Source organism: Cupressus sempervirens, chromosome 11 (genome assembly GCF_028749045.1).
Source record: "Cupressus sempervirens isolate cs-2001-9-10 chromosome 11, ASM2874904v1, whole genome shotgun sequence".
In the NCBI taxonomy this organism is placed as follows: Eukaryota; Viridiplantae; Streptophyta; class Pinopsida; order Cupressales; family Cupressaceae; genus Cupressus; species Cupressus sempervirens.
The window spans coordinates 540,094,635-540,166,723 of NC_143128.1; the positions used below are offsets into that span (position 1 = coordinate 540,094,635).

Consider the following 72,089-nt stretch of genomic DNA (forward strand, 5'->3'; position numbering starts at 1 on the left):
AAGGCAAAAGATGCTACATTGTTTAAGAAGACTCCGATGAGAATGATGATGAAGAAGTCTATGTGGCCATGAAGGATCAACTAGATAGAGATGAAGATGGAGCAACAACATTGGTTACCTATGTGGACAAGAATGACAAGTGGATCGTAGATAGTGGATTCTCACATCATATGATAGGAGATAAAATTAAGTTCATTACCTTTACTCAATATGATGGAAATAGTGTTAGATTTGGTAATGATGCTCCATGTCAAATCAAAGGAAAAGGTTTCATTAAACTCACAGAGAAAATTTCATGTGATAATGCATACTATGTTGAAGGATTGAACTACAACTTGTTGAATGTATCATAGTTAGGCAATTTAGGTTGCAAAGTTGAATTTGGATAGAAAACTACCAAGATATGACACTGATGGAAATCTGATAGGAAAAGGTGAACAAACAAGGAGTAATCTGTTTTACCTAGATATGGAAGATGCAGCTTGTCTTGTTGTTAGACTTGATGATGTGTGGTTGTGGCATAAAAGATTGTGTCATTTTAATTTTAAAAATTTGATAAACATCAACAAAAAGAAGAAAGTCAGAGGGTTTCCAAATTGAAGAAACCTGAAAACACAATGTGCAAACATGTCAACTAGGGAAGATGACTAAGTCTAGTTTCAAAATTAAAATGTACACTTCCAGAGAAGTACTAGAGCTAGTCCATACAAACTTATGTGGTCCAATAGAAGTGCAAAGCTACCTAGGAGACAGATACATAATTCTATTTGTAAATGACTATTCAAGGATGATGACTGCTATGTTTTTAAAGAAAAAATCTAATGCATTCCAAACGTTTAAGTGGTATTTGGCCAAAGTTGAGAAGGAAACAAGAAAGAATCTGAAATGCTTAAGGTCAGACAGAGGAGGTGAGTTTACATCAAAAGAGTTTGAGATATTCTGCAATGACAAAGGCATCAAAAGACAAACATCAACACCAAGGATTCCACCATAGAATGGTATTGTTGAAAGAAAGAATAGATCAATGATTGACTCTACTAGAACCTTGATGATGGAGAAAAATGTAGCTCTAAAGTACTAGAGAGAAGCTGTAACTACTATTGTTTACACTTTGAATAGAGTCCAAGTCAAGAAAGGTACAAATGCAACACCTTTTGAATTTTGGTATGGTCACTCACCTAATGTAAAACATTTCAAAGTCTTTGGTTGTAAATGCTATATTCTTAAAGATACTAGAAATGGAAAGTTTGATGCCAAGAGTGATGAAGGCATATTCCTTGGATACTCCACTATAAGTAAGGCATATAAGTGTTTAAACACTAGCACTAACAAGATTGTGGAGAGTGCAAATGTAATTTTTGATGAGTATGAAAAAGTTCAAGTTGATGAGTCCAAGCAATTAGAGGATTATAGATCTTTTGTATACTTCTATGAAAGAATGACTATTGAAGACAATGCTACAAATCAAGTTGGGAATAAGCAACAAATTTCAATATCAGTCGAGTCACAGTCAATGAATGTCAAACTACATTCAAAAGCCAAGCTATAGAATATAGAAAATGCACATTCTGACTCTGAAATTAGTATACATGAGAGAAATGATGAAGTACCAAATACAAAATATCAAAATAACTCTAAAACTGAAGGATCAAACATGGAAAGAAGGATAGAACCAAGGTTAGCCAAGTATGTGAGAAGACATCACCCTAAAAATTAAATCATTGGTGACAAGGATGCTAGACTAATGACATGGAATAGGCCCAGGAATGAATCATGTCTATTGAGCAAGGTTGAACCCAAAATAGTGAAGGATGCACTACAAGATGATGATTGGTATAAAGCTATGGAAGAGGAGATAGATCATATTGAGAAGAACAAAACATGGACCCTAGTTCCTAGACCAGCTAATAAAAATGTAATTAGTACAAAATGGGTGTTTAGAAACAAACTTGATGAGAATGGTGAGATAACAAGGAACAAAGCCAAATTATTGTGCAAAGGATATGCACAAGGAGAAGGATTGGATTATGGGGAAACATTTGCCCTTGTTGCAAGAATCGAAGGAATAAGAACACTGCTTGCATATGCTACTTACAAAGGTTTCACAGTCTACCAAATGGATGTGAAGTCTTCTTTTCTAAATGGTATACTAGAAGAGGAAGTCTACATAGAAAAACCTAAGGGATTTTTCAATGACAAGAACAAGGATATGGTTTGCGAACTATACAAGGCACTTTATGGATTGAAGCAAGCACCTAGAGCATGGTATGAGAGACTGCACATATATCTTGTGAAGATAGGATTTGAGAGAACATATGACAAAAGAAACTTGTATATCAAAGCTAAAAAAGGTAAAGATATTTTGATATCAGAAATCTTTGTTGATGATATAATATTTGGAGGAAAAGATGTTCTATGCAAAGAGTTTTTTGATCAAATGAAACATGAATTGGAGATGTCAATGTTTGGAGAAATAAAATTCTTTGTTGGATTGCAAGTACATCAATTGAAGAATGGCATATTTGTGACCCAATCCAAATACATCAAGGAGATACTCAAGACATTTGGATTAGAAGATTCAAAACCAGTTAGCACACCAATAACAACAGGACATAAACTATCCAAGAATGATGAGTTTGTTGAAGTAAACCAAACATTGTATAGATCAATGATTCGAAAGTTGCAATATGTTGTACATAGTAGACCAAACATTGAATTAGCTGTTGGTATAGTGGCAAGATTTTTTGAAAATCTAAGAGAAAATCATTTAATGGTAGTGAAGAGAATACTGAGGTATCTAAAAGGAACTGATGACTTTGGTCTATACTACAAGAGGAGTAAAAAGTTTGAATTGAGAGCCTACATTGATGCAGATTGGGGAGGTAATATTGATGATAGAAAAAGAACCAGTGGAGGAGCACTTTTCTTGGGAAAAAGATTGATTACATGGACCAACAAAAATAAAAGAATTGTAGCTACTATAAATTGCACCAATATTGTATGGATCAAACATTCGTTGCAAGGTATGAAGGAAGAAGTAAGTGAGCTTGTGATACTTTATTGTGATAATACAAGTGCTATCAACATATTAAAGAACCTTGTAATGCATGCTAAGACCAAGCATATTGCAATCAAGTATCACTATGTAAGAGAATTGGTGGAAGATAAGCAAGGATGGAATATGTCAACTCAAAGAAACAGATCACTAACATTTTCACAAAAGCACTACCTAAAGATGCTTTTGAGTATCTTAGAGGTAAGTTAGGGGTGATACCCATAGCCAAGGCTACTTAAGAACAAGAAAAGATTTCCCTGCATCAAATGAGTTGATTATTGAAGAAATTACATATTAATGCAGAGGATATTTACTTTAGGATTCATGTCTAAAGTAATCAAAGTGTAGAAGTTCAAAATCAGTCACAAGAAAGGTGACAAAGGGAGAAATTGAATGAACCTAAAAATGCTACACTTACATGATAAGATGTTAATATATCTTTGGCATTGTTGTCAAAGAGGGAGAAGTAGTGAGAAATTGATCAACAACATGGGATCAAAAATATGAGGAAGAAATGTCAAGAAAATGTAAAATCTGACCAAATGAAGATAGAGGGACAAGTAGACTGAAATAATCAAAAATTGATAGGATAAGATGAAGAAGTTGATCAAAACAATAGAGGATGAGCAATATAGAGGGAGAAACAAAGAACAAGGATACATCAGCTAAGAGGGAGAAGTAGTAATGAAGTAATCAAGATAGTAGGGGGAGATGTGAAAACTGAAGGTAATACAATTACTTTTTGGCATTTGACTTACTGTTCTAACCTAGTTAGCTTGTGGTTGAATAGTGTAGTCTAATGGTTGATCAGTTTGGTTTGCCATCAATGCCAAAGAGGAGATTGTTGTAAATCTGATTAAAAAGCTCATTGTTGGAGATCAAAGAGGGAGATTTTTGTTAATAGAATGTTTTCAATCATTGTTTTGTCATTGATGTCAAACCTACTACTTGTAGGAATGAAATGTTCTTATACGATCCAAGTACTATCACTTAGTTGATTGATGAAGAGGATTTGATCAACAAGATGTAACAAGAACACCTAAGGGAAAGGTTGAATTATGATGTTGAAATAAATGCAAGGATCAGTTAAGACAATGGTTAAATGATGTATTGATAACATATTCAAACATATAGAGGTTGGTCACACTTAGAAACATTGGAGGAATAAGTAGTAACAAGGTTGACTGCAAAGCTTAAACTAAGTTCATCAATGGGTACTGAGCAAGCTAGTTTAAGCCAAGAAAATTCTTAGTTGGAGCCGAGTAATAAGAAATTCTAGTGTATGCCGAGTGATCTTCAGGTGTCGAGTAATGTTCAAGTGTCGAGCATCAAAAAATCTTAAGTTGGTGCCAAGTAATCTTTAGCTGTCGAGTAAACTTTAGGTGCCAAGCATTAGGAAAAACATAGTTGATGCCGAGCAACACAATATGTGCCGAGCACTAGTATTTAAATAGTGTCGAGCTGCTGCATTATTTTAAATGACAAAGATTCACCAAATCTGAATTGACAAAGTGGTTACCTTGAAGTTTGTGAACTAGTTGGAGGATAAGGATGATGAGTTGGTGGCACAAAATTCTATGTAAACTATTTTTGGGAAAATTCAAAAGGATTATTCAAGAAGTTTCTAGAGGAAACAAAATATCCTACCTAATCTATACAAATTGAAATAAAAGAATGGAAGAATCAAGCAGGAAAAGGAACTCCAAGATTTCTATTTAAGGATTCACAGACCAAGAAGCAAATGTTGATGTTTCTAAAGAGCCAAAATTGTGAAGTGATTAGAAGGGTGTCAAGAAGAAGGCATCTAGGAGAAGGAAGCGCAAAGAGGCTCTGCTTCTACAAGTGGTCAAGAAGAGATGATTGTACTGGTACATTGAGCATGGAGACTTAAGGAGACTAAGCTTGAAAGGAGGGCAAGCTGTCAGAGTTGCAGAGATTGAAAGCCACGCAATGAGAAGAGCTTAGAAGTGATTAGAGATCTACAAGTTAAGTTGTATGATGTAATCAGCTCAAAATCCCTAATTGTTACTCTCTAGCAATTGTATCAATTAGGATAGAAGGAAAATCCTATGGACTTAGGTTGGCCTAATAGCCATTTGTAAATACTTTAATAGGGTAGCATTCCAAGTGAATGTTCTAAAGTCCTCTATCTAGGCCCACTTCTAATAGGGTGGTTAAATCCTCTAACAAGGTCACATTTAATAGTGTGTTGTAGCCTTTAACAGGGTAGGCCTTTCATAGGGCATCACTTCAGAAGAGTAAGAATTGAGTAGCATGTTACTGGTGGTTTTCCCAAATTGGGTTTCCACATAAATCACTATGTTATGTGTTGATCTTTTATATGTTATGCTTGCATGTTAATTTATAGTAACTTGTTGATTAGAAAAGTTAATGCTTGAATTAATGAATGGTTGAATGGGCTCACTACACTTAGTGAAAAAGGTTGAATTAGGATATTTGGACCTTGAATAACTAATTCACCCCCCCCCCCCCCCCCTCTCAGTTATTCTAAAGCATTTCTAACAATTCTAAGTACCTTTCTTACAACTATTTTCTCTTCAATGTCTCCTCCAGATGCTTTGATTGTACTTACACTTGCTTTGATTCTTTCCACATATTTGGCAATGTTCTCATCTTCTCTCATTATCATCTAATCAAAATGAACTCTAAGACTTTCGGCCTTAGCTCTTCTTAGATTGTCATCTCCTCCATATATATCTTTCAGTTTGATCTTCATCTCATAAGTTGTCTTTCAATCTTTGACTTCATCAAATTCAACATAACTAAGAGCAAATGCAATATCAATTATCATGATCTTATGATTCTTCTTTTCAGCAATATCTTCAATAGATAATGATCTATTGAGAGTCTTGTATTCAGTATCAAGATACTTGCATCCTAAGTCACTGATGGTAGCCAAGTGTAACCTCATAAATCCTTCCCATGCTACAAAATTGTCTTTGTTTAGCTTGGGGATTTCTCTTTTGTAAGACATCTTGATTTTTAATTTGGTCTTTGAAACCTTCTCAGCAAGCACCAAAAGCTCTAATACCAATTGTTAGAAATATAAGAGGAGTAACTAAGAGGGGAGGGGGGAATTAGTTACTACTAAAATAAATCCCTAATCCCTTAGATGTCAATACAAAATGCAAACTGAAAATTGAATATTGCTAAAGTTCGATAAACACATACAAAATCTTGTAACTTGGTAAATGCTTGGCATATAGACTTTAGATGTTATCTATGATTACCAATACTTTAACTTAGTTGCAAACACATAAAAGGAAATATCTTGAACACATTTGACACCAAGATTTAATGTGGAAACCCAATTTGGGAAAAACCACCAATTGCAACTACTTACTATTTTCACTCTTCTAAAGTGAGCCTTGTTGGGAGCCAACTGTTAAAGGTTACAAAACACACTATTAGGTGTGACCCTATTAAAGGATTTAATCGCCTTGTTAGGAGTGGCCTTGTTAGATGTCTTTAGACAATTCAATAGAACTAAAAACTTGTTAGAGGATTTGCAAATAGTTGTTAAGCCAACTCTATTAAGTGATTTAGATTACTGCTACAATAGTTAGAGAGTAACAATGAGATGACCTGATTTGAATGCAATTAAATTTTTGATTATAGATCTCTATTCTAGCTTGTACTTGATCCTTCTTGATCGATTATAGCTTTTCTACTTCACAAGGATATTCTGCTTATCCTTCAAATTTTCTTCCTCTTCTCATCATTAGATCTTCAATAGCATCTTCATGCTTATATTCACTTTGCTACTTTGAAATCAAAAACTTGAACTTATCCTTATATCTTCCACTTTGTCAAGTAAGCTCAAATACAACTTAGAATAATTAATATTCATCACCTCAGTCGGCTAGAATCAATAGATAAATCAATTAAGCTTAATATGCCAAAATAATAAAATCTTTCATTAGCCAACCTAGCTCGGTAGAAACTAACTTAGAAATGATTTCCTTTGTTAACCAATAGAAGCTTGGTTAAAACTACAAACTTCACAAAAATTCTTTGGCAGTGAGCTCAATTAACATAGGTTCCATCCAACTTTCCTTCATTAACTGAATGAGCTCTGTTAATACTCATTTTCTACATACTTTCCTTTGACACTCGAGTGAACTTGATAGACACTGCCTTCTAAACTATGCAATCACAAAAATGCTCAATAGACACACAAACTATCTTCACTACCCAAGTGACCTCGTCATATACTGAATGATAATGATAGGACATTTGTGTAACATCAAAGACAACACACAATTAATCAATTGTATCCAAAAAATAAATATTTACTTATTTAATTATCACTTCTCTACTAAGCATGCCAAAATGTATATGTCAAAATGTAAAGTTATTCTAAATCTTCAATAGCCCAACCACAACTCTAAGATTTGTAATCAACTTAACAATAGTGCATACAAAAAAATACATGATATATCACATACACATGATAAACTTGACTTCATTATTCTCTAATCCTTCAAGATCTTAGCACCATTATTAGTATTGCTTCTCTGATTATACACTAGCACAATATGACATGAATGAATGTAATGGAGTTAGTTGATGATGCAAGTATGATGGAAATATAGGTAGATGCTAATTTGGCTCTAAGAAAATTTAAACATAGTAGATGTAGGCTTATGTTGTAGATGTCCAAATGAAGGGAATAAGTCCATTTTATAGTTCAACCTCCAAAAGAATCAAGAGTCTAGATTAAAAGATAAAAGACTACGATAAGAAGGTGCATGGGAAATGATAAGATTACAAGGTTAAAGTGAATGAAGAGATGTGATTAATAGTTGCAATTGATTTTGGTAACACATCTTTAAGTTCAATAAACTTGGTCATGTGGGAAAAGGAGAAAAGGTGAATGAAGAGACATTCTCAACAATTGTTACATGCTTACTAACTTAGATTTTCCACATGAAAAAATTCAAGGGTTAGGGTAAGAAGGAAGATGATAATGAATTAATGTAATGAAAATAAATGATGTACTTAATTATAGGTAAATATAATTAAAAATTAATTTAAAAAAGAATGGCCCAATAAATAAAGTAATGAAATTCAGATAAATTCTATGTGATTAGTATGGGAAGAGACTAAGAAATAAAAACATATAATCTATTTAATTAATAGAGGAAAAATGGTAAAATTAAATAAAAAATTATTTATTTGATTGAAGACATTTTATGTCTCTATAGGGGAAGATACCCAATAATGGCTATAGCTAAATTCACACGCTCAATTGGGGAACCAAACAATGTTGAAATATCCTAAATTTTTTAGTTGTTCTCATATGCAACTTAACTTCTAAAACTAAGGTTTCAGCTTCTCACTAATAACAATGCACTCTACAAGTGATGTTATGTATGAAAAGGTCAAAAAGTTGTCCAAAAATAGTGTTTACCAATACTTGACCCCCGTTGCACCAATAATTAATTATTTAATTCCCCATTGTGGTCTATAAAATGTATAGTACTGTTCACAAATCTCCAATAGTGGCTCACAAATATCTATTAGTGGTTCATAAATCATCAGTATTGGTGTATGAATGAGCCAATCTTTGCTAAAAAAGACAAAAAATAACCAACTATTGGTATATAAATGATCTACTACTAGTATATTCAATGATTAAAATTGAGTAAACCATTATTGGACCCTAATTCACTATTAGGTATCATCCCATATGTATTTTTATTATTTATTTAATTAACATAGAGCTATGAAAAGGTTATTCAAATCTTCTTCTTTTTTGTGATCCCATTTACTTTTCCACTCCTTATAGTCTTTATTTAGAGTGTATCTTTCTTTGCAATTATATTTTTAGATAGTGTTTAACTAGTATTTGATCATATTCTCTTAATGTATGAGGATTTATCTTCCTTAAGGTTGTTGGTTCTTCATAGCTACATGTTTCCTTTTAGGGCTCAATAATAATTTCACAAACTCTATTTTTCCTACCTCACCACCCTTAAGTTTCATTGTATGGTTTCAATTTTTTAATTCCTAAAATCTTAAGTTCTAATTTTATTCTTTTATTTGAAAGTGACCTATATGCCATTATCTTTTCATCTCTTATATGCTTATTTATTTATTTATGTCATAAGCTACTTGAGATCATAATATTTCCTTGAGAATAATGTCTTTTCTTAATCCTTATATGGCTACTTCATCAAATACAATAAAAACTATAATTCTCATGATTGAAAGACTTTTGATAAAGTTAATCAAGATAATTATATTCACCATTTCATAAAGATAAACAAGATATCCCTCTTATCAATTAGGTACTTGATGTAGTAAAAAATACTTAATTCTTTTAAAATTTGGCTATGCTTCTATATTATAATTTAGTGAATATCCTTTATAGTACATATAATTTATATGACATTTGACTCTTGATTATGTTAGTCTCGATCACAAGTTAGTATATTTGGCAAGGGGGGTGTGAATTGGTATACGTAGTAAGTTTAAACTTTTTATTTTAAGTCATACTTAACACTTGCCACTAAGTTAGTGAGGACTACAACTCAACCACTGAAGGTCAAGAAAAAGCATTCTCATGAAAGTAGAAACCCATAACACAAAATTTATGTTATGGAAATCTAGCTAGGGTAAAAACCACAGTATGTGAGTCGATCCTCACAAATTTGCACTCTTTTGAAGTACACCAGGTCAAGAGATTTTCCCCATTAAAAGATTACAATGAAAATGTAAGGTGTCATCCTATTAATGGATTTGAGAGAGACCTATCAAGATATTTCCCTATTAAGAACAACCTAATTGAAGAACTTTAGAACACAAGTTAATGTTTCACCCTATTAAAGGATTTATACAAAGAACCTGCTAGGGTTCGCCCTTCTTAGTATTTACAATTGCATATATAAGTAAAAAACAAGAAAGTGATCTAAAATTTTTGATACTTAACTTATTCTTATGTATGTATATCTCTAATTTACTCTCTTCACCAATTTTTAGATGTGTTCTTCCTTCTCTTGGCTTTGCGGCCCTCAAATTTTGATCACTGGTGCGCTTGGCTCTTCTAGCTCTTGCACAAAATCTCCACATATTGTTCTATCATGGTATCCATATTTTTCTGTGCAAGGCACAATAAATCATTGAACACAACTTATCTTGTTACTCCTCTTCTTTTGAGATTCCTCTTAGCTCGACTCTCTCTAGCACTATCGCTAATCACTAGGCAATCCAAATATTTCTCCTCCTATCTCATCTTATTCATATTTCGCTTTAAGCTTCATTTAAAAATATTTAGACTTAGGATTCAAATTTTGAATTCTTACCCCTACTATTGGCATTACTTCCCATTGTAGTAGTGCATCACTTTTGTCAGATGTAGTGTATTTATACATAAGTCACAAGTGTCACATGCTCTCATTGTTCCATGCTTGATAGGAAGAATTCAAATTCAAATTATTTTTACTATTCCTTAATCTTTATTTCCATCAGCATTGAATGAGACTTAAAGTTCACTCTTACCCTCTACATGACTAGATAGTCACATGTTTCTTGCCCAATGTCCTTCACGATATCCAAGCTAGATCTACTTGTTGACTTTTTCATTGTTCCTCCTTTCGCTTAGTTGTCTATTGTGCATGTTGTCTTCTCTTAATAGCTTTTCCCCATGTGATTCATCTTAATTTGGTCTCCATATCTTCTCCAATTCAGACTATTTAAGTGTGAGTTATAGATGCATATTTTTGTTCCTTATAGATGCATATTTGTGTGCCTTATAGGTTGTACCTTATGACCAGTCAAGTTCTCTTGAGAAGTGTTTTCAGAAATAACAATGCCTTTAAATGACTATGTCTACCAATTTGTTTACCAATTAGATTACAACACTTAGGTCAGCAATATACCCCTTTGGAACTGATGTAAACACTTAGCCATTTGGATACACTTGTAATCTTCTTTCCTTCTTTTGTTGTCCCCCCTTGAGATAGTGTATTTTTTGAGTTTTTGATCACTTGTAGCTTATCTCAATTTCTTTCATCTTTTCTTTTTTCCCTCAACTTCTCCCCCTTTGACAACAATACCAAAGGCAACTATCTTTTGTTTTCCTTTTTCTTGAATACTCCTCCTATGGAGTAGTCCTTGGTGTTCATCAATCTACCTTTAAATTGTTGCACCCTTTTTTGGTAACAATTGATGCTCACTTGATCTGGGCTTTAGTTCAGACAAGATAGGGGTACAACCCCTAACCTTTCTCTCAAATACTCAAACATACCCTTTGAAGAGGATATTTGAAGATATATGCTAGTTATTTATTGGTTGGGATATATTCCAACCCAACCTCTTTTTCTTGCACTTGTTCCCTTAGAAAATGGTACTTAATAGATATATGCTTAGTCTTTGAGTGCATATTCGAGATTTTGGATATATTAATTGTGCTAGTGTTATCACATTTGTTAATTACCTGTTCCTCCATTTTTCTCTTGAGTTCCTTCAAGAAGTTATTTGATCTAGAAAACCTAACTGCAATTCATTGGAGTAGAAATATGTTATTCTTCAAAGGTTGATTGTAATATGCAATTCTACTTCTTGATGGTCTATGCTACCAACCTTCCTCCAAGAAAAAATTAACCACTAGTTGTGTTCTTTCTATCATATTTTTCCCCTACCCAATCAACATCTTTAAAGATACTAAGTTCAAAAGTACCTTTCTGAGGATACCATATTCCATATTCTTTAGTACCCTTTAGATATGTGAAGATTTAGCTACCATGTTTGACTCCTTTGGGTTGGTTGATAATCTAGCCACTATACCAACTTCTTGTACAATTCTTGGTCTATTGTACATCATGTATTGTAGCTTTTCAATCATGGATCAATAGAGCATCTTGTTTGCTTTAGGATTCTCATCTTTCTTTGACAATTTGCAATTGGTCACCATTGGTGTGCCTACCAGTTTCACTTCCTCCATGCCAATTTTTTTGCATACTTCCTTCACATACTTAGTCTATCCAATGAAGTTTCCTTTCTTTAACTGGGACTCTTGAAGTCCTATAAATAATTTTATTTCTCAAATCATAGAAATATCAAACTCCTTTTTCATGGCTTATGCAAATTATTTACTTAGTTTATCATCCCCTCCAAATATGATGTCATCAATAATGATTTTAGTGATTAGCGAACCTATTTCTTTTTCATATTTCATATATAAATTATAGTTGACACTAGTACTTATGAAACCAATCTTAATCAAGTATGATTGCAGTCTCTCATACCATTCTCTTGGTGCCTGTTTAAATCCATACAAGGCTTTTCTCAGTCTTCATACTTGATTCTATGTTAATTTTCAAACTCTTTAGATTATTCTATTTAGACTTCTTCCTCCATAACTCCATTTAGGAATGTATACTTCACATCCATTTGATATACCTTGAAGTTCTTATGTCTTGCAAATACCAAGATTATTCTAACTCCTTCTAGTCTAGCTACTAGTGCAAATGTTCCACCATAGTCAATGTCTTCCTCTTATGCATATCCTTTTTAGATAAGTCTAGCCTTATTCTTGATCACCTCTCCTTATTTATTCATCTTATTCCTAAACACTCATTTTTTTCTAATGACATTTTTTTCATCAACTCAGGCTACCAAGGACCATGTGTTGTTCTTCACTATTTGATCTATTTCTTCCTCCATGACCTTTCTCTAGTCTTTGTCTTTCAAAAAATTTCTTGGCACTTTGGGATTCATTTGTGAGTTTGGGCATGCAAACTTTGTCACCTTTTCTCTAGCTACTACTCTTGCATTAGTATAACCAATGATTTTCTCTATTGAATGGTTTCCTCTCATGGATTTTGCTAGCACTGGTTCTCCTCCTTGTGCCTCAACTCTTTATTCTTTTGGTCGAGCTTTTTCTTTTTCTTGAGAAGGTATGACTTCTTGTATAGGTTCCTCCTCTACCGATACTCCTCCCATTGTATTGATTAGTGTAATATACTCGAACTATCTATATACTTTTGGTTCTTTCTTATAATCTTCCTTATTCTTTTATGAGAATTTATCTACCTTTATATTGGCAAATTCTACAATCTTGTTTGTTTGAAGCTTCAGAAATTGATAATTTTTCCTCTTAGTAGATTATCCCAAGAAGATATCCCCATCACTTTTTGGTTCAAACCTCCCTTGGTATCGATCCCTCTTGATGTAGCACTTGCTTCCAAATACTTTGAAGTAACTAAAATATGGTGTATGACCAAACCACAGTTTATAGGGAGTCTTCTTTGTCCCTTTCTTTACTTGTACCCTATTCAATATGTACACAATAGTGCTTATAACTTCTCTTTCGTAGATATATGCAACATTTCTTTGTATCATGAATATCCTTCCATAGTCTATGATAGTCTTGTTTCTTCTTTTTACAACCTCATTCTATTAGGGAGTCCTAGGAGATGACATTTGTCTTTTGATTCCATGCTTCTCATAGCAGCTTTCAAATTCTTGTGAGGTTAACTCTCCTCCCTAGTATGATCCTAAGCACTTGAATGCTCTACCTATCTCTCTTTCCACATTTTATTTATAGACTTTGAACATGTGGAAGTCTTTTGATTTTTATTTCAAATAGATGGTCCACATCATTCTAGAGAAGTCATCAATAAATAGCATACAATATCTATCACCAGATACACTCTTCATCTTCATGGGACCACACAAGTTAGAATAAACTAGATCTAGTACATGTTCAAAAGTAAATGACTTGCTAGAGAAACTTGAGCTTGCTAGCCTACCTAGTTGACAATCCTTACACATAGTGTTGTTGAGTTTGCTGGTGGGGGGGGGGGGGAGGGGGGAACTTTTACTCAATTTTTTTCTTTCCTACTTTAATAATTCTTTCAAAATTTAGATTACAAAAACTATTATGCCATAGTTAGCTATTATCATTCTTAGCTATGATACAAGTATTATCATAAATAGTGAGGTAAAAGAGGTTAGCTTTTCATTGTTCTCTAGTAGCTAGTACCTTGCTAGTCTTGTCAAATATTCTACAAGATCCCTTATTAAACTCAAGCTTATAACTTTTGTCCATTAGTTGTGCCACACTCAATAGGATATATTCAAATCCTTCCACTAGATATACATCTTCATAGGTAGTAGATTCACATAGGGCTACAATTCATGGAATAATAGAATATGGTCAAAAAATATTCTTTAAATTGAAAACATAATACATGTTTTCCATCATTAGAAATGTAGTTGATTGCCAAAAATTGGAATACCTATGGAAGAGGGATTTTCAAATGAAAATTCAAGCCCTATTGTCAATCTAGATTTGACTCTAAAGGAGGATGAGGAGTAAAGTGATCTTACTACTAGGCTCATTTTAGCTTCACAAGTTCTCTTTGCTAATCCTAGGTATGTCATCAAAGAGCTAGAGAAGGAGCAGGAAAAGGCATACCTCATAGAAATGTTCATTAAAATGAGTCTTGACCCTTCTAATTTCGAAAAAAAAATTGAAAATGCAATGGAACACTAAATCTAGAACTTCAATGCTTTGGGGATGTTTTGAAGGATAAAATAAGCATTATATGAAGAATTTTCAGTTTAGTTAGGGTCTATTTTGTAAAACATATTATCAAAAAGTTTATGAAATTTAATGGTCAAAAGCTTGTCACTTCCCTTTTTGAGGGAAACCACAACTATTTTTGGTATAGTATAGTATAATATAGTATAGTGTGTATACACACACACACACAATACTATACTATATGAAGATGAAATGTAAACCAAATACAAAGACTATAATGCAAAGTAAACCTTTTGTTGTTGATATTGTAGTGGCATGGTGCTTTCTTTTTGGCTCTAGATATTTTATGGTAATCAAATGATACATTTAATTATTACTTTCCAAACTTGTGTGAATCATAATTTAATTTTCTAGTAAGTATTTAGTAATTTACTAGTTAGTACATAGTACACATGCAAGCTTGAATTGATCTTTGAAGTGATTGTTCTTTGAGAAATGTTTCAAATTATGTGTTAGACTTACATCTCCAACTTTCCTATAACATCAATCTATAAACTACTATTCAATGATTATATATCAATGGTTGAAGCTTTATTTCAGGTCAAACGTCTTGAACAAAATCTCAACCTTGTTCAAGTCTCTAGAATGGTGATATGTTTCCTTCTACCATGTACCACTTGTAGTTGACATTAAAGAGATGTCTTGTCACTATCAGCAACATTCCCTCTTCTACCGACTCCACACACATCACATATTTTTTGACACAAACTTGCATGTATGGGGAAGATTTGTAAAGATTTAATCATTTAAAATAATTGAACTGGAAACCAGAAGGACAAATATTTAGGGACCAGGGTTAAGAATAAAGAAATTTCTAGGAACTCCACCTATTTATAGGTAACTGAGCTTCTTCCTTTGTCATTTCTCATCTTATTTTTAGTTGTCACTAGTTTGGTAGTTGTAGTGCTTGATAAATTCTAGTCTAGTTTGCTTGATGTGGTAGACTAGTAGTCATTGCTTTATAACTTGTAGTCATTATTGTCTAGTTATTTATTTCTTGAACCTTCCTAGTTACATAAATTGTGAATCAAGATGGGCATTCCAACTTTCCTGACATTCAAGAAGAGAACTAGAAGGCCTTTTAGGAATCATCAATGATGAAATCCCTTAATCAATTTTCAATGAGGTTGTACCTGTTGTGGATTTCATCATTCATTCTATGAAAATGGTTCTAGGGCATGAGTTTCTAGAGAATGAGAATAGGTATTGTCTCAACATGGACATTATGTCCCATAATCCATCCTCTTTACTTGACTTCAGATAAGAAAGGGTTGACATTTTGATTCTCTTAATGAAGAATGTTAAAGTAGAATACTTGGACAATGAAATTGAAATTATTTCTCATGAAATAATCAGGATGGAGATCCCTTGGGAAGGTGAAATCCACAAGCTTCTGAAACCTAGCAAGAATGTCACCCTACAACCATTTATGTTGGGCTTGACTGCGGAGTAGTTGAAGTGCAATAAGAAATGGGCATGAATTGAGATGGATTTTCTCCAAAAATGGTATAATTTGGATGAAGTGGTAAAGAAAAATTAGTGGCTTCAAAATTTTAGAGACTTAGTCAGGTCTCATACTTTTTACACAAACTATTATAGTAGTACTACCACTTTCTCATGTTCACATTTTTGTCTAGTTTTTGTTTTTTTTTATCAAATTACAATTGTTGTAAATGCATCTCCCTATTTATTGTAATTTTCAAGGAATATCAATAAAAAATTTGGAGTTCCTTATAAAATTGTGTTTTACTATAATGCTTACTTCTGCAATATTTGGTATTTTTAAATAAATTATATAGATTTGTAAGAAACATAATATAAAATTTAACAATGAATTAAAATTAACAGATCAAGGTTTAACATTTAACATTTAAATTGAGTAACATTTAATTTAACTTTTATGATATATTTTTTTAAAGAAAAAGTGGCATATCCACCATATTTTATTAATAAACTAGTTCAATAAATCCCCTATAGAAGAACTAGGAAGAAACCTTGGGATCATAGTTATATACAAGTATATATTTGAATATAGATAGTTACATATGCAGTTACAAAAGATACCAAATAGGCACATAGTCCTACTCCTCACATATCCCATATTCTGAGAAATTCAATTGATATAAAATACATAGGAAGACCATGCATATCAAAACCCAAAAATTACTCCATAAATCAAAAAACTATTTTATCTATAAACATTAAAAATATTCTAATGTATTGAAGAACTATAATATTAATATTGTAAAGGGGATGAATTCCAACCCATTTTCCTTGGCAAAATGTCTGGAAAATTTAGGTGTTAAAAGAAAAAGGGAAGAGCTTGAAAACCTTATTGGTGGTTTGGGAAAATATACCAAAAATAATGCCCTCAACATTCTTGAGAGTGATGATGAGAATGTTTACCATACTTGATGCTCGTCCAAAATTGCTAAGGGAAGAAATCCATTAGGAATTTGGTTATTGAAGAGTCCTCTAAGGACACTATTGTTAAAGAAACCCCAGATTATGACTCTGACTCTTCTTCCAAGGACACTAAAACTCCTAAGAATGACCTATCATGCACCAACCCCCCGTCTCCTATCTGACCCTTGTCTTCCACTTTTCCTTAGATTGTCAACCCCAATTCACCCTTGGCCCCACCCACTAATATTTGTATGGTAGGTAAAAATGTTGATGTGGGTAGTCATTTTGGAGGTGTACTTGGCTCTCTCAAACCCTAGGTGGATCAACTCAGTAAAATGGTCCACCAGCTAAAAAATGAGATTGTTGGCCTAAAAAAAAGGTTCAGAGACATCGGTAAGTTTACCCTGAAGACCATGCATGCCAATCCTACCACCCTATGCACTTTGTGGGGTAAGATTCATGGTATGGATGCTACTTAGGAAAAAGAGGTGAAGAAGCTCTTCCAGTTCCTTAATGAAGAATAGATAGACATTCTATTGTTAAAGGGACTTGGTGGTAGCTAAGATTCTCTATGTTGGTTCCTTTTTTCTTTGATAGCCTAAGGGGCCTTAATACTTTCAATATGTGGATTATGTTTAAAAAATCTAGCCATGTGTGGCTTAATAGTTTAGTTTATGATGATATGAAGAACTCTCATATTTTTTATTTATTTTTTAAATATTAATGCTAGAAGTTTGATGCTTAAATCCTTTATTAAGCTTGTTTTTGATAGAGGCAAGTTTAATTGACATCCTTTTATTTCTACTCTCTGGAAGCTATTAATCCTTTATTAATGTGCTTGTAAAGTGTTTATGTTGATAATATAAAAATAATAACTTAGTATCCATGGTCCAACTCCTAATCAATGAAACAATCTAATTAAATTTCACTTATTTGTAAATCTGTGAAATACAATTTTGTTATTATTATAATATAATAATAAACAATATTATAATTATTATAATTTCATGAGTGTTAATATAATAAAAGGGATGCCCCCACTATTGTTGGATGAACAAAGATCAATGGCTCAAGATGTGTTTCAGGCCAATTTTGATAGCACTCTACTTGTTTTCCCAAATGACTCTAGAGAGAAGACATGTGGCATACATGTATTACACATACCTAATCACTATCTATTTAGACATGGTAAATAAAATAGTGACATCTGGTGACATAGCATCAACATCATTTATATTGTATTAGAAATGGGACATGTTGACCACTATTCAATCACCAAAGATCAATGATTCTAGATGTATTCTAGGTCAATTTCAACAAAAATCAACTTAGTTTCTAAAATGCCCACAAAAATAAGATATGTAGCATACATGAATCAAGTGAGAAATAAAATTTTTGGGTGTGAATATTATTATATTTATTGGGGATGCACTAGTGCAACATCTAAAGAGGCAATAGTCGATGCGTTGCCCACCATTAGATCTTCAAAGATTAATGGCTCGAGATGTATTTCAGGCTAATTTTGACTGAAGTCATATTTTTTTCAAAATTTCCATAGAAAAGAAGTAGAAGTCTTTGACTATTCAAAAATTAGCAATAATTAGTAAAGTTAATCCTAAATTATACTGTAATGTCGCACAATTCATAATAAATTATAATACCAGTTACACATTGTACAATGTACATAATAATTAATATTAAACACAATCTCAACTCTCCCAATTCTATAATTTGTAAAATTTCCTTTTATAGTGTAGACCATATGGTTTTGTTTTCATTGTTCAATATTTGATCTCTGCACAAACTACCAAGGCCTCTGCAAAAGCATTTGAGCATCATTGGTCGGAAAGGGGTTATGATTTATAAATTGCAACACAGTCTCAATCTTCTAAGAGTCAAGTCTATAGTAATTAGTTTGAGTTTCAACAATCTAGGAAAGATCCTAAACACATTTTTCTTACCACATTTTTTACTTTAAGTGTAATATCAGCTATAGAATTTAGGGTTTAACCATAAATTTATCATGCATTTTAAGCCTAATTTTTTTTCGTCCTACTAGCTAGGTAACTTGTAAAGTTAAATAATAGAATTACAATTTAGGTTTAAATGTTAATTGTTCCTTTAATTGTAATTCGTGACTATGTATAGTTATGTAATTTTTTCAATGGTGAAAAAAATATATGAGAGGAGTAGCACTGGCAATAAAAGTGCAACCCAAAATTAAATACAAGAGACTAGGAAATCGTATTTTTACTTGCACAAACTGGTTAAAGTGTCAAGTTTTACTAATGATTCCACAATATTTGTGATCTTATTATCTATAGAAGGAGTATGAACAAAATCATATATGCAATTGAAAATAAGTGGAATGATCCACAAAAGGAGTCAAATTTTATTTTATTTTAATACATGATAGGGTCCTCTGTAAATAAATTTGCAACATGGATTGTGGGAACAACCTTCTTGGGGTTACCTCCAATATTCCCTTGTCCAAAATTTGTAATGATTTGTGTCAAAAACCATGATAAGAAAAGAAAGATAATAGTCAATCAAAATACACAGGAGGTAAATTCCATTGATAACACAAAGTGAATTTTCTAGTCTATTGGACCTAGGGTATGAAGTAGAAAACCCAACCCACATTGACCTGGAAAAGCTAATAGAAACTTATTAGAACTTATGAACAACTAAAAAACATTCCTATATCAAAGGATTAGAAAATGAAATCAATTTTCCTCATTATCATAAATTTCCTTTGAATTAGATATTGTTTTTGCAATGGGTTCATGATACTATATCCCTTATATCAGTGTGTTTGGGTTTGGAAAGTAATGAGAAAGTGGGTACCAACATTCTAGAAATGATTTTCAATACTCATTGTATAAAAGATCTAGTGAGATATAATTATAATTAGCACATTGTTCATCACATGCAAGAACAAATATTAATGATTAAAAGAGGTTCAGACTCATAGAAGACATTTAGATACATGATCTACTTGTGTATCTTATGTTATAAAAGCATCGTAAAATATTTAAGACAAATAAGCTTCAACTTGATTTTGGTAAACCAATATTTGAATGGACACTTGTAATTAGGATAAGTAGTCACCAAAGGGACTACAACCACTTTGTAAACTTCTTTTTGGCACCCCATTAGCATAAAATTGTAGGCACTTTAATACCTATATTATATGTGTCTTGTAAATAGTTCATTAAACAGGGAAGTAAAATTCAATTAGTCGACTGGTACTTTATTGAAGCGTACATTGCATTAAGGTTTTATGTTCTAGGGGTAAAACCCTACAAACCTCCAATACATGTGATAGAGAGGGTATTTGCATTAGAATATATATGAAAGATGGAAAGCATAGATGTAATCTTTCATGGTTAGCAAAAGTAAACCATATTTTTTTCCTTTCCTATTTCATGTGTAGGGTTCAGATTTGAGAGAAGAGAATTCAATGTGGCACAAAATTATTTTACAATTTGTAAATCTGATGTTACCAAGGACTAGCAATATGATTTGCTAAACATAATTGGTACAAAGCTTGTACATAATGGGAAATCTGCAAGAAAAAGTCAACATGAGAGTATGCCATAGATTGAAAATTTTAAAAACATGGACTCTAGGAAACAATCAAAATAAAGATGGAGAAATAAACTAGTGAAAAAAATATTTCAATAGAGGAATTGTGTGCATAAATTAAAGAATTATAGAGATAGAAAGAAAAACTATAGCATGTGACATCCTACAATTTCTACTAGAAATTGAATCATCCAAGTCAAAAATCTATTCTAGATGTCATAAATAAAGAATGTGTAGCTACACATTGGTGTCAATAAAAAAAAATACTTTTTGGGAAATGAGGAAGAATCTTGGTGACCTTAAGAACTCTCTAGATCTTGAAGACTTCCCATTTGGATGAAATATTTAGCAAATTATAGGATAATGAGAATCCAGATGCAGTGGTTGCACAACATGATGCTAAGGATCAAGACAATGAGTATGAGATTTTTAAGGATTCTACATCCACCACCATAGGCACTACCACTGGTTCCACTAAATCCAGTCCCCAAACTATTATTTGTAGTATATTTGATTGAATTGGATAATATATTGTACTTAGTTAGCAGACAAGGGAAATTTATGGCATAGGGGCAAAGATGATAGAAAAAATGGGTTATCCATGTGATGGTGGGATGGGCCCAATAGGTGAAGGACCTTGGTATCCACTTCTCACTAAGAGCTACCAAAAATTGGTCATAAACTAGTCATTGGAGATCAATAAAATGACCCATCAAGTTTATTAAAAAAAAAGTTGAACCCATGACATTGTTCATCCCAGCTGAAATTCCAACTCCCGTTGTTGTTACATCTTCAAAAAGGACACTATGACTACACTTTGAGGAGAATATTATAGATGAATGTGCAAAGAAGAAAAAGGTATGAATATGACAACTAGATAATAATCAACTAGAGAGTGAGATAAATCCACCAATTTTTCATGTTAGCACCCTATCAATAGATTTCTCCAAAGTAGAAAATGTGGAGAAACTCAGTGTGGCAAAAAAGACCAACTTTGTGGTCTATAATTCACTTTTCAAGATGGGTAGAGAGAATAAAGGGTTTGAGAAGACAATTGAAAATTTAAAAGCAAGCCTGGAAAATTCAAAGGTAAAGTAGAAAGAAACATATAATAGTGGAAAGAAATAAAGAAAGGGATAACAAGTGCTTCCTCTCAACAAGAAACTAAACAACCAAAAAATCTTGAGGCACAAATGAAAATTCTAAAGGAACAATTGGAAGAAAACAACAAAAAGATAATTGACGTAAATGTGGAGAGAGAAAAAGAACTCAAGAAGTTGAAGGAACAATTGGAAGAAAGAAATAAAAAAATTAGTGATAATCTAAATCATGTTAATATGGATGCATACATAAAATTCAAAGAACCCAAGGACAAATTGTAAGAAATCAATAAACTACTTGACGACAAAAAAGCATCTGTAGTAGATATTTTCAAAATTTTGGATTCTTGTGGACATACAATTAGTAACTTAAATAAGGAATTGGACAATGAGAGGGAAAAAGAAAAATAGTGGGAAGAGAAAGAAGAGGAAATAAAGAAATAGAGTAAAAATCAATTAACACAAGTGGTGCAAGATCTACAGAAGGAAAACAAAAAAATCACAACCTATGAAAAAAATTTGATTGAGTCAAACAACAAAACTAAAAATTTAGTTAAGCAAATCAAAGAAAATTTTTTGGGGGAGATTATTAAAAATGTTAATAGGTTGTGTGATTGGTTTGGATTCCATCAAAAATTTCAAGCTATTTATGGAAGTATCAAGAGAAGATTGATAAGAACAAAGACCCTTTTAATCTCAAGAATACTAAAAGATGTATTATACACATAATCAACACAAATAGTGACATGTATTTGGCCAACAATTAAATTCATGACTGTGATCATGCATCAATAAAGTCATAATCTATCATTCAAAAATGCTAGAGTATAAGGGAAGGAGAGGAATATTTGAACTCATTTAGGAGAAAGCTCACCAAGATGGATGACAGAGATAATTTAATGACAAGTCTTAGTTTGCCTAATTCTTTCCCTAGTAACTAATCAATGAAATTTGTTGGAGTGAAGCTTACCAAAAAGAGTTGGAGGACAAAATGATCTCTAAAGTAGTCAAGTTTCCTTGGGATAGGAATTTTGAATTTCATATCATTGGAAAATTTAAATTCACTATTGGATGTAGAATTTCTTTCAAGTAAATCTTCTAAATATGGATGTCTAACAAAGTTGTAGGTCATCTACTATAACATAATAGATGTTCAAACTCCAAACAAAGATGAATTCAACATCTTAGAAAAGATGACTAAATCTTCACTCATCTCATGAGATGCCAATCAGAGTATGTGAAACTTGGAAAGTGTTTTTGATCATCTTTGTATTTTTTACATTATTTATATTTCTAATGGTTTGATATGAGTTTAAAGTTTGAGCTTTGTTTCTTGAACATGATAAACATAGCAGATTCTAGATGCTATTTTGTTGAATAGGCATGTCAAATGAAAATTCAAAAATGTGTTAATAATGAATTTGATGCTATTCTAAGACTCTTCCCATGAGGCAAAACAACATGATGCTATTGTTGCTCCCTTATTTCTATGTTTCTATAGAAGGGAATTTAGGGTCATTTGCTAAATCTAAGGTTGTAAAGTTAATACTTATAACTCATGATTATGAAATTGGGCATTGAAATTTAACTTTTGCAACATGAATTCATTGAATTATATCAATTATCATGTGTAAATAAATTAATGAGATTGAATATTAATTTTATCATATGAATTAGTATGTTTTCTTAAAAATAATCAAGGATTGTACCATAACAATGTATCATATGAACATGATAATGCAAATAAAAAATAATAGTAATTGTAAAAGTTGAATTATTGATGGCATCATCAAACATAAGATGTACATGTTTGTTTGACATTAGACATTTAGAAAATGATATAAATTATTATGCATGATAGATGGTGAGATATAGAGAATAATATCTACAATCTAGAAAGTAGTTTGTTTGGCATTAGACATTTAAAACATGATATAACTTATTATGCATGATAGATAAATCATGATGAGTTTCAAAGAATAGTGTCTAGAATCCAAAATGTAGAGTAATTACTAATGAGTAATAAATTAAGAGTTGACACATCATACCATAATTGTTAGAGTTTCCACTACATCTCATCATCTAAATCTTTGGATTCCTCACCATCAAGTTCAAACAATCCTTCATTATGTTCCATGTTTTCTCTAGTTTTCATATGCCCTGCTTGCCTAATCTTCAACTTCAACATAAATCTGACTAATATGACTACTTAAGTTAGTGATCCCATTGTTTTCAATGTTTCCCAAACCTCTTCTTTGACATTTCTTCCTCCACAATTTCAGTGCCCTTTTGTAAGGAAAATTATTGACTTCATATCTAGATGTATACAACCTTAGGCTTTAAAAAAAAAAATTTCTTGTCTAGTTTATTTCTCACCTTTGACTTTAGGAACCCCAAGGAATTGAAAAGTCTCTCATCCTCTATAGACCCCAATATCTTGGTCAAAAATAATTCAACAAGCTTGAAATATCATGATATTGAATCCTCAACACTTCACTCTGAGCTAGATTTCTCCAAAGCTTGTTTATTGATCCTTCTTCTCTAGGGTTTTGCATAAGATCATATTGTTCTTTCATTGTCTCTTCAAAATGACATGATTTCTCTCTCAAATGAGATTTGAATCTAAAATTCCATTTATAGTTACCCCATTAATTTATTTGGTTTTGCAAAATTGATCTATCAAAACCAATAACTTATCTTTAGAATCTTTTGGACTTCTGAAACTCCAATAATTAGGAAAAAAATACAGATTGATTCAAGTACTCTGAGTTGAGGCAATATTTCTCTAATTTGTGAGGAAATATTATAAGAAATATCTTTCACAAAATCAATTACAGACTCAACACTCTTTTTAAAAACTTTCCTTGTAACAGGTAATTTTGGCTACATGGGTTGAGAACTTTTCTCGTGGATACAATCCTTTCATAGTAGTGCATTGGTATCTCAACACCCTGTATATTGGCACATAACTCCCCCATTTGCATCATCTTTAAAAAGTTATTAGGATTATCCAAATATGTGATTCTTGTCGACCTTGAAAGTTTTTCATCCATAGAAAATGAATCTAGATTTCTATAGAGATTATTGAGGGTCGTGCATTTCATATATACATCGTATTATATTCTACAATATACACAAATCATTTCTAGATATTTTTTATTATATTTCTTATTTCTCTAGCATGGAGAGAATGATTACTAGCATTAAGAGTGTCTCTTCATTACTTAACCTTTCAAGTATCTTGCCATATTTTCATTAGCCACCTTCATCATTGCAAGTTGACTCCATTGTTCCAAGCAACGATGGATATTTAGAAAAAAATCTATGAGTTGGTCCTCCAAATAGATCCACCTAGTATCATTGTCCTTAAGAATCTTTCTTCCATTAGTTGGTGCCTCAGAAAGCTATTGAAATTCCCTAAATTGTTTAGGACTTTGATAAATGTGTCTATAGATCTATTTGATTAAAACTCCAACTTTGTAATTTTGTGAATAGTTGCTGACAATAAAAATCTAGATTCATTTTGTGGGCCATGTAGCAAATTTCAACAATGTAAGGTGCAAGAAAATATTTTAACTTTGTGACAAGAGAGCTCTTGTGGTCTTGCATTACTGAAGCTTCATCTGCTCCAACACACACCAACTTTTGGGCAATCATTATTTCATCTATACCTCTATATTCAATTAGAGAACTCTTTACTAGTTAAAATATATTTTTTGTTGTTGAATTATCCTTCATTTTAACAAGACTTCATAGATTGGGTTGGATGACAAAATTGTGTATAGTATAGACAAACATGCATACCCAGGTAGTATTATCTATTGTTGTCACCTCATCTAAAGATAATGCAATAAAATCTGATTCTTTAATTTTAAATTTGATATTTTCCTTTTCAACGCTAGTAGACAACTTACCCATTCCCATCTACATTTTATTGACCAGTGACTCCTTGGATAATAATGAGCTTTTAGTAAGTGTAATGAAACACTCAAGAATGGGTAGTCTTTCATGGAACACCCTTTGCTCAAAATATAGAAGACAACCCTTAATTGAATACTTTTGCCCATTTGTTCAACTTCCATTGCTTTTCCAAGAAGAGATTCAATTGAGCCTTTTACTTTAGTAGGCTTTATCTATGTTTTCTTCTCAAATTATAATTTTATTGTATTCTTAACATATTGACATTCATTAGGGGCTTGTGAACAAACTACATACCTGATATCTCACCCAAAACCCTCCACTCCTAGTTAACCCGTTGGCCTTTATTACTCCCCAAGTTTCTTTGGACCTTGGCCCTGGCCTTAGCCAAAAGAAAACCAAGAAAACCCTAGGCCCTGAGGTTAAAATTAGTCTCATTGAGTCTAATTTGGACACTATAAAGGGTAAGAAAAGTGCTAGGCGATCCAGTAAATGCCTCTAGATGGATAAATTTAAGTCCCCCCTGCCCCCAAGCATGATTCCAGCTCTAAATCTTCTGAAAGTGATGTTAAACTTGCAAAAAAGAAGAGACTGCCCCAAGACACCAAGCTTGTCCCCAACCCTCTTAGACCTCCTCATATCTCTAACACCCTCGAAGCTACCCTGACTAGAAGTAGGGGGGAAGACATCACTTACCCTAGGATAGAAGCTCCTAAAGGTGGGGGGAAGAAAGGCAGACATAGTCATAGTAAGGCTAGACTAGATAGGCTTGAGCAGACTATGAGGGACCTGACAAACAATCAAACTGGTATTTGTTAGATATTTGATACTTTGGTGGAATTTTCCACCAAACTCATACATTCTACAGCTACCACCCTTTACTTTTTGTAGTTGAATAAAGAGGAGAAGGACCTGGGCAAGGCAAGTGAGATAACCCACTCTGTTTATGGGTTCCCGGTAGAGGCTTGGCTAAAGACTATCTTGGACAAACTGATTAAGGTGGAGGGGGAGGACATGAATAAGGGTGTGCTTGAGGAAAATAAGGAAGATGATCATGGACAAAAGGAGGGTAGCTAGCCTTGGGTCTGGTGTTTATTTCTATTTTTATGTTGCTCATGACTATGAACTTAGTAACCTATAGGATTTTACTTTCTTTTCTTTTGTCATTTATTGGGACTAATAGAAATGATGTTTTATAAGTGTTATTGGGTTATTTCTCAATCTTTTCTACATTTTTGTTTAAGGACTAGTAGTACTACTAATTCGGTTATGGACATTATGTGTTTTTTGAAGTTTAAAGTTGGTATAGGTTAATTGGTTTGGAGGTAACATTTGGCTGACCTATAGCATGTTTTGTACTTGAAGGCCAGCCCCCCATCTTTTTGGTTGCTATCTAATGCTTCAAAAACATGTTGATATTCATCCTTGGTTTTCCAACTTATCACTAATTTTTCCACTCCATCTATGATTTCTTCTAATAAACTTTACCCATGTATGCTTTTCTATGATGTCCAATTTTAGCTGCAACCTCTTTTCCTGTTATTTATCCTTATGCATATCATACATCTACATTCTACTAGAGGCTCACCTTTTATTAGATTGTGGACATGTTCAATGAATGGATACTTTGAGGCCCATTCTATTTAAAATTTCATGATCTATAGGTCCCATTTCCCATCTTTTATGGATTTCACATCATTTTATGTATTGTAATTCCTTTTTCCCTTTCCTAGTTGTGCACCATTAGTATCGTCATCTTTGGAATTCTTAGCTAGGTTGATTATATTGTTTTGGCTACTTTGGGTATTGACCTGAAGATCTTGGCTACTCTGGGTATTTACATGAAGATCTTCTTCAAGTTCATTGTGACTAGAGATATCAAGTTCACCAACTTCTTCAATATGTTCTAGTGGCACTGGCAGTGGTTGGGAATCTTGTAAATGTACTTGTGATTTTGTAGCTTCCTGATTTCAGCCACTAAAATATGATGAAAAGGTTTTGCAAGTGCATTTGGATGGCCTTTCTTGGCTTTCACCACATGTAGGAGTCCTACCCTTGTTCGTGTTTGACATCAAAAAGTGACATTCGACTATTGCATATATTTATATAAATATGATTCATTAGAACTATACGATCTACACTATAAAATATAGTTGTCCTAGGTCACCCTAGTTACCAGATGACTTAGTAGTCACTAGTCCCAGGGGATAACTAGCCACTAATAGTCTAACTTGTACCTATTATATATGAACAAACTAAAATTGTAGAGTCCACATAGATAGGGCCTAAGTTACTCACCTTTGCCTAAATTATAGTCGTCACTTTCCAATGCTCTCAACAGTTTGAGAAATTGATACTTCATTCTCAATTTGGATGGAGATAACCTACTAATCAATGAATGTATTTATACCAATCCTTTTTGGAAAATTCGGGGGGAATGTTATAGTGTTGTGTTTGATTGCTAAGGTTTTCTTATGAGCCCTTGTGTATTTTTAATTTTTTTATCGCCCAATAGGCCTTAAGGGTATAATTATGATATATCCAATATATGGACATGCATAATAGAGTTGGCAAAATTGAACTATTGTGCAATACACATCCACATATTTGTGTAGAAAATGTGATCCCTCTTCTAATTTTTTTTTAGAACCATGGGTGAATTGAGGCCATCCAAAACATTTCCTTCAAAAATCATAGGCGTGTGTTAAATTTGTCATGTGCAAAAAATATTTCTGATTGACTATAACATGTGAAAAGGAGATTCGATGGCATAAATCCCATGACAATATGCCTAGGGGGGTGACCCATTTTTGGTAAAGTTGAGGTGACATGTCATACCACATATGTGGAAATTTTTTGCCAAACTGACATTGGTCAATGAGAAAAATTTTCCAATTGGAACATATTCACCACTAAAGTAAATAATGGTTCTATCATGCCTCAAACATGTTAATTACATGGTATGATAGATAAACGTTGTAGAAAGGGTGTTTCTTCATTTACTATTTTGGCAGGTAGTACTTGTAGGTTGTTAGTATATTCTACAAGATGTATTCAAGGTTAAGCACCTTGTAGAACATGCTAGAGATAATGATTGTTTGTCAAGATGGATCAGTGTTATCACAAAGTGCCATATGTGACCATTGTAGGTAGTGCATCTTTGATAGTATATATCTTATAATGTTATGGTTTACCAAATTTGTATCGAGTAAGAAAGAATTTAAGATAACTAATCCTTAAAAAAGGACTCTCATAGAGGAATTCAATGGCACCAACTTAATAACATCTTGCTAGTGTGAAAGTAGTGTTTCTACTTGCTTATGAATGACTTCATCTTTTGTTTATGATTCTACCAAAACAATGGGATAAGTCTCATGTTGCTCGTCCCTTCCTAGCTCAACTTGACACATTGTAAAATCAAGGATAGATAAATTGGGCACTAAACAAGATCAAAAAGATACCCACTAAAATAACAAAAATGCTAAAATATTAAATATTAAATATTAAACTAAGATAATAAATAAAGAATAATTGTCTTTTTCTTAATATCTTTCTCATTTCCTTTTATTCCATACTATACAATTATAAACAATAATTTTATATTCAAATGCAAAAACTCAAATACATATATTATACTATAAAATGGTCTCACCACTATTACATTCTCATTGCTTTATGGAAAATATAGCCTAGATAGTCCATTTAAAGCTCATTTTGCACTGGCAGTGGTTGTGAATCTTGTAAACATACTTGTGATGTTGTAGCTTCCTGATTTCAGCCACTAAAATATGATGCTAAGGTTTTGCAAGTGCATTTGGATGACCTTTCTGGCTTCCACCACATGTAGGTGTTCTACCCTTGTTCATGTTTGACATCTTTGATTCTCTAAAGAAATACAGGCTGCCAAAACAAAAAATACTTGTTGAAAAAGTGGCATTTGACTATTGCATATATTTTTATACATAGGATTCATTCATCGCATGACCTAAACTATAAAATATAGATGTCCTAGGTCTCCTTGATTACTAGATGACTTAGTAGTCACTAGTCCCAGGTGTCCCAAGTGATAACTGACCACTAATAGTCTAATGAAATGTCTCTTTTCTGATTTTGTATGATATTTCCAACCTCTAATAAGATCTTTAAGATCAAACAACCAATATTTCAAAGATCCACCAATTTCTCAATAAACCCCAAATTGGGTATGCCAGAAATAGTGCCAAAAGCTTCACAGCTTCACCTATTATTAATAAATCTAAAAGTGGAAATTTTTATAGAAATTTGAGCAGCATAACAGCCTATAAAATGACATTTCCAGATCTGTATAACATGCACACAATAGCTCCCAAACGGAGGACCAAAAAAATGCTCATCGGGCTCCCGAAAATAGCACAAAATAGCCCAAAATCACCACAAAAACTTAATAATCTATCATAGAAGTATAATCATATCCAAATACATATATTCAGCTCTATTTTAATATTTAAAATTCTGATATACAGAAGCAACCCAAACTGATATGAAATACTTAACTGGAAACACCAAACTCTTACAAAATATACACCTGAAAACCCACAAATCTGCATTGTTCAGCACAAAGGAAAACTCTGCATGAGCATGCACATGGAATGGCTTCAAACTCCTATCCTTAGCCTTCCTATAAACTTGCAAACTCTCGTTCTTGGGTCTCCCTGGAAACCTGCAAACTCTCATTCTTGGGTCTCCTTCTCCACAGGTTTGGCAGCCTCTGAAGAATAACAAAGAAATGAGCAAAAATCAAGTTTTGGAATCAGCCCAAAATGCCTCCAAACCCATTAAAAGAGGGCATAACCCTAACTCACATCCAAGAGGGGTTAATAAAACATATTTTAATAATAATCTTCATTTATTAGTCCATTAGCTTCCAAAAATTATCCCCTTTTTCCAAAACTTCACCTTTTTGGGCCTGCCTACCTTAGCAAAGATTATTATTTTTAATTATTTGAAAAGGGGACATGACAAGTCCTCCCCTTCCAAATATTGCTTGTCCTCAAGCAATGGCTGAACAATAAACCAATCAATCCACCTGGATCCCAAATGTAGTCATGAACTATACTATTGTCAATTAACACAGGCTCCTGCAATATCCTCTGCAATATAACCAAGAGGAATCCATAATCAAACTAACAATTACTGCTCAACCAAACTCCAAAGTCACAACTTCCACAGTTAGAAACCCACGAGACACAAACTCTTAGAAAATCAAAACTCAAGTAAAGTGGACAAATCAAACTACCAACACAGTAAATACCATCAACACATTCCACTGGCCTATACAGAATGTACAATCCAACTCTGCAACAATGGTGAATGCTCCCGAATGAAACTGTACCAAGTATGGAGAATCCACACACTGTACAACTCCTGTAGTCAACACAACTCTGTAGATCACCAACCACTATCTCATAACCATAACTCCCATGCACCCTTGATGGTGAAAATCCATCACAAGATAAACAACAAGAATTGGAACCCAAACCAAATTTGCCTGCCATCAACTCCTCAACACAAGGATCAAATGCTAACTGATGTACATACCTTGCAATATAATGTTGATAAAAAAAACCAACCTTAGTCAAAAACTCACCATGAACAAGTGATACAACCCATTATGAATGATCACCAGCTAAGTTAGGAGATGTCATAGCCAAAGGAGTAGAATCAATAACAACACTTTGAAACTCCTGCTCTAAGTCACATATTATCAAGTTGTCAACTGCAGAACCTATCTCCATGTCGTGCCCATCACAACTCTCATCCCAAGGTGTCAAACTATCCCATAACTGATGATAAGCACTAGGAACCAAAGTACATCTCTGTATCATCATCTCATCAACATGGTCATCAAAGGTAAATTGATGAGCATACCTCACAATGTAATGCTGATAGAATGCGCCAATCTCAGTTAGTGGCTCAGACTGCAATCTAGATGTAACTAACTGCAATCGATCACTAACCAAGTTGGAACTGACTACTACCTCTAAAGACATCACCAAGGGAGTAGTATTACTAGCAAGAACCATGCCAACTATCGGCTCACCAACATCACACATGGTCTTTGATACAGCATCTCTAGTCTTCATGCCATTAGTGCTAGAGGTCACCACCATGTCAGGCATACCACAACAATCTACTGCAGCACCCAACTCAACTGAACCCGACTCTAGTGGGGATGAACCTGATATGCCAATGTTAGTATCAAGGATGGATGCATCCCCATCTCCACTATCTTTGACAATCTCGACCATGGACATCCTCGAATCATCAGACACCACAGCTTGTGACTATACAAAATCTAGTAAAGACTGTAGTTGCTCTAACTCCATGGTCACCTTAGCCAAATGAAACTATGACTCCTTGAAAGCCAACTGTGTACTCTCAAGAATCTCAAAAGTCACCTCAAGCTACTCAGTAAGCTCACTCACCTCATCTTCCTTGGCCAACAATGCATCATATGTTGTACTGCCCCACTCCATAAGATAATCTCTGTCGACTACCAACTGCATATAATCCTGTCTCAAAATTTGGATAGCCTCCCATAAATAGTGGAACTCTATCAAGGAAAGATAACTACCTCCTTGCTTATCACTAGTAGGAGAACCCCATCCATAAACTGCTAACAATTGACGAGCAGCATCGAAATGTTGGCAAGCAATAGCAATGTCTCGCTCACTAACTCTCAACTGACTAGACACATGATGGCATTGACTAGACTATATCCCACAAATCTCCTCCGATGCACTATCTAAAGGAGTATCCTCAAGGTTACTAGTCTCTAGAGTATTACCATCCATATCATGCAAATCAACTCCAAAGCTCATATCAACATATGGAGTATCAAAAATTGTAGCACTGTTATCCAACTCCTTTGTACCAAAAGAAACCCCAAAGGAAACTAAGTCTTCAAAACTGCCCACTACATCCTCTTGGATGTCATCAATGCCAATATGATCCTGGGACTCATCTATACACACTGCCAAATATGAAAGATCATCAACACATTCCAGCAAGTATGGTCGACTAGATATATGAACAAAGCCCAACACTGGTGTGTAAAAACTAATACCAACATCGGATAAGCTGATAGCACAAGAAAATACAACACTGTGCAATCTGCTAATCAAATCCATGATAGCACCCAAACAAACACTGCTACCAAAAAGTGTTAAAGATCTCCAGTCAACTGAATCCCAAATGCCAATATAATAATCTTAAGTCCATATCTGTAAACTAGAATCAGCTGGTAACTCAAGCAAAATCCTCACTTGAGTAATATGACCAATACCAACTAACTCCACATACTTGTCATGATGAGATAACAAAGTCACAATACTGTCTTTGTTCACTTTCAGCTGGTTGGACAAATTGTGTGAAGTACTGCCAGCCTCAACCTCATGTGACGAAGCATCTAACTGTGCCTGGTACTCTTTCTCAGCAAAGTCATGAATGTTCAATGTCTGCTCATCTCTACCAGGTATCTCACCATCATGCACAACAACATCCTCATAATCATCATCTGAACCCACTATGCTGTAGTCACTACCTGTTGTAACTATACCATCCTGAATACCTATGATATCACCCTTTAATGACCTATATACAATTGTCTCAATTTTAGTATCAAGTTGACCATTACTATCAATTTGCGTAATATCCTTTCTCACTACCTCCTATGGTGGAGTAGAATCTGAGATCTCTGCCTGGCTATAAGCTAGTTTCTCAAACTCCTCATGCAAGTTCTTGGTAATTGTGTCATCTGCCCTGTGAGAAAATCTGCCAAATAGAAATCTAGTCAACTTATCCACCTTAGCTAGTTCAGACAACATGTCATTCATTATACGGTGGTGCTCAACCAACTGTTCAGACATGTCATGGCTTATTTTCCTAAGTTTATCTCGAATGTCTAAATAACCATCCTTTCTACTATTCTGACTTTGGATATCAATTGTCCAAGATCGTGTCCTCTGAGACTCTATACTATACCTGTCCATTCTATATAAAGTAGAGTGTAACCTCAATAGTTTATAACTTCTTCATACACCAAGAACTAACATGCAATTGATTAGAAGTAGCATGCAACCATATATTTTGACATGCAGCTGATTAGAAGCAACATGCAACCACCAAATTCACCAAGAACTAACATGCAAATGATTAGAAGTAGCATGCAATCATAGATTTTGAAATGCAACTGATTAGAAGCAACATGCAACCATAAATTATGACATGCAAGATCTAGGTAGTTGTCAAAACTGACATGCAAGATCTGGGTAGTTGTCAAAACTGACATGCAAGATCTGGGTAGTTGTTAAAACTGACATGCAAACTTCTACAAACCCTCAGGCTGGCAAGATCATGGCTCTAATACCACTAAAATGTCTCTTTTCTGATTTTGTATGATATTTCCAACCTCTAATCAGATCTTTAAGATCAAACAACCAATATTTCAAAGATCCACCAATTTCTCAATAAACCCCAAATCGGGTATGCCAGAAATAGTGCCAAAAGCTTCACAGCTTCACCTATTATTAATAAATCTGAAAGTGGAAATTTTTACAGAAATTTGAGCAGCATAACAGCCTATAAAATGACATTTCTAGATCTGTATAACATGCACACAATAGCTCCCAAATGGAGGACAAAAACAATGCTCATTGGGCTCCCAAAAATAGCACAAAATAGCCCAGAATCACCACAAAAACTTAATAATCTATCACAGAAGTATAATCATATCCAAATACATATATTCAACTCTATTTTAATATTTAAAAGTCTGATATACAGCAGCAACCCAAACTGATATGAAATACTTAACTAGAAACACCAAACTCTTACAAAATATACACCCGAAAACCCACAAATCTGCACTGTTCAGCACAAAGGCAAACTCTGCATGAGCATGCACATGGAATGGCTTCAAACTCCCATCCTTAGCCTTCCTAGAAACCTAAAAACTCTCCTTCTTGGGTCTCCCTGGAAACCTGCAAACTCTCGTTCTTGGGTCTCCTTCTCCACAGGTTTGGCAGCCTCTGAAGAATAACAAAGAAATGAGCAAAAATCAAGTTTTGGAATCAGCCCAAAATGCCTCCAAACCCCTTAAAAGAGGGCATAACCCTAACTCATGTCCAAGAGGGGTTAATAAAACATATTTTTATAATAATCTTCATTTATTAGTCCATTAGCTTCCAACGATTATCCCCTTTTTCCAAAACTTCACCTTTTTGGGCCTGCTTGCCTTAGCAAAGATTATTTTTTTTAATTATTTGAAAAGGGGACATGACATCTAACTTGTAGCTATTAAATAAAAATGAATTAAATTTGTAGAGTCCAAATAGATAGGGGTCTAAGTTAGTTGCCTTTGCCTAAATTATAGTTGTCGCTTGCCAATGCTCTCGACAGTTTGAGAAATTGATACTTGGTTCTCAATTGGAATGGAGATAACCTACTGATCTATGAATGCATTTATACCAATCCTTTTTGGCAAATTTTGCGAGAATGTTATAGTGTGCACAAAATATTTGGCAAAGCCCACATAGTAAGAATACCTCCTATGTAATTTGCAAGGAAATTATGGTCTGTCCAATATATGGTCATGCATAATAGAGTTGGCAAAATTGAACTATTATGTGACACACGTCTGCATATTTGTGGGGTGAATGTCATCCCTCTCCTAATTTTTTTTTTAGAATCATGGATGAATTGAGGTCATCCAAAAAATTCCCTTCAAAAATCATAAGCGTGTGCGTTTAATTTTCCATGTGAAAAAAATATTTTTATTGGCTATTACATGTGAAAAGGAGAGTCGATGGCATAAATTCCGTGGCAATATGCCTAGGGATGTTACTTGTTTTGGGTAAAGTTGAGGTGACATGTCATACTACATTTGTGGAATTTTTTTATCAAACTGACATTGGTCGATGAGAAAAATTTACTAATTGGTGCATATTCACCACTAAAGTAAATAATGGTTCTATCATGCCTCAAACATGTTAATTACATGGTATGATGGATAACTGATGGAGACACAACCCAAGCACAGAATGGACACAACGGGAAAAGGGAAATTGTATTAACTATAAAAATGAGCTAGTACATTCAGTATAGAGATAATAGACTTCAAAACATGCCCTAAGGGCTTACAATAGCACAAAATTGGAGATAAGTTCTCCTTTTGGTACCTCCTTTCAAACTCCACTCTGAACTACCTTTTACAATGCCAAAAAAGTCCTTAAAATAGACCCCGGAGGGTTAAGGACTAGGAGTACATTCTAGAAAGTGCTAGTAGGCATCCACCAACCAAGTAGAAGGCTCCAGAAGCTGCATTAGAAGTTGGTACAAATCTAGAAGAATCCAAAAACGGTAACTAAACTTCCGGGAGGCATAACTTTTGAACCGTAGCTTTGATTGACTAACCGTTTATATTTTTGGAAAGCTCTCAAAGCGCTCTATAGCCCTATGGACCAGCTTCACTCATCTTCCATTTTTTGGCCCTTTTTGAGGTCATTTAATGCCCCTAACTTGGCTTTGAAGCATTCTTAGGAGGTCTCCAAAAACCAAAAAACTGTGATAACTTTCAAACCGTGGGGCCTTTTGACTTGATTCTTTTTTTGGAATGCTCTAAATTGCAATTACATTCATCTGGCCAATTTACACCTCCTAGTTCACCAAAATGATGGCTCAATTACATACTCCTATTTTTTTGGCACTTACACGTGTCCCAAAGTGTTCAATTACTCTATCCTAGAACACTGATAGTGGAACTGTGAGAGTTGGAACCTTTATTTGACCCAAATGAGTATCCAGAAATGAAAACACATGAAATAGAAACTAAGTCTAAGTACATTTTTTGGGTGACATAGGATTGCCCTTATACCTCTGGATGCTCCTGCATCAGACACCCAGGGTAGATTGAAAAGTGACCCTGTCACTTTATGAATGGTAGAGGAAATCCCAAATGGGAAACCTCAGCTGCTGAAATCCAAGTTGAGTCCTCTATCGACCGTCCTTTCCACTTGACCAAATACTCTTCATACTGCCTATTTCTGGTACTCCTACCCACACGATGATCTAGAATGTTTTCTATCTCCTCCTTTTTAGAAGTAGGAATTGGACATGCCTCTAACATCAGTTCCTCATCTCCACCATCATCATGATACTTTGTTAAGTCTGCAATGTTGAAAATAGGAGAAATGTGAATACCATCTGGCAACTCCACCACATATGCATTTCCTGAGTCATGTTTCTTCAAAATTTTGTAGGGGCCAAATTTCTTCATTTTTAGCTTCTTGTAAGTATCGGCTGGAAATCTTTCTTTTCGTAAGTGTACCATGACTAGATCCCCTACTTGGAATTCCTTATGTCTTCTCCTTTGATCAGCCCTAGCTTTATACTCTTGATTCATCTTGGTAATGTGTGCTCGAGCCTCCTCATGTAGACGCTTGATATGTTCAACAAATTCTTCAGCTTCAGCACTTGTCCTCTCCCCTTGCTCTATCTTCCTCAATTCTGGTGTAGTCCTTGGGCTACTTCCATATACAATTTGGAATGGTGATCTACCAGTACTCCTATTTACAGAGTTATTGTATGCAAACTTGGCTTGTGGTAGAATCAAATCCCACCCCTTGGGCTTATCCCCAACTAAACATCTCAACAAATTGCCCAAAATTCTGTTTACCACTTCTGTTTGGTCGTTAGTCTGTGGGTGATGTGTGGAACTGAATTTCAAGTCTATTCTCAACTTTTTCCACAATGTTCTCCAGAAATACCCCATAGATTTAGTGTCTCTGTTAGAAATTATACTCCTTGGAAGACCATGTAGTCTTACCACCTCTCTAAAAAACAAGTTTGCAATATGGACATCATCATGAGTTTTGTGGCATGGAATGAAATGTGCCATTTTGGAGAACCTATCAACCACCACAAATACTGAGTCATTACCCCTTGCTGTCCTCGACAATCCAAGAACAAAATCCATACTTATGTCCTCCCATGGCTTTGATGGAACAAGCAATGGCTGATATAGTCCAGTATTGTGGCTAAATCCCTTGGTAACTTGACAAACCTGAGAACTCTATACAAACTTCTTCACATCTTGTGAAATCTGAGGCCAAAAATAATGTTCTCTAAGAATGGAAATGGTCTTATCTCGACCAAAATGTCCTGCCATCCCTCCACTGTGTTTCTCTTTAATCAGATTTTCCCTCATGGAACTCCTTGGAATGCACAATTGGCTGCTCTTGAATAACATACCATCCTGAATCAGATAGTCTAACCACTTAGTTCTATCTATAGCAATAGGATCCTTACAAGCTTTCCATGCTTCAGCAAAATCAGGATCTTTAGGGTATAGATTCTTGAGTTCATCAACCCCAACTACTTCAACCTGCATTACTGTAAGCAACAATTGTCTCCTGCTTAGCGCATCTGCAACCCTGTTAGATTTTCCACTTCTATGTTTCAACACAAATGTATAGCTTTGCAAGAACTCTACCCACTTCATATGCCTCTGATTCAATTTACCTTGGCTATTTAGGTATTGTAATGCTTGGTGATCAGTATACAAAACAAATTCCTTTGGCAATAAATAATGCCTCCATTTCTTTAAGGCCTGAACTATTGCATATAACTCTTGATCATAAACAGAATACTTCTTCTTTGCATCATTCAATTTTTCACTAAAATATGCAATAGGCTTACCTTCTTGGCTCAATATAGCCCCAATAGCACTACCACTAGCATCACAATCCACCTGGAACACCTTTCTAAAATATGGAAGTGCCAACACAGGCTATTCTGTCACCTTCTTCTTCAGCAATTCAAAACTTCTCGTAGCTGCTGTAGTCCATTTGAACTCTTTTCTATCCCCTCTTATTGTGTCAGTTAGGGGTGCACATATGCCACTAAAATTCTTAATAAACTTCCTGTAAAAACTAACCAGACCATGAAATGATCTTACCTCAGTAGCAGACCTTGGAGTAGGCCATTCCAAGATGGCTTTTACCTTCTCTGGATCCATTTTGAGACCTTTAGGTGATATAACAAACCCCAAATAGACTAACTCCCTTTTTGCAAAGATACACTTCTTCAAATTAATTAACAGTTTCTCTTCCCTTAACCTTTCAAGGACACTACGAATATGCAATAAATTTTCTTCCAAAGTCTTGCTAAAAATTAAAATATCATCCAAATAAACAATAACAAATTTTCCCAAGAACTTCTTAAGTACCTCATTCATAAGCCGCATGAAGGTGCTTGGGGCGTTCGTCAATCCAAAGGGCATGACTAACCACTCATAAAGACCCTCCTTGGTTTTGAAGGCCATTTTCCACTCATCTCCTTCTCGAATCCGTATCTGGTGATAACCACTCTTGAGATCTATCTTTGTGAAGTACTGAGCTCCACTCAAGTAGTCCATAAGATCATCCATTCTTGGCAAAGGAAACTGATATTTGATGGTTATCCTATTTATAGCTCGAGAGTCTATACACATCCTCCACTCTCCATCCTTCTTTGGTACCAATACTATAGGTACTGCACATGGACTCAGGCTCTCCCGAATCAAGCCATTCCTAAATAGCTCCTGAACCTGTCTATTTAGCTCCTCTGTTTCGATAGGAGTCATCTTGTGAGCAGCCTTGTTTAGGCAAACTAGCTCTTGGAATTAGATCTATCTGATGACTGATTTGCCTTACTGGTGGCAATCCTTCTGGAACATTATCAGAGATAATATCTCCAAACTCTCCTAGTAAATCTGAAACTTCAAGTGGTATTTCACTACTACCTTCTTTATCTTTCCTAGGAATCAAAGCATAGCACATACACTGATGTTTCATTCCATCTAAAAACTTTCTTCCATCAACAAGAAAAATCCTAGCATTGCTACATACCTTTTTACCTTCCTTTTTCATGGGCTTCAGTTTGTGGCGAACTCCATCCTTTGTTAGAGAGTATGTGTTTGCATGACCATCATGTACTGCATGCCTATCAAACTGCCACGGTCTACCCAACAATAAATGGCAAACATCCATTGGAATAACATCATAGAGAACTTCATCATGGTAACTCCCAATTTTGAATTTCACGAGATATTGTTCACTTACCAGGACCTTATGATCATCTTTCACCCAAGCAATCTGATAGGGTTGGGGATGTTTCTCCCTCTTGAGCTTCAACTTAGAGACCATCTCCTTTGATACCAAGTTATCAGTGCTACCACCATCAATGATCACATCACAACATTTATCCTCACACTTGCATCTGGTATGGAACAAACTCCTCCTTTGTCCAGGCTCAATCTCACCACTTAGTAGGATCCTTTCATTTACCAAGGTCTCTCCTCTCTTTGCATCCTCTGAATGTGATGACTGTGCATCCTCATCCACATGAGCAACCCTAGCTTGACCCTCAGCTCTCCTATTTGTCCTTCCTTGTCGTTGAGGGCATTCAAAGGCACAATGACCTTCTTCATTGCAATGGAAATAGGTACCACGAAAGCCTCCTCTTCCTTGTCCACGTCCTCTACCTCTTCCTCTCTGATTTTCAAAGTCTTGATCACGGGAGCGGTTGAAACCCTCATTCCTCTGGTTCCTACTAGTACCCACATCTTCATTTTTCTTTTGGGTTTCATTTCGACCTCGAGATGACCTACGACTTCCCCTTCCTCCTTGACCATGCCCTCTTTGTCTCCCTTCAAACCTCTTATTCAGCTTCTCTTCAACTCGTAGGGAAAACTGCTATGCCTCTTCAACGCTGGTCATTTTACTAGACTTAATTCCTCTTGGATGCTAGGTCGCAACCCATTGATATAATGAGCAACCTTCTCCTTATTTGCTTCTGCATGCCCTGCTCTAGTCAAAAGTCGATAAAACTCCTCTGTATATTCTTGGACTGATCTTCTTGCTTGCTTTAGCCCATGCATCTTCTTAAACAAATCAAGCTCGTAGTCCACAGGAATGAACTGCTTCTTCAATTTGTCCACCATGCGATCCCACCTTGTGATCTTCTCCTTTCCTCTTCTGTTACTTTCCAATTGAACCTCTTGCCACCAGATTTTGGCATGGCCTTTCAGTTTGGCCTTTGCAAACTTAACCCTATCTGGGTCCCTGATATCCTCATACTCAAAGTATTCTTCCAGTTCATTGATCCAGTCGATCAACTCATCTGGTTTCAGATTTCCTAAAAATACACCCACATCAATTGTAGGTCTTTTCCCAAACTTAGTAATGGCCCTAAAAAGCCTTTCCTCTGCCTGATTCAGAACTTTTGGGCCATCAAATTCCCCTTCTGGTCCAATTTCTTCTTCTTCATTGTCATCCTCATTGTCATCACCTGCGGCAACATTTGTTCCTCTACAGAGTTCCTCCTGTAATGCATGTACCTGCCTTTGGAGGGCTCTAACCTCCTCAAGATTAATAGCTCTAGCCCTTCCACCACGTTCTCTTCATGGAGGCATCTTCTTAACTCAAACCCACAACCACACAGTCCTGGTGCAAACTGCCTCACAGTCGATGCTCTGTCTACACACTCAGAAAAACCAGCTCTGATAGCACTTGATGGAGACACAACCCAAGCATAGAATGGACACAATACGAAAAGGGAAATTGTATTAACTGTGAAAATAAGCTAGTACATTCAGTATAGAGATAATAGACTTCAAAACATGCCCTAAGGGCTTACAATAGCACAAAACTGGAGATAATTTCTCCTTTTGGTACCTCCTTTCAAACTCCACTCCGAATTGCCTTTTACAATGCCAAAAATGTCCTTAAATAGACCCCGGAGGGTTAAAGACTAGGAGTACATTCTAGAAAGTGCTAGTTGGCATCCACCGACCAAGTAGAAGGCTCCAGAAGCCGCATTAGAAGTTGGTGCAAATCTAGAAGAATCCAAAAATGGTAACCGAACTTTCGGGAGGCATAACTTTTGAATCGTAGCTCCGATTGACGAACCGTTTACATTTTCGGAAAGCTCTCGAAGCGCTCTATAGCCCTATGGACTAGCTTCACTCGTCATCCATTTTTTGGCCCTTTTCGAGGTCATTTAATGCCCCTAACCTAACTTTGAAGCATTCTTAGGAGGTCTCCAAAAACTAAAAAACTGTGATAACTTTCAAACCGTGGGGCCTTTTGACCTAATTCTTTTTCTGGAATGCTCTAAATTGCAATTACATTCATCTGGCCAATTTACACCTCCTAGTTCACCAAAATAATGGCTCAATTACATACTCTTTTTTTTTGGCATTTACACGTATCCTAAGGTGTTCAAATACTCTATCCTAGAACACTGATAATGGAACTGTGAGAGTTGGAACCTTTATTTGACCCAAATGGGTATCCAGAAATGAAAACACATGAAACAGAAACTAAGTCTAAGTACATTTTTTGGGTGACACAGGATTGCCCTTATACCTCTGGATGCTCCTGCATCAATAACGTTGTAGAAATGGTGTTTCTTCATTTACCATTTTGGTAGGTAGTACTTGTAGGTTGTTAGTATATTCTACAATATGTATTCAAGTTTAAGCACCTTGTAGAACATGCTAGATATAATGATTGTGTATCAAGATGGATTAGTATTATCACAAAGTGTCATATGTAACCATTGTAGGTAGTGCATCTTTGATTGTATATATCTTATAATGTTACGGTTTACCAAATTTGTATCGAGTAAGCAAGAATTTAAGATAACTAATCCTTAAAAGAGGACTTTCATAGAGGAATTCAATGGCACCAACTTAATAACATCTTGCTAGTGTGAAAGTGGTGTTTCTACTTGCTTATGAATAGCTTCATCTTTTGTTTATGATTCTACCAAAATAGTGGGATAAGTCTCACATTGCTTGCCCCTTCCCAGCTCAACTTGACACATTATAAAATCAAAGATAGATAAATTGAACACTAAACAAGATCACAAAGATACCCACTAAAATAACAAAAATGCTAAAATATTAAATATTAAATATTAAACTAAGATAATAAATAAAGAATAATTGTCTTTTTCTTTATATCTTTCTTAGTTCCTTTTATTCCATACTATACAATTATAAACAATAATTGTATATTCAAATGTAAAAACTCAAATACATATATTATACTATAAAATGGTCTCACCACTATTAGATTCTCATAGCTTTATGGAAAATATAACCTAGATAGTCCATTAAAAGCTCATTTTGCCTTGACAAAAACATATAAAATGCCCAAAATGATAGGCAATAAAAGAAAAAATGAAAAAGTTGGATGCACTTCTATCCCTAGTACAATCATAATGTCTTTGATTTTCTCTCCCACTTTTGACGACCATGCAATTTCATTGTCTCCATTACTCTTTTCTTCCCGCCTTTCCAAATTCCCTTGGGCCCTCCAATGGCCCCCATTTCATATATACGCTTGAAATAGCCTTTTGTATGCCATTCAAATAGCCCTTTCTAATCTATTACTATAATCTTACCAAGACAATAATTGAAATAGGCCTTTCAAATTTATTACTATAATCTTATCTAGACAATGCTATGGATGCCGTTGAAATAGCCCTTTCTAATTTATTACTATAATCTTTATCTAAACAATGCTATGGATGCCATTGAAAGAAGCGTGTATTATCCAAATATACACATTCTTCATATGCACCGACACTTGTATTATTCCATTCGATCCTCACCAGGTAATACATAAAAACTACATACCAACTTCACATTTTTTGAATGATCATCTTCTTCCATCATCGTTGTCATCATCACTTCCAGAAGACTGACTGATTCTTCTGATCATCTTCTCAACAACTTTAGAAAACCTTGACTTCCTTGCCATCACTCTGAGCTTCAATTGGCGTGGGTTCCACTGCTTTATTATCCCCTCATTGGAAGCTTTAAAGGATCTCATTAGGTATATGACCTCTTCACTCCTAATCTTGATGCCTCCATTTCACCTGCTCAATTAAAGCATCCCTAAGAGCCACGCCATGGGAGCTTATTGGATTAAGATTGTGCCCATCTTTTAAATGAAGAAATTGTCAGGATAAAGAGGGAGTTTTTTTCTCTCTGAATTGAATTGTGTATGGTGTTTTGAATTTGGGTTTGCGAGTTTTTCTTTAGTATCAATGTTTCAGATTAAATTCTATGATTCATTATGAGGATGTTGTGAATTTAAGCGTACAAGTTTTTGTGAACATAGACATTTCAGATCATACTCTATGATTCATTGATCATGCTCTATGATGATTGATCCGAGCATTCTTGATTCATACCATGTTCTAAATTTGATTGTGTAAGTTTGTTTTTGTGGCCTGAATCCAAGCGTGTTAGTTGTTGTGAGCATCAACATTTCGGATCATATTCTATGATTCATGGCTCACACTCTGTGATTCATCAGCCTATTGTGAATTCATACCATATTTTAGATTTGATTGTGTGAAAATTGTTTTTGAACATCGATATTTCAAATCACACCCAATTATTTATCCTTAGAATGTTAAGAAGCTGAGAGATAAAATTGAGTTTCATGGGGTTTAAGCTGCCATTGTGTTGTCTATTGGTAAGAAAGTGCAGTAAAAGAAAAAACGGGGCTGTGAGAAACCTCAGCAGTATCACAGGAAAAGATTCAGGAAAGATTCAGAAGTTCTCATGGGAGGAAATCGAGAAGGTTACAAAGAATTTCCGAGTTGTGATTGGCGTGGGGGGTTTCAGCACTGTTTACAGAGCAGTTTTGGCTGATCAAAGAGTTTGTGTGGTGAAAGTCCAGATAAGAAAAACAGAGCGTTTGCGTGAGGCTTACATGCAAGAATTGCATGCCCTCTTAAGAGCACGTCATGATAATTTGGTGAACTTGGTTGGGTACTCTGATGAAAGTGGTAGGCAGTCTTTCAATTTCTTAGATTGTACATTGAGTTTAATTTTTTTTTTTTTTTTTTTTATATTTTCTTGCATTCTGATAATAGATCATGGAGTGCGATATCGATTTGGAATAAACATAAATAAGTCAACTTGGATTATTTAACACTTTTAGCCTATGAAACAAGCCTTAGTGTGTGATGTTTAAGCCGTCCCCAGACATTGCTTGTGAAAGAGTAAGAATCACTACTTAGAAATCCACTTTTATTTTAGAACCACCCTTCACGATTTACAACTTAAAATTCATTTTATATATTCTTATAATGAATTGAAGTTCAATCTTTACAATTAAATTGAATAAAAGGAATTTTAACATCATTTTCAAAACCAACAGTCGAAATGACCAAGAAGAACTGCATCCTAAACCATCTTCAAGTTCTTCTCTCTAATGTTAACTCTTCCATGATAAATCTATGTCAGTGAAAAATCCAATATATTTTAACCAAATAAACTCAACCCCATGAACTAATGTTGAAGTCTTGAAACTCATGAATTCCTTAATCTATTCTTCTATTGTCATAGTTTTATCTGAAGATGAATTCATTATTCTATTCTTTTATTATAGTTTTTATATGAAGTCTGAATTCCTCTTATGTTGTGCTGACATTTTATGCATTGATCTGTGAATTTGCAGAAGCAGGAGTTCTTGTTCTTGAGTATGTGAAGAATGGGAACTTGCATGATAATTTGCATGGGGGTGATAAATTTCTTGCATGGCAACGTCGTGTGGGCATAGCACGCCATATTGCATCTGCCTTGCATTACCTTCATGAAGTTTGTGACCCTCCCATTCTTCATTGTGACATCAAATCTTCCAACATTCTTCTTGATGATAATTACAACGCAAAGCTTTGTGACTTTGGGTTCTCTAGAACAGGAGAAAACTCTTATTTGACAAAAACTGGTGTAATGGGTTCTCCTGGTTACATTGATCCACACTGTTTTAGAAGTGGTATTGTTTGTAAGAAGACTGATGTTTATAGTTTTGGAGTGCTTCTTTTGGAGCTTATAACCGGCATGGAGGCCTTTTGTGGTGAGAAAAGAGAGCTTCTTGCTGTTCTTGCTTCCCCTTTTTTGGAGGACCCCAACAGGCTTTGTGAGGTCATTGATTGCAGGTTGAATGGTTGCTATGATCATAAGCAGGCTGTTTCCATGGCCCGCATTGCTTCTTTGTGTATTTGTGGGGAGCCTGAATTCAGACCTTCCATGACTGAAGTTGTGAGACTGATCAATGAATGAATTTATTTAATTGTGTGTTTCTTTAGAATCAATTGCACGTCAATGTTTTGGATCACACTTTATAATCTATTTTTCAAAATCTTTCATTTGTGAGATGGGTGAATGTATAAAACTTAATTTTTAACACCCTAAAATTTGCTGATGCCAACGTTTTAGATCACACTCCATGATAAATCTATTCCTTAAAATCTTTCATTTGTGAGATGGGTGAATATAGACAATGGAAATTTACATCTATGATGAGTTATATAAACTTTATGATAGGGAAGAGATCCAGTAGCCACTGAGACTAACTTTGCACAATTAGATCTCCTAAAGTGTAAGTCAAATTATGCTGATTTTTTCAGTGTACTTTTGTAGGTGACTCAAGAGGTTAAAGCTAAGGTTTCAACGTTTGGGCATTTATGGATCTCTGTAGAGGCTGTGAAGTGATTGAAAATTGTCATTTTAAAACACATGCTTGATACTTGTTATGTTCACCCCCCAATAGGTACTCACCCAAAAAAAGAGTACTTTTGGCACAAATGGATCAATCAACAGTCAAGAAAGCTAAAAAACGATCAATTATTAGTACATGTGTGATCGGCTATTAGTACGTGTTATCAGCTATTATTACATATGTTATCATTTTATGGAACTTTTTTAAAAGTAATTTAAGGCTATCTATCCTAAAATCCTCACGATCATTACTGAATCTTTTCCACTATTGAGGATTTCACAAAACCTACTTTATATTGTTTTTGATATTAATTAAGAGTAAAATAAGAGTGATTCTTATAAAACTCTAGTGGAAAAGAATCTCAAACAACCTTTATAAGAGTATAGGGAAATGATCCAATAGAGGCTAAATTCATGCACATATAGTTCCTAATCCGCATGTCAAAATTTACTGATTTTTCAATGAACCTTTATAGGTGAGTGAAAAGTTTAAAGCTAACATTTCGGCTTTCCCTCATTTACAGATCTTTGTAGAACTTAGAGTGCGAAGTGGTCTAAAAGTGTCATTTTAAAACGTTCGCCCAATACCTATTACTAAGACCCCCCAATAGCCGTTATAGTACTTTTGTACAATTGGACCAATCAGCAACCAAGAAAACTAAAAAATGGAAAAAAGGAACGACTATTGATGTTCATGGTGATTTGTTTTGACATGTTTGTGTGTAGATACCAGAATTTTTTTGGATGAAAATTAAGAAGAAAGATAACGATTAATGTAGAAGCCTAGGTATTGCTAAAGAAACACAAGCACCAATTTTACCTGTTAAAGTTTGATGCTGATTTTTTTTCCTACAATGAATTAAATGTCAGGTGGGTAAGAATTGAAGAAATGATGCTTTGAAGACTTGTTCATGTACAGTAAAAGGAGGGAATAAATACCTGCCACAACACGGTGTATTCATTATGTGACATCTTTGCCTTCTAGAAAACGTCAAAGGGTAAATGCTGTCACTGGAAGGAAGAGAAATGACACGCCGCTTTACATGAATATCATTTGCTTTAATCATTAGGCAATTTTACAAATTATTTCTATAGAAGTTGGTTAAATCTGACTTTTGACTTTGAACAGAATACCTACCTTTATTGATAATTATGAAAGGTTTATTTTACAAATAATAAATATTTTAGTTAGAATTAGTTATGAAAAGGATACATCACACTATTATTAAATGGATTGTATGAAGCATTCAAACTAAATGGTAAGACTTTGAATTAGATAACTTTTCAGGATAATTATGATATTTTCATTTTATTAAAAATATGTTTTAAAAAAAAATTAAATAAGAAAAAGGTACATCACAAAATACATATTGTATGAAATATGTTCTATTAATAATGAAAGAAAAAAATGGTAATGTTGACATTATGTGATAGCTATATGTGACATTGTTCTTGTTATCAAAGTTCAAATTTTACTGTGAACTTATTATTTATATTTATCTTAGAGACAAGTTCCTTTTTTTGTGACTTCACTTATTCATAATGTAAGATAATCAATTTTATTTTTTATGAGTACCATATTATATAGATGTAAGAAATTCACAAATGAAAATAATGCTACAATATACTACACTCGTTGATTTATAAATTCAATAATGAAACTTTGTTATTCACTTTCATTGATGTAGAGGTGATCTCATGAGCTTGAAAGTTGTGCAAAACTGAAGTTGTGGCTTGGTATTAATATGGTTGAATTTCAATATCTAAAATATGTTTATCTTTTGTATGTACTTTTAATCCAACAACGACAATCAATTATTATAGAGGAAAGAATGCATGTTAAAGTTGTAAGTTAATTTAATTTAGTTGATCTTTAGTATCTAAAACATATTTGTCTCTTTGTGCGTACTATGAGTAACAATGACAATAAATTATTATGGGTAGGAGAAAAGATAATGATGTGCCCCACTTTTCAGCATTATTGAGTCACAAAAGTAAACATATAGAACATTCTCCTCATTATATCAAACAAACTAAAAAGAATATAAGGAAAATGTAAACTAGTATTCGTGCAAATTTCTATTAAGATACAAATTATATATAATTTAAATTAAAATATATATTATGAGTGACATTTTACTATAGTGAAAAAGAATATTAATATAATAATTGAAAATGTATAATTAATTCCAATAGCTAGTGGACACACATATATATCCTTCAATAACATTATTTATTATAATGTTCCTTGTTAATGCAATATAAGAATATGATATCTAACTAAAATTTAAAAACCTGGTTTAAAACCATATCATAGATTTATCCTACCTCATAATTCACACTCCACTTAGTCACTTGAGTGAGTAGGGGCTCCCATTTATTTACTTTTTTCATGTGTTTTTCTCTCTCTCTCTCTTTTATGGGCTTTCATTGATTGATCTTTTAAAACTTCCTAATCACTTGTCTCATGCCCAAAGGCCCAAGCCCCCAAAACCTCATTTTCCTTATTTTCTTTGTTTGTCTTTTTACTTATTGTTGATCATGGGACTAGAGATATGATGAAAACACAATATCCTTGAAATATTGGTCCACGGTCCTACGTTTTACCCTCTATTTATTTATTGTTTCAAGAATTAGCCATGTTTCCACATCAAGGATCTCATGTCTACATGAGCACCCCCACAAGTTCAACACCCTATTCCCCAAAAGGTTGCAACCCATACCAAAATTAAATAGAAACTTAGTCATTGATGTAGTCATCTGACCCTCATGCCCATGTATATATATGTGTTTTGTCACTCATTTGAGCACCCCCTTTCTAGCAAACTTGGAGAGATTTTAGAGCAATTCATGTGATCAAGAGAGATTAGAGATTGTGAATCGGGATCTGTAACACTTTTAACAATATTACAATACTAGTACATTCACCATATTTACCATCTCATATCCAAATGCATGCATAACTTATATAATCAAACTATAATAACATATAGATCTAATCTATCAATCACATGCATGAAAAGTAATCACCTGAAATAAAGATTTGGTTACCCATAAACCCTCCAAGGTGAAGGAAAAACTAGGGTGGAGATGACACCCACAAATCTTCACTAATGTAGCAATAAACTTAACCTGTTAGGATTACAATGTCCTACCATATCCAATGATCTACCCTATGAGGGGTCTACCCGGTTAAAAGGTTTTGAGATTGTTAGATCTCACCCTATTAGAGGATTTTACACTTACAAGAAAGTAAGGACCCTGTTAGGAGATTTACAAAGATTTGATAAGACTGTACTTTGTTAAGAGATTTACCTTGACTCAATCTATCAAAAGTGATTCAGTACCTAATCCTTGGCTTGCTCTGATAAGTTATTTTTGAATCTTTTACCTTTAGTCTAATTTGATCTCTAATCTGATATAGCTTTTTTGTCCATCACTACTTTGCAAGGTGAAGGAAAAACTAGGGTGGGGATGACACCCACAAATCTTCACTACTGTAGTAATAAACTTAACTTATTAGGATTACAATGTTTTACCATATCCAATGATCTACCCTATGAGGGGTCTACCTAGTTAAAAGGTTTTGAGATTGTTAGATCTCACCCTATTAGAGGATTTTACACTTACAAGAAAGTAAGGACCTTGTTAGGAGATTTACAAAGATTTGATAAGACCATGCTTTGTTAAGAGATTTACCCTGACTCAATCTGTCAAAAGTGATTCAGTACTTGATCCTTGATCTACTCTAATAAGTTATTTTTCAATCTCTTACCTTCAGTCTAATTTGATCTCTGATCTGATATAGCTCTTTTGTCCATCACTGCTTTGCAAGGTCGCTTCTCTTACTCTACAATGACTGACCTCTTTGTCTCTTCTATAATTTTTGCACTATCACACTTAATCTTCTCAATGATCACATGAATAGCTTATTCGCTTCTTCATACCACCATACATTTCTCTCACCATCTCTCTATATCCGAAATAGGTCTAGATCTGCTCTATTTAAATATTTCATTTAGATTTTCTAGATACTTCCTTGATTTGGCCTCTTCATCTAATTCGTTCATCATAGAACATAGGGATATGTGATCCACATCATAAAACATGTAAAAATATTAGTAACAACCTATATACAAGTATTAAATATCATGTCCATGTTAGCCTAAATGGTTTACCTCAAAGTTTGTGTCATTCCTAAATTGAATGTCAATTCTGTGTTGCTTGACACTTACTGCCTATGATACTCGATACTCATTATATATCTTGTTGATGCTCAATTTTTATTATCCTTGAAACCTTCTCTCTAACTTTCCATCAATAAGCTTGAACTGCTCAGTGAACATTAGACTTGGCTTACATTGAAATTAATCAATGACCAAAGACTTGCTCGGCTCCTATAGAGCTTGGTATATAGATGTTTATATAAGTGTATCTCATGACTCAACCTATATAGAGTATCTCAGTCATAATGATGACTATTTGACTATGCCTAGTAAATGAGTAAGTGTTTGATACTAGTAGATAATAATAATTAGAGATACCAACAATCTCCCCCTTTGACATTAGTGACAAACATTTTTACAATGATAATATGAATATTCCCCCTAAGCCTATGACTTATTTCTAATATAAATACAAAAATTTTACTTAATCTGAATAAACAATGAATAGTAAACAATGTATCAATACATATATGCACATGACTCTAAGTAGTCTTATTGTTTCAGTGTCATACCTTGTTTTCCTTCTAAACTCTGAATGTTGATCTTTGAATCTTGATTCTTTCTAACTCATCTACTCTAGCATTCCCATCTTATTGTACATTCCCCTTTGTGTTTCTTTTTCTCTAATATTATCTCCGTTCAAATATGTAATCATCAATACTGTTCCCCCTTATTTTTGTCGATTATGGTTTCTGCTAGGGTTAAATGGGTGGAATCAAACCATACTTTCCAATAAAATATTTGTGAACTTGGTTGATAATAGAAAGTGCATGATCTCAAGTGGTTCTTATTCAAAAATGTGATTTTGCAACTATAACTTACCTTCCAAATCAATCAAACTTTGAACAACTGAAAGATTATGATCTTCATTGATAAGATCTTGTGTTGATTTGATTTCTCTCTCCATAACCTCCAAATGAGGTATCAACATTGATTGGATGAAGATCAACTTTGATTTCATGCTGCTATCAGTTTCCTAAAGCTTGACCAGTTTTCCTTGAGCATTTGATAACTTATTGTAAATTTGGGATCTAGATTCAACTGACTATGAAATAATATTGCTTGTTTTCTTTATATCACCATGAATCTACTAGATGATTTCCTGAAAATCACTAGTGAATTTTGGTACACCACACAAAATGTTGTGCAAATATTGTACTTCCTATATAAGTTCTTCTATATTATGTACACATTCTTGTAATAGAACTTTCTACTCAATAGTGGTTGTTGAAACTTTGTCCACAACCTTATTCTCTAATTTCCTTGCTGACCAATTCATGAATTTTTCTTTTGATTCTATATCTCTAGCATTTATTTGTTCAACAATATTTACAAGTTGGGAAATTATTGGGGCTTGCCCATCAATTTTTTTAATATCAAATGCCTCAACAAAATTGTCTTTAACAGCATGCAATACCTACTTTTATGATGTTCCCTCCTCAACTCTTCTTGTCTCTTCTTCTTAGCTAAAATTTCTTGCAACAAAATAGTTTGTTCAAGAGTGAGATTTGCCAAATCCAATTGTGACATCTCAATAACTTCATCTAGACTAACTTCAATATCTAGAGAGTTGTCCTTTATTTCTTTCCTTTTGATAGACATGTAGAAGTATTGCTTCTTGATATTGCTTTAGGAGATGGTGAGGGGGTATCACCACTTGGTCTTGTTTATACATCAGTGCTAGAGGCAACAATAGTATAAATTGGAACATTATTATTTACCTCCTTATTCTCCTCAATGTGAGGTTATGACACATTTGGTCCTTTTTTCCCTTTGGTAGAAATGTCTACACTTGTGTCTTTATCAGTTTATTCTACCTCTTGCTCCTCCTTGTCTGCATCTGAGGGATTCTTTGGAGTGTCAGGGGTGTCACATGGATTGGTCACATGTTTCCTTGCAGACTAAACACACCTAACCTCATTTAATCACCGGCATCATCTTGAACAATTATTGTCTCAATATCCTTTGCTTTAGTTGTGAGACCAAAATTTTTTTTTCCACAGTAACTCATTTTCTTGAATTACAAATTTAGTCTTATTTTGTAAGATCATAAAAACTCTAAAATTAGGAATAAATCCATTAATGTATTTCTCCAAAAAAGTTTCTTTTTGTTCTTGTGATAGATTAGGCATAACTTTGGCTAATGTGCCGCATCTAATATTTTTGTCTTCTTTAGCTACCTGTTGCCACCTTCTGCCAAGTCCGTTATACAGATCCATTGGAATCTTCTTCTCTACTTCATTAGGAGCTAATCTATTACTTTCCCTCATATCTATCATGGCCTCCTTGATTTGTGTTATGTCATCATTATCAAGTGTGTCATATTTTACAAATCTAAAACTTGATAAGCCTACAAAGCTTCTTTGGTCAGCACATAACTCATCAATATCTTTATTTCTTCTTGTAGCTGGTCCCTTAATCAGTCTTCTTCTCTTTGGTTTTCTAGCATAGGCTTGATATATTTCCCTCTTTTTTATTGATCTACTAGACTCTATAGTCTTTGTTACTTTTGCTTGCTTTGTAGATTGCTCGGTGCTAGTTGTTGCTCTTGTCCTTGGTTTGGTTGGTGGTGGAGGAGATAGGGGTGTCGCCACAAGATTGTTTGTAGTTCCTTTAGCCTTCTTTCTAGGTGGTGTGACTACAACTAGGGGCTTACCCTTGACTCTTTCTTCTTCCTCCTTTTCCTAAACAACACTGTCTTTTTCTACATCTTCTCCAAGACCTTGTGTAATCTATAGAGGTTCCTTGCCCTTGCCTTGGGTTCCTAGATGTTCCTCTAGGTCTTCAATCATTTTCTTCCTTTTCTTATCCTTAGAAGCTATTTTTTATATCTATAATGATTCTAGCCTTAACTTCATCATACTTTCCCAAAGCATATGCTTTTATATCAATTTCTTCTTTCAATAATGCAACAATGTTTGCATTCATTGTATCACTATCAACCTCATAATCAAATTTTTGTACTCATGCCTTCCTCAACTACACCATCTATAAAAATATTTTATTTGTGTCCACTAAGAAACATACATCATTATAATGTTTCATTACCAATTCTTTTGGTATTCTCATCCCCATCTTCATTCTTTACTTGAATTCTTCAAAATATGTATCCATGTCATTTTCAAAATTCTCTTGTAATTGAGTCATGTATTCATTTATTTTCCTTTTCATTGGTTTTACTTATTCCCAAACAATATTTCTAGTACCAAGAAAATACTTTTGAATATAAAATAAAATACACATGATAAGTGATCTGAACTTACACATTGAGTTATTTTCCTTCCTGATGGATGTTGGGCTTTTAGCTAATTACAATCTATGCAACTCAGAAAGATAATATTCATGATCTTTCATGACTATCTTCCATGCTTGATCCACTTCCATACACAACACATTGTTCAATCTACTAGATTGATAAATTTTGTGAGCAATTATTGTCATTGCAAATTTAACCAATGGTTAGAAATGTTTGTGATGGACAATCCTAATCCATTCCACTCAGCTCATGTATTAGCTTTGAATTTCTCACAACTCAAACTTTTCATGGTATTCTTCTTATCTAGGGTGGGATAACTAGTAACCTTATGAATCATCTTATTGGTTATTTCAATAGGCTCATTGTATAGCCAAAACTTCATGTCATGGATCCTGCTCAGCACAACCCTGATCCATTTGATCTTAAAATTTACTAGGAAATCTAGAGTAGGAGTCAACCCTTTCCTCTCAATAATTTTGAATTTTTCCTTTGAAACTCCTTCATCACATAATTTATCATACACTTCTCAAATTTCATAATCACCCACTTCTTCAATATTACACATGTAGCAACTTCACGCATCATGTATCATGATTATGTTAGGTGGTATTGAAGATAACACACCCATTGAGTCACCTTTCATCGCAATCTTAGGAATAACATGAAATTTTGGTGGAGGAAAGATGTCCTTCCATACCAACTAAATGTTACTAACCTCTACTCCTTAGTCTTTCTTGCAGATGATCAAGCTTCCATATTTCCCTATTTGGGTTTGAAAACTTTTTCTTTCTAGATAACTCGACACCACTCAAATCTTCACTCAATCAACCTTTTATCTCATATCTTCTCTTTAAATTTCCTTAAGATCTCTCTTTCACTCAAATCGCTCAATGCTCTTGAATTCTATATTTAAGGTATGAAATAATGTCTTCAATTTTGTATATATATTTCCTATTTCTCAATTTAGGGTCTCCATTAATGATGTGCTACTCAGGTAGGTGGAAACCAACTATCTCAGTCGATATTATGCCTTCAAACTAGGTCTGCACTATACAACTCAGTCTCTTCATCTACCTTGGCCTATACATTAGTTTAGCTTTTGAAGTACTAGATCCATATTACAATGCTTGGTCAATATAGATAATTTTACTGATGTTCGGCACTATCTGTATGAATGATTCTTTTTGCACTTGTTCTTTAATAAATCTATTCTTCTACATCTTTACTTATGGAAATATAAACTTTAGCACATTTTATGTTAGGAATTGATGTAAGATGTATTATTTAAGTATACAGTTCCATACGTACCTTTCTTGATTAGTTTGAGGTGATGTCATCACCTTCTGCATTGGATTGGGTGATCTCAACTCCATTTGTTCCATTGTTTCCATGTTCTTCCTTTTTCTTCCATGTTTGATTCATCTCCTTCCTTTTTTGATCAATTTCCACCTTGCCTTTACCCTTGGTGTTAATGTGGTTTGTTGGTGGTACTTGAGTTCTATAGTATTTTCTTGAATGTCCAAACTTGTGACATTTAGAACACACATTGTTAGGTGCATGATTCTTCCTTTGATTAGTCCAATAGTGTTTTTTCTATGATTTGCATTCATATGCTCTATGTCCATACTTTTGACAATTATAACAATAGCCTCCAAATCTAGGTTTAGTAGATACATTCTTCATTCTTGATCTATGCTCATGTATTTGATGTCCTTTCTTCTTGTAGTAAAAATAATAACTAGTAAACTTAGGTTTAGGATTTTGCATACCATTTTTGCTGCAGTAGATGTTTCCAAAATGACCAAGTTTTCCACAATGATAACATGTTGGTTTAACCTTTGATTGTGCATTTCTTAGTTCTCCACACTTGGATGATTCACCTTGCCTAGTAGATGAATGTCTTGAACCAATAGAGCTGCTAGATGACCTCATAAGTTATTCAAAGTATTTCATTTCTTCATTAGGCTTATTGAATTCTACAAGTTCTTTCTTAGTTTTTAGCTCACTCTTCACTTAAGTCTTTTTGTGATATTAAATTTATATATCCAAATCCTTTCTATTTAACTTTTGATTTATAAGCATTAGTTTAATCATAATGTCTATTTTAGTGTTTGTGAGCTTTTGTACATTAGATATCCTTTCTTCGAGTTTGTTTTCCATTTGTCTTTTGTCTTCCTCAATTTTCTTCTTTTGCTTGGTTACTTCACATAACCTCACTAATTGAACCTCATGTTCCCTTTTTAGTCGTCTGACTTCTTCATTCAAGATTCTATTCTTTTTTAGTAGGTTCTTAGATGATGAATAATTCTCACTTAAACTTTCTATTTCAAACAGTCCTTTGGTTTCAACTTCTCAATAATGAAACTCTTTTTTTTGAATAGCCAACTCCTTTCTCCTTTTTAGGGATTTCTTTAGTTCCATTTTTCTATCTCAAGTTGTTGCAACATGAGTTGAATGTCAATCACTTGATTCTCAATAACTTTGTCCAATTTTTATCCTACATCTCCAAGATCTTTAACTCCAACTTGTTAAAATTATCCAGGATAACTCATCTCTGATACCACTTGTTGGAAGTCTTAATTGGAAACTAAGATACTGGGAGGGGGAATCATGATCTGTAACACTTAACAATTTTACAATACTAGTGCATTTACCATCTTATATCCAATTGCATACATAACTTATATGATCAAACTCTAATAACATATAGGTCTAATATATCAATTACATGTATGAAAAGTAATCACTTGACACAAAGATTTGGTTATCCAGAAACCCTCCAAGGTGAAGGTAAAAATGGGGTGGAGATGACACCCACAAATCTTCACTACTGCAGTAATAAACTTAACCTGGTAGGGTTATAATGTTTGACTATATCCAATGATCTACCATGTGAGGGGTTTGCCAAGTTAAAAGCTTTTAAGATTGTTGGATCTCACCCTATTAGAGGATTTCACACTTACAAAAAACTAAGGGCTCTGTTAGGAGATTTACAAAGATCTATTAAGACCACTCTATTAAGAGATTTACCCTGAATCAATTTGTTAAAAATGATTTAGTACTTGATCCTCGGTCTGCTCTGATAAGTTGTTTCTAGATCTCCTCCCTTAAATCTGATTTGATCTCTTATGTGATATAACTTTTTTGTCCTTCACTACTTTGCAAGGTTGCTTCTCTTACTCTGTAATAACTAACCTCTTTGCATCTTCTACAATGTTTGCATCATCACATTTAATTTTCTCAGTGATCACACAAATAGCTTATTTTCTCCTTCATATTAAAAATCCTCTAAGGATATTTTTAATGAGTTAGGGAGATAGAATATGGACTATCACACTTAAGAAGACCTAATGCTTAAGGTTGAAAGTTTAGTTCAAGTACTTAAGGATAATCCTAGCTCTTCCAAAATCACAAAAGTAGCTTCCAAACCACCTCCTCTATCACATCCATATAGACATACCAGAGTGGTAGGTGAGAATATATAGTGTAGAGAAAGGAATAAAAAAGGACAAAGAGAAGGAAAATTAATGAATTGTTGTTGTTTTTACCATTATTGTCACTTGATGTAGAAACATCCAGGGGTAAGAGAAATCTTTCATCACTCAAAAATGTTGTCTAGTTTTTTATAAGGATTATTTCAACAAAGGCTTTTTGGAAAGCTTACTAATTTTAGAAATACTTTATTTGAACACATATTATTCCTATTACCTCACTAGATGGATTGTTTGATATATAATCACACTAATATAGTTCTTAGCAATAATAAGTCCAATTTTGAAGATGTTGAATTTTCTATTTTGGTAGAGTGGTACAAAACTTTTATTTCACTTTTGAAGGCCTTAGAGATTCTAGGAGGGGGTCAAACTTTGTACAATAAGATTCACAAAATAATCTATATAGAAAATAGAGAAATTTCTAAAAATTGGTTAGAATACCTAATTAAATACATGGTTCACATGATATCACAAGTGAAAGTTGCACTAATTTCAAAGAGTAATAATTAAATATTTTCAAATAATCCAATGAGTGTCAAAATCTAATTTTGAGGCATATTCTTTACATATTTCAATGTAAGGGGAATAGTATAAAGATAGTTGACCTAAAAAATAGAGGTTAAAATTTCTATAATCTTTTAGTGTAGTTAAAAAATTCTAATATAGAGGGAAGATTAAGGTTAAAAGGGGTAGTTTTGATGTTCCATATAAGGGCATTGATTTTCAGATTATGTTGATCATTAGGTTTTTTGTTGCACCAAAAGATCAACTTATTAATTCCCAATACAACTACTAGAATCATAGAGGACAAAAGAGGTCATTAAACCATTTCATGAATATAGAGAGGGACACTGGCCCACTACCAATAGTCCCCCTCCCAAAATTACTCTTCATCCCTTGCAAGGACTCACACCTCTGACTCACTTCTAGGCTTGAGCATTGAACTATAGTTAAATGGATTCTCAAATATTTGAGAGGAACATCCAGTAAGAGTTTATACTTTGGGGGCTCTATTACTTATTTACAGGGCTATGTTGGCTCATATTTGGTAGGGGATATTGATACCAGGTGGAGTACTACAGGTAATGTACTTACAATTGGTGGAGCAACTGTGAGCTAGGTTTCTAAGTTATAGAAGGTTAATGCTTTATCCACTATAGAGGAAAAGTATGTTGCTACTATAGAGGCAGCTAAGGAGATGATATGGCTTCAGTTATTCTTGGAAGACTTGGGCAACCCTTAGAAGGATAATTATTTGTTTACAGATAGTCAAAGTGCTATTCATCTTGCAAAGAATTTTTCTCTGCATTCAAATACAAAACACATATAGTTGCGGTACCATTTCATTTGATCAGTTTTGGATGATGGATAGTTAAAGCTAGAGAAGATACATACAAATGATAATCTAGCAGATATGTTTACAAAGGTTGTGATAAGGGAGAAACTTCTTTCCTCTTCACCTTCGGCTAGTCTTCTAGACTGAATAGAATAAAAGAACAATAGAGTCGAAGGCAATTTCATATTCTAGTGAGAGCTATAGATTTGGTAGTATGATGATTAGTCTACAAGTGGGAGGTTATTATTATGGAGTCTGATCAGTCCCCAAGTAAGAGATTGTTGTGATGTAGAGCCTAATGAGACTCGGAGGCTTATTTAACACATTTTTCCCCCATATTATTTCTATAGGGTTTTGGGGGTAGTGCATCCAAGATGGGGTCAAGGGGAAATGCCCCTATGGGGTCTTGGGGCAGTGCCCTAGGTGCGCTCCCTATCGCAGTACAGGGTGGGGTCAAGGTGAAATGCCACCATGGGGATTTTTAGGGGTAGTGCCCTCGAAGCCAAATATGAACTTATATTGTAAAAGGAATCAACTATTATTTTTCTATTATTCTAGCTCTAATTTTGTAAGTGGTAAAAGCTTGTATAAAAAGGCTTAGGGTTAGGGATTTTATTATAAATGGTGATGTTGTAGCTTATTGTGGCAGTATTAAGCTTTATGGGACTATAGATTGTAATCAGGTTATAATAACTAGATAATAATAATATTGGACTTGTTGTTGGTGGACATAGCCTAGGGATTGGGTGAACCATGTTAAATCTTGGTGTCTTGTGTTCTCTTTTATGTGATCTACTATTTTCTAGTATTGGTTATATTTGCATGTAACTATTATTTTTGTCTGAGGTTAATCCTAACATGGTATTGATTGAGATACATAGACCAAAAGTTCTCAATATTTGAGACATTCCTATAGGCATATCCCAACTTCAGATGATCTTTAACAAAATTCACTAGATTATATTGGGGCTTGAGCACCTCATAGTCTAACAACTTAATCTTGCTCTCAAATATCTTCACGAAATTTTGAGCATTTAATTTGGAGGCACATGAATACAGACCTGCCACTATATGGAATGAAATCCTAACAATCTTCTTCACATTGGAACATAGGGTGTTCACTTCAAGTATTTATTGACATAGCTCGACTAGAACCACTTGGTCCTTTAGATATCTTGGTAACCTCTTAAGAAATCCATCATAAGCTCCTATTCACAAATAGGAGATACTCAGAAATTGGATGAATGAGCATCCAAATTAGCTTATGGACAAAATTTCCTCTAGTGAGAATCTTCTTTAAGGGCATCCTTGTAATTATTGACATAGCCTCATTCTGAAGGCATCATTGAAAGATACATACTCCTCATAACTTCTTTGCAGCTATAGATTTAGGTAAAATTCATAGACTTTGGTGCACTCAACATAATTTGGGATGCTAGGGAGGTCAAGTCATAAATGATGTGTCTCCAAAGCATAGATCAAATAAGAGGACATGTAGAATTGTTTGAATCCTTTGGTTGAATGCAACCATGAGGCGAGCTCATCATAAATGATATGTGCCTAGTCAATTTACATATATTCAATACAAATCACTTATAGTAGAAAGAAATGTTTCTTGATGAACTCCAAAATCTCCTCTTTCCCTTTCAGTCTGAGGAGGAGTGTGAGGATATCCACAATCTCTCATTTCAAATTTGTGCCAAATAGAGTCTTTGATATATGCTCTTTTTCAAGCGGGCAGTCTAGAACTAGGTCCTTTGCATGTCTTCCCATCTGAGGGTCTTCTTTTCATTTAATATGGATGCAGAAGACCCAAAAACTATATCACAGTACTACTCCTTCATGGGGATTCCAAATGTGGATTGCATTAGTACCTTATTAATTGATATGAGAATGGACTGGTCAAGAAATATAAGCTTCTTTTTTTGGGTTGTATCTCTCTACGCACTCCTTCATTAACTCAAGTGCATGAATTGCCATTGGAAAACCAACTGCTTCTACTAGTCTACTCTCTTTAAGTTTTTGAGTGATTGGGTGAATTGGTTGAGAATTAAGCCTTCTATGAAGATCACCCAAATTGTAGAATTTGAAGGATGTGTTTTTAAACTCTTTTAACTCACTCTCCAAGACAATTAATTTGTCATAACCAATAGATATGATTTCCATTCACTATGATTTCAAAGGATGCAGTTCTTGATAAATAGTCATTTAAATATACTTGAAGAAATCAATTACATGCAATTTTGATGAAATGGCTTTCAGAATTAGAACTTTGGCACCAAATGAATTAAATTAAGTTCAGCCAATGATTATAATGGCATAATTTGCATTTAATTCCATGAGTAATGACTATTTAAACTTTCTATTCATTTTCACATAAAATACTAATTTCTTGAAAGTGCTCTTACTTTACTTAAAGTGAAGTGATATGAATAAAAATCACTTAACAATACCAATGCTTTAGCTTTATGGGAAGTTCCTTACTTCACTTCAAAATTTGGAATGCAGATATACTTAATGATGTTAACATATGTAGGAGAGAGAGAGAGAGAGAGAGAGAGAGAGAGAGAGAGAGAGAGAGAGAGAGAGAGAGAGAGAGAGAGAGAGAGAGAGAGCTTTTCTGCAAACCCATTTTCCTTTTATCTAAAATCGTAGCACGGGGAGTTACCCTCAAACAACTTGCACACTCTATTCTTTCACTTTCCACTTAAAGCTCTTATAGTGCATTTCCTTTATATTAAGATAACCTTTCCATCACTAACTTCTCTGGAAATATCTTCTAAGCATATCTGAAGGATATTCATATTTTAGAGTGACTTAACTTTATATTCTTGAAGCATCTAGAGAAGTGATCTTTTTCATTTCCTTGGGACAAAAACCCCTCTCTCAACAATGTTTTTTGGATTGAAACACACCAAAAAAAATTCAACCTTTCACTTCAATCTGATGGCCCTGATGCTAAAACTTGAGCATACCTTACTAGTTATGAGCCTTTAAATGGTTCTTTCAACATTATGTCCACACTATTTGATCATTAGAACTGAGCTTTGGTTCAATTTCACACAGCCTTAGAAATAGAACAAGATAACTTCATTTCCATAAATATGTAGTAGAAAAACCATAGACCCATGTTCCCTCATAGTAATCGATCTTATCTCCACAAATTTGAATGAGACTTGTCCTAGCTTCAATTCACAACTTTAGAGATATTTGTGCATGCCATTATTATATTCATAGCCTATTAATCACTATCATGACTTCATGCTCTAGATACACACCTAATGTAGTTCTCTCAAGGGAAAAAGAAACTTGAAATATTATAATCCATGTGATATGAAATATTAGGGAAAGATAATAGAGAATGAAATTCATAAAACTTACTTCTCATTGAGAGGACACTGGAACACACCCAAACTTTTCCTAAATCACCTAAACATCGTGTGCACCAAAAAAATAGGAAACCCACTTAGATAATGGGTAATGGTAATGCAAAGGGAAACCTAGAAAAGAAATTAAGCAGAGTGCTTTGGGAAAGATGAGAAGTAAGTGACCTAAAAGAAACTTGGACAAAAATATTGAACACCTACTCAACTCTACCAATGACTTCAAACTTTTAAAGGGGAAGACTAAAACTTGGCAACAACTAGCTTTGACTAGGGACTTAGGTATTGCAAGATGTTTGAGAAGGGACCCAAAATCTCTAGATTCACATATCCAAAATGACAAACTATAGCAGGCAAATAAACTAAGCATGCAACAGAAAGGAAAAATAATCTAGGAAAGCAAGAAAATAAAGAAATGAAAGATGTAAAGAAAACCTACCCAGACTAACATTAACTGTAGGGTTCACCTACTTTTCAATTATGAACTTGATACAACTTTAGATCTTGGCTATTGTAGGAGAATGGTAGAATCTTGCTAGAAGGATACACCAGAATGAAAGAATTGTTCTAGTTTGCTTGCATAATCTTGAAAGTGGCCTTCTAGAGGGTGTTGAACTTGTGATGCATACCTTTTGTTTTGTGCCTTCTATCCTAGGTCACCCTCCATGAGCTTCCTTGGTCTAGCCTTCTTATTGAAGAATTTCTTCACACACTTCTAATGTCATGTGATATGATCAACCATCCTTTCACATTCTTCTTCTAGCTTAGTTAGATACATAATGTGCTTCTCCAATCCATCTTGGAATTTAATATCCTCGATCACTTGTTGAAGTTTACAAATGGATAGCTCAAGTAGAAGAGGAATAATAGCTTCAACTCTATATACTAGCTCAAATGGGGAAATCCCAATTTCCTTCTTAGGTGTAACTTTATCTTTCCAGAGAACATCATACAATTACTTGTACCAATTCTTCTAGTTCTCAAAGACAAATTTCTTCATGATATTGATCAAGTTATTATTACTTGATTCTGTTTGACCATTTCCATGAGGGAAATAATTAGATGAGTAACTAAGATGTATGTTATTACCATAGTAGAATTTTGTAATCTTTGTAGAAGAAAAGTAAGAGGCATTGTCCATGAAAAGCTTCATTGGAACTCTAAACCTTATCAAGATGTTCTCTTTGATGAATTTGTAGAAGACCTGAGATGTAGTCTTCTTAGTTGGCTTGGATTCCACCCATTTTGTGAAGTAGTCCATAGCAATGATGACATACAAATGACCAATAGATGAGGGCAGACTGATTGGTCTAATGAAATTAATTCCCCATTGTTAAAAGGGACCTTCAATTACAACTAGCTTTAGGGGAAGAGTAGCTAATTGAGGCTTGTTGGAGAACATCCTACACTTGTCACACTTGGCCACTCACTTATAAGAATCCTTGAACATACCAGGCCAGTAATAACATTGGCTCAAAATCTTATATGTTGTAATGGTTGATGAAAAATGATCACCATAGGCCTCATTATAGAAGCTACATAGCAACCTTTCTTGTTGTGGTATATCTACGCATCTCAAGAAGGTTCCATCTATTGCCCTCTTGTACACTTGGTCATTATATATGACATTCTTAGCTGATTTGATTTTGAGGTCTCACTTTTTCTTGTATGTCAATCCATCAGAGCAGTCTTTGTAAGCTAGAAAGTAGGAAAAGTTTGAGAACTAGGGATCTTGAAGATTGACCATTAGTGCCCTTGAAGATTCATCTTCTTGCCTCAAGTCCTTCTTTTATCCAATTATATTGTACAATCCATTTCCTCTCACCAATTTGGTCGGCCTAAGGTCAATGTCATACTCTTGAACCTTTTCTATCCATGCACCACTAGTGTTGCAACCCATCTCTTGTTAAGTCAATATTATCTTGATAGCTAAATTAGGTACAAACATAATAGAATGAGAGTGCAATACATAGACTCAAAAAATTTTGAGAGCTCTTAGCACTACATAGGTGTACTTTCCATTTGAGAATATCTTAGCTCATGCTCCTTAAGGGGGGTACTCATGAAAGAAATTAGTGCTTGGATACCTTGTTTATACTCTTGCATGAGTATTGCAAACAACATATGGGATGAGACATAGAAGTACAATATGAACTCCTTGGTGTAATCTAAAAATACCAGCATGGGTGCCTTGGCTATGGAATCCTTAATTTGATCGAAAGCCACTCTTCTAGAGTCATTCCATTTGAAAATATGACTTGCTTCCATCATATCAACAATGCACTTAATGATTTCGAAAAAAATAGGGATGAAACATCTTAGAAAGTTCACCTATCCAAAGAATGATTTGACTCCAAATTTGTTTCGAGACAAATTCAACTGTTGGATGGATCTAACACATTCTAGGTCAATCTGAATGCTTTCTTTGGAGACTATGTGACCTAGTAGTTTACGTTTTGTAACATAGAAGAGTGATTTCTTGGGATTTAAAAAAATCCTATGCTCCCTACATTTTTTCAACAGCTTTTATACTCTTATAGTGTTCTTCAAATTAGTTCTACATGTCATCCTAGGTTTTGATACATCCTAATGGAAGGTGTTGAAACCAGTCAACAACACTATCAACCAAGGTTTACAAAAACATCCTCACTACTACATCTTTATGTTGAGGAGAAATGACACCACATGTAGCAAAGAAAGTCATGACTGCATAATTTTCATTTAGATTGTTGGTTTTGAATATAGTTGTTAAAATTTCTTTCATTCAATTTAATTGAAAATATTGGAGGTGACTTCTTTGCCACCTTAGACTAAATTCAGATGATTGTGGCTACAAGAAGTCAGAGAGAAGAACTTGGTGAATTGTGTTTTTTCCCAAAACATAGCCACTGGCAATTTGCTAATTAAAGTTGGAGCATCCACTTCCTCATCCTAGAGGAAATAGCAATCAAAATTCAAACCAAGTGGTAAGCCTCATTCCTCATTTGATATTATACAATATTGCAAGGATGCTCCTATCGATGTGTCTCCCATTAATTATCTCAAGACTCATCTTGTTGAATTAAAAAAGATAGTAGATTATTGTAAAAGTGATGCTAACAATAGAACGTGGCCTATGTCAACTCTACCATTAGCAAAGACTAGCCTCAGTTGGATAGTGGCCCACTAGCTGATGAAGAGCATGTTTGTCCTATGCTCTTCAAAGATGAAGAAGCATTAGTTTTAGCTATCTCTCCTAGTAAGAAGTTAGACCCATTATATGTGTTCTTATATGTAAATAGCCATAAGCTTAGTAACTACATTATTGATTCTAGAGCCTTTGATAATGTCATGCTTTCTTCAGTTGCTTGTGCCCTTGGCTTGACTCTTAAAACAAAACCTTTGGACATTTCTATTCCATAGAGGAAAAGAAAGTCCCTCTAATAGGTCAAGTGAAAGATGCATAGTTAGCATTGGTTGTGAACCCTATGAAGAGAATGAAGCTAACCATCCTGGTAGCAAGTATTCTGGCTAGCTATGCTATGCTTTTGAATAGAAGCTTCTATAGAGATATGAGATGGGAGATCAAGATGGATTGGTCTAATGCCATAACTTTTGTGGGTAACAAAAAGATCAAGATGGAACTTAAGGCCAAGTTTACAGTTTGAAAGTCTAATGATCCTAAGGCACAAGTTCTATATATCAAGAAATGGAGTTTAGAAATTACGTCATTTTATCTAACTCTAATTATTCAAAAGAACAACTAGATCTTCCTAGCGATCTAAGGGTTTGGATCCTAGAGTTCGATGGAAGTTGTTCAACTATCAGGTCTGGAGTTGGTGTAGTGCTTTTTCCCCCAAATGGAGATGTGACTCAGCTTGCATACAAGTTGCAATTCAAAAATAACAACACAACATAGTATGGAGCTTTTTTGTTAGGCATCATTGCTGCAAAATAGAGAGGAGTCAAGATATTAAGAGCTCAAGGAGACATAGAGCTTATAGTGAAGAAATTTCAAGCTCAATACACTATAAAGAATGCTAGACTCAGAAATTATAGAAATAGGATCTAGGATGAGATTGAGCACCTAGACATTTTCTCAATTCAAGTTGTTCCTAGGGAACAAAATGCAAGGGAGGACTTGTTAGCCATGTCCTCCTCACTTCTAATCCCACATCTAGATTTCATAGATAATCGATATAAGGTCAAAGTCTTGTTTAGGCCAAATGTTCCTAACAATTTTGAGACTTGGCAAGTGTTTAATGATGATAAGAAAATCCAGTCCTTCCTGAAAGGATCTTAACCTTTCAGTGACTAGTATTTTGAAGGGAGTGAAAATACCTACAAGGATTTCTCCCTTGACACCAAGAAGAAGTTGGAGCTTGGAGTTGAACAACTCAAAGGTCAAAAGATCCCTAAACACCTTATTTCCCTTGAGAAACTATTGATAGGCATGATGCATTTATTGAAAAGGAAAGAGGAAGGAAAGGTGGAACTTCCAATATAAACCTAGCATGGTTAATATTGGTAGTAGTTGCTCAAAAGAAGAAAGGAAAAAGGAAAAAAAAATTGTTGACAAAATACCAGGATGTGTTCACTTAGGGATATGAGGACCTAAAGACTTTTAGGAACATTGAGTTCAAGAAGAAAATTCCCCTCAATCTTGAGCCTACTCCCTTTAGGAAAAAGCAGTGTAACTAAAACCCTATAGTCTCAGATGCCATCTTTAGGGAGGTTCACAAGATGCTAGAAGCCAAAATTATATACCCTATACATCATTTGATGTGGATATCTAACATTATCTCAGTCCATAAAAAGTGTAGGGAGATCTAAATTTGCATGGATTTTAGGAATTTGAATCAAGCATCTTTAAAGGACAACTATGCCTTTCCTAATATGGATCATCTACTAAAAATAGTTGCTAGCTTTGAAATGATGTCCATCCTAGATGGATTCTTGGGTTTCAACCAAATTGAGGTAAACCCAGAAGTTTAGTTCAAGACTATGTTCACTGCTCCTTGGGGAATGTTTGCATATAACATAATGCCTTTGGTCTCATTAATGCTGGCACCACCTATTACAAGATAGGGTCATTGTTGCACCAAAATATTGACCATCTAATGCCTAATACAACCACTAGACTTATAGAACATAGGAGGCAGTAAAACCATGTCATGAATCTCAAAGGGGAACATTGGCAGTTAGTCCAACAATCCCCCTCAGCGTTACTAGAGGAGATTCAAACCTGTGACCAAGCTTTGATACCATTTGTTACAAGCTAGGATTGTTGTTGCACTAAAAGATCAACTTGTTAATGCCTAATACAACCACTAGACTTATAGAATATAGAAGGTGATTATGCCATGTCACAAATCTCAAAGAGGAATATTGGTGGTTATTCCAACACCACCTTCCAAAGGGCTACGAATTCATCCTTCACTGATCTAATGGATAAGATCATCGTAATCTACTTGGATGATCTTATAGTCTTCTCCAAGGAAAGAAAGAATCATCTAAGAGACTTGGAGAAGGCATTGAAAAGATGTAGGGAGTTGTACCTTTCAATTTAGGGGTCTTTGATAGATTACTACAATGACGCATTCTATTGTTAACTTCTTTGTTTTCCATAAGCCATTGGGCAATAAAAGAGCCAAGGTATAAAACAAAATATTAAGGAAGACAAACTATTAACCAATAGTTTCAAAGAACACTATTTAGAATCCAGAATTTAGAGTAATTAGTAATGAGTAATAAATTCAAAGTGGACACATCATACCATCATTTTTAGAGTTTCCTCTATATCTCACCATCTGAATCTTCATATTCCTCAACATCAAGTTCAAGTAGTCCTTCATTATGCTCCATATTTTCTCTAGTCTGCATACTTTTGCTTACCTAATCTTCAACTTCAACATAAATGCTACTAATATTACTACTTAATTTATTGATCTCATTGTTTGCAATTTTTTTCAAACCTCTTCTTTGACATTTCTTTCTCCATGGTTTTAGTGCCCTTTTTTAAGGAAAATTATTGACTTCATATTTGGATGCATATAGCCTTACGAAAATTCCCAAATTCTTGTCTAGTTTATTTCTTACCTTTGACTTTACAAACCCCAAAGCATTGCAAACTCTCTCATCCTCTATAGACCCCAATATCTTGGTCAAACATAATTCAACAAGCTTGAAATATTTTGATATTTAATCCCTCAACACTTCACTCTGACCTAGATTTCTTCAAAGCTTGGTTATTGATCCTTCTTCTCTAGGGTTTTGCATAAGATCTCATTGTTCCTTCATTGACTCTACAAAAATGATATGATTTCTCTCTTGAATGAGATTCATCTAAAATTCCATTTATATTTACCCCATTATTTTCTTTGGTTTTTACAAAATTGATTTACCAAAACCACTAACTTATCTTTAAAATCTTTCAAACTTCTAAAAATCCAATAATTAGGAAACACAATATAGATTGATTCAAGTATTTCAATTCAAGCCAATATTTCTCTAATTTATAAGGAAAGCTTATAAGAAATGTTCTTCACAAAATCAATTACAGACTCAATGCTTTTTCTAAACACTTTCTTTGCAACAGTTAATTTTGGGTACGTGGGTCAAGGATTTTTCTTGTGGATACAAGCCTTTCATAGTAGTGCATTGGTATCTCAATACTCTGTATATTGGATCATAACTCCCCCCTTTGTATTAATATTAAAAAATTTATTAGGATTATCCAAATCTATGATTCTCATCCACCGAAAATGAATCTATATTTCTATGGAGGTTATTGAGGGTCACACATATTATTTATACATTGTATTATATTCTATAATATACATTTCTCGATATTTTTCATTTCTTCTAGCATAGAGAGAATGACTGCTAACAGTAAGATTGTCTCTTCATTACTTAATCTTTCAAGTAGCTCACCATATTTTCGTTGGCCACCCTAAACATTTTAATTTGACTCTATTATACCAAGAAATGATGGATATTTAGAAAAAAACTTGATGAGTTGGTCAATCCAAAGAGATTCATCTCATATCATTGTCCTTAAGAAGCTTTCTCCCATTAGTTAGTCCCTCGTCAAACTATTGAAATTCCCTAAATTGATTAGGACTTAGACAAATGTGTTTACAGATCTATTTGATTAAAACTTCAACTTTGTACAGTTGTGAATGGTTGCTGACAATTACAAAAGCTATATTCATTCTATAAGCCATGTAGTGAATTCCAACAATGTAAGCTGCAAGAAAATATTTTAACTTTTTGATAAGAGCATTCTTGTGTTCTTGCATTACTGAAGCTCCATCTCCTCCAACGCACACCAATTTTTGGCAATTGTCATTTCCTCTATACCTCTATATCCAATAAAAGAAGTCTTTACTAGTTCAAACATCTTTTATGTTGTTGAATTATCCTTCATTTTAACAAGAGGTGGTAGATTGGGTTGGAAGACAAAATGGTGTATAGTATATACATTCATGCATACCTAGGAAGTATTGTCTATTATTTCACCTCATCTAAAGATAATGCAATAAAATTTGACTTTTTAATTTTTGCTTTGATATTTTCAATTTCAAACTCAACAAGACAACTTGCCCATTCCCATCTACTTTTTACTGACCAGTGACTACTTGGATAATAATGAGCTTTTAGTAAGTGCAATGAACACTTAATGATGGGTAGTCTTTCATGGAAAACCCTTTTCTCAAAATATAGAAGACAACACATAATTGAAGAGCTTTACCCATTTCTTCAACTTCTATTGCTTTTCCGAGAAGAGATTCAGTTGAGCCTTTTACTTTAGTAGGCTTCATCTATATTTTCTTTTAAAATTATAAGATTTTTGTATTCTTAATACATTGACATTCCTCCTTGGTTTTCCACCTTGTCACTGATTTTTCCACTCCATCTATGAGTTTCTTCTCATAAACTTCACCCATGTGCTTTTCTGTGGTGCCCATTTTTAGCTGCAACCTCATTTCCTTTTATTTATCCTTGTGCATATCATACATTTTCATTTTACTAGAGACTCGCCTTCTATTGAATTACACACATGTTCAATGAATGGATACTTTGAGGCCCATTCCATTTAAAAATTCATGATAGATAGATTACATTTCCCATCTTTTATGGATTTAACATTATTTTTACCATTGTAATTTCTTTTTCCCTTTCCTGGTTTTGCACCATTAGTATCATCATCTTTGAAATTTTCATCTAGGTTGATTATATTACTTTAGTTTCTATGGATATTGACCTAAATAGCTTGGCTACTTTGGGTATTTACCTTAAGATCTTCAAGTTTACTGTGACTATCTCTAACTAGAGATGTCAAGTTTGACAACTTCTTCAATATGTTCTAGTGGCACTAGCAATGGTTGTGGATTTTGTAAACTTACTTTTTCTATTTTAGCTTCCTAATTTTGGCTACTAAAATATGATGACAAGGTTTTGGAAGTGCATTTGGATGGCCTTTCTTGGCTTCCACCACATGTAGGAGTCTTACCATTGTTCATGTTTGACATCTTTGATTCTCCAAAGAAATATAGGCTACCAAAAAAACCAACATGTTGAAAATGTGATAATCGACTATTGCATATATTTATATAAATAGGATTCATTAGTTGTACAACCTAAACTATAAAATATAGATGTCCTAGGCTTCCTTGGTTACTAGATGACTTGGTAACTTCACTAGTCCCAGGTGATAACTAGCCACTAATAGTATAACTTGTACCTATTAAATAAGAATGAACTAAAATTGTAGAGTCCAAATAGATGGGGTTTGAGTTACTCACCTTTGCCTAAATTGCAGACAATTTGAGAAATTGAGACTTTGTTCTCAATTGGAATGGAGATAACCTACTGATCTATGAATGTATTTATACCAATCCTTTTTGGTAAGTTCTAGTAGAATTTTATACCATGTACAAAATATTTGGAGAAGCCCATGTAATAAAAATATGTCTTATGTAATTTCCAAGGCAATTATGGTATGTAAAATATATGGTCATGCATAATAGAGTTGGTGAAATTGAATTATTGTGCGGCTCATGTCTGCATATTTGTGGGGCGAATGTCATCCCTCTCCTAAATTTTTTTTAGAACCATGGGTGAATTGAGACCATCCAAAAAATTCCCTTTGAAAATCATAGGTGAGTGTGTTTAATTTGCCATGTCCAAAAAATATTTTTGATTGGCTATATCATGTGAAAATAATCTATATAGAACATCGAGAAATTTGTAAAAATTGGTTATAATACCTAATTAAGTACATATTTGAGTGTCAAAACCTATTTTGAGGCATATTCTTGACATATTTCAATGTAAGGGGAATAGTATAAAGCTAGTTGACTTTAAAAATGAAGGGTAAAATTTCTATTACCTTTTAGTGTAGTTAATAAATTCTAATATAGAGGAAAAATAATGGTTAAAATGGGTAGTTTTGATGAACCATATAAGGGCCTTGATTTTCAAATTATGTTAATCATTAGGGTTTTTGTTGCACCAAAAGATCAACTTATTAATTCCCAACACAACTACTAGAATCATAAAGGACAGAAGAGGTCATTAAACCATTTCATGAATCTAGTGAGGGACACTAGCCCACTTCCAATAGTCCCCCTCCCAACATTGCTCTTCATCACTTGCAAGGACTCACACCTCTAACCAAGCTTTGATACCACTTCTCATCCACTAGGGTTGTTATTTAATAAAATTATCAACCTATTAATGTCTGATAGAATAATTAGACTTATAGAAGACATGTGAGGCTATTATACCATGACACTACTAAACAACCACACGGTTATGATCACAAGCCACTCCCCCACATCTAGCTCATCTAGGATCAGCCTTTGTTTCCTCATAAATTTACTTCATGTTATGAAATTTTTAAATATGTTTAATTTGTTAAGAATTTATATTGTTTAGACATTTCATTCTTGTATAACTATGTTCATGAGATTAATGACCTTAAGCTCTAAATATAAAATCAATGTGAGATGAATTTATAAACTTATGGATCCCCTTAAAGGTGTAGATCCTTTATTAAAATAACATTATCTATGGGACTTTAGGTGATACCTCTATGCCTACACATGAAATATTTGGCATTATTGAAAATCACTATTCTCATACTTATCACATGATGAGAATGAGT

General features: G+C 34.1%; 1 protein-coding gene across 1 annotated transcript; it reads left to right on the forward strand.

Moving 5' to 3' along the window:
• Window positions 1-43,553: 43,553 nt before the first annotated feature.
• On the forward strand, window positions 43,554-45,834 carry LOC149530764 (salt tolerance receptor-like cytoplasmic kinase 1). Its single transcript, XM_089810883.1, has 2 exons — window positions 43,554-44,527; window positions 45,202-45,834. Exons 1-2 carry the CDS (start codon window positions 44,179-44,181, stop codon window positions 45,804-45,806), a joined length of 954 nt encoding a protein of 317 aa, XP_089667009.1. The 5' UTR covers window positions 43,554-44,178; the 3' UTR covers window positions 45,807-45,834.
• The last annotated feature ends 26,255 nt before the right edge of the window (window positions 45,835-72,089 follow it).

What these genes read in the sequence shown, in the direction of transcription:
- LOC149530764 (XM_089810883.1), top strand. Translation starts at nt 44,179, where the DNA reads ATGGGGTTTAAGCTGCCATTGTGTTGTCTATTGGTAAGAAAGTGCAGT. An exon ending in TGGGTACTCTGATGAAAGTG is followed by an intron (nt 44,528 to 45,201) that starts GTAGGCAGTCTT and finishes GTGAATTTGCAG; the next exon opens with AAGCAGGAGTTCTTGTTCTT.